This window comes from Pongo pygmaeus, chromosome X (genome assembly GCF_028885625.2).
Source record: "Pongo pygmaeus isolate AG05252 chromosome X, NHGRI_mPonPyg2-v2.0_pri, whole genome shotgun sequence".
Taxonomy (NCBI): domain Eukaryota; kingdom Metazoa; phylum Chordata; class Mammalia; order Primates; family Hominidae; genus Pongo; species Pongo pygmaeus.
The window spans coordinates 108,166,979-108,238,432 of record NC_072396.2 but is presented as its reverse complement, the minus strand read 5'-3'; the positions used below and the strand labels follow the sequence as shown (position 1 = coordinate 108,238,432).

General features: G+C 42.4%; 3 protein-coding genes across 11 annotated transcripts; 2 read left to right on the top strand and 1 right to left on the bottom strand.

Moving 5' to 3' along the window:
* Positions 1-11,725: 11,725 nt before the first annotated feature.
* Positions 11,726-15,146, bottom strand: ZCCHC18 (zinc finger CCHC-type containing 18). Of its 4 annotated transcripts, none has more exons than XM_054471589.2 (4): positions 14,764-15,028; positions 14,292-14,370; positions 13,992-14,131; positions 11,726-13,576 (listed from the first exon to the last, which is right to left on the bottom strand). In XM_054471589.2, the coding sequence occupies exon 4, from the start codon at positions 13,451-13,453 to the stop codon at positions 12,191-12,193; it is 1,263 nt and encodes a 420-aa protein (XP_054327564.1). In that variant the 5' UTR covers positions 13,454-13,576; positions 13,992-14,131; positions 14,292-14,370; positions 14,764-15,028; the 3' UTR covers positions 11,726-12,190. The 4 variants fall into 4 exon arrangements, with proteins under 4 accessions (XP_054327564.1, XP_063516636.1, XP_054327566.1 ...); XM_063660566.1 differs by having other exon boundaries at positions 14,319-14,370; XM_054471591.2 differs by lacking the exon at positions 13,992-14,131 and having other exon boundaries at positions 14,764-15,146.
* LOC129024490 (solute carrier family 25 member 53) lies at positions 15,040-28,261 on the top strand. 3 transcript variants are annotated; one of them, XR_010125488.1, is made up of 3 exons: positions 15,040-15,227; positions 22,246-24,732; positions 25,339-28,261. XR_010125488.1 is itself a non-coding variant. In XM_054471594.2 (2 exons), exon 2 carries the CDS (start codon positions 22,277-22,279, stop codon positions 23,198-23,200), a length of 924 nt encoding a protein of 307 aa, XP_054327569.1. In that variant the 5' UTR covers positions 15,040-15,227; positions 22,246-22,276; the 3' UTR covers positions 23,201-25,101. The 3 variants fall into 3 exon arrangements, 1 of the variants encoding a protein (XP_054327569.1); XR_008497091.2 differs by lacking the exon at positions 22,246-24,732; XM_054471594.2 differs by lacking the exon at positions 25,339-28,261 and having other exon boundaries at positions 22,246-25,101.
* A 21,927-nt stretch (positions 28,262-50,188) lies between these two features.
* On the top strand, positions 50,189-54,066 carry TMSB15C (thymosin beta 15C). Of its 4 annotated transcripts, none has more exons than XM_054471586.2 (4): positions 50,189-50,256; positions 52,220-52,337; positions 52,615-52,731; positions 53,636-54,066. In XM_054471586.2, the coding sequence occupies exons 3-4, from the start codon at positions 52,632-52,634 to the stop codon at positions 53,671-53,673; spliced, it is 138 nt and encodes a 45-aa protein (XP_054327561.1). In that variant the 5' UTR covers positions 50,189-50,256; positions 52,220-52,337; positions 52,615-52,631; the 3' UTR covers positions 53,674-54,066. The 4 variants fall into 4 exon arrangements, with proteins under 4 accessions (XP_054327561.1, XP_054327560.1, XP_054327562.1 ...); XM_054471587.2 differs by lacking the exon at positions 50,189-50,256 and adding an exon at positions 50,284-50,413; XM_054471585.2 differs by lacking the exon at positions 52,220-52,337 and having other exon boundaries at positions 50,195-50,256.
* Positions 54,067-71,454: the final 17,388 nt, after the last annotated feature.

The window sequence follows — 71,454 nt, the reverse complement described above, 5'->3', positions numbered from 1 at the left end:
TTCTATGTGGTCTTATCCCATGTACAGATTTGTTTAACAACCACCACAGTCATGATATAAAACTGTTCAATAGGACCTCCCTTGTGCTTTCCCTTCATAATCATACCCACCCTGCCCCATCCTTGCTCCCTGGCAATGATTAATCTGTTCTGTATCTCTAAAATTTTCTAATTTCGAGAATGTTACATAAATAGAGTCCTATACTATGTAGTCTTTTGCGATTGATGTTCTTCACCAAATGTAATCCTTTTGAGTCACATCTGGGTTGTTGTGTGTATCAGTAGTTTGTTCCGTGTATCAGTAGTTTGTTCCAGATGAGTAGTATTCCCTTGGATGGATAGACCAGAATTTCTTTATCCAATTACTAGTTGAAGGACATTTGGGTTGTTTCCTCGTTTTGCAATTACAGATAAAGCTGCTGTGAACATCAGCATGCAGGTTTTTGTGTGACTATAAGTTTTCATTTCTCTGGGATAAATGCCCAGGAGTGCACTTGCAGGATCATATGATAAGTACATGTTTAGTCTCATAGGAAATTGCCAGAATGATTTCCAGAGCCTTACCATTTTATATTCCTAACATCATTGTATGAGAGATCCATTTTTTCCACATCCTTGTGAACATTTGGTATTACTGTTTTTTATTTTAGCCATTCTTATAAGTGTACAATGATAGCTTAGCTTATTGTGGTTTTAATTTGCATTTCCTTAGTGACTGATGTTGAACATGTTTTTCATGTTCTTCGCCATCTGCGTATTCTTTTTGGTGAAATTCTGTTCATGTTCATGCTCATTTTCTAATGGAATCTATTTTTTACTTTTTTTTTGGAGACAGGGTCTCACTCTGTCACCCAGATTGGAGTGCAGTGGCACAATCATGTCTCATTGAAGCTTTGATGTGGACTCAAGTAATCCTCCTGCCTCAGCCTCCTGACTACCTAGGACCACAGATGTGCACCACCATATCTGACTAATGTTTTGATTTTTTTTAGAGATGGGGTCTCACTATGTTGCCCAGGCTTGTCTCAAACCCCTGGCCTCAAGTGATCCTCTCACCTTAGCCTCCCAAAGTGCTGGGAATACAGGTGTGAGCCACTGTGCCAAGCCTTCTAATGGAATCTTTATGTCTTTTTTACTGTTGAATTTTGAGAGTTTCTTTTCCTTTTCTGTCTCCTCCTAACAAGTGCTTTTGCCCAGACTGGAGTGCAGTGATGTGATCGTAGCTCACTGCAGCCTCGAACTCCTGGGCTAAAAGGATCCTCCCACCTCAGCCTCCAAAGTAGCTAAGACTGCAGGCATGTGCCACCACACCTGGCTAATTTTTAATTTTTTTTTTGTAGAGACTGGGTCTTGTAATGTTACCTAGGCTGGTCTCAAACTCCTGGCCTCAAGTGATCCTCTTGCCTCAACCTCCCAAAGTGCTGGGATTACAGGCAGGAGCCACCATGCTGGGCCAGCTTGTGTGTATCTATGAAAAATCCCTCTGGGATTTTGATAGTAATTATGTTAAATCTATAGATAACTTTGGGGAAAATTGACATCTTTATTATATTGAGTTTTGCAATCACTGAGCACTGCATGTATCTCCATGTTTTCGGATCTTTGCTAGCTTTCTTTCATCAAGTTTTACGGAAAGGGATGAATGTACTTACGAACTCTCAGTGGCTTCATCCTGGCAGAGAACAGGAATGCTGCTTGCTCTGTGAACTCTGCAGCCTCAGTGTCCTCATTTGTGGTGACAGTTCCCTCTTAAGGTCATTGTAAAGATTTAAGGAGATGCTGAATGCCCAAGTCCTGCCTCCAGCATATGTGCTTTTCTCCTTAACTTCCCACTCATTACCTTTTGGGCCTTGAGTTTTCATCTGTGAACCCACATAGGATAATAGTGGGACTGACTTCCAAGGGGTTGTTGTGAGGAATGGGTATGAGAATTCAAATAAAGCACCAAAGAGACTGCCAGACACAGTAGGGGGTACCATAAGCAGTAGCTGTTATTACGATATGATTGTAGTGAGGTGAAACTATAATTTCTTCCTTTCACTGAGAGAAAACTCTCAAGCAGCTGGTCCAAAGAGCATAAACAGCACAAAGCAAGTAGCAGGATGTTGCTGAATGTTTGGGACAGTGGAGAGGGTTTATTTTAGCACAGCAGACAATATGAAAGAGAGTATCAGAACCACGTACCTGCTATGACTCAACTTTTATAGAAAAAGAACAAGAATAGATATGTTTGTGTTTATGTAAAAGCAGAAGAACACACCCCAGACCAGACTGTGGGAAGCTGGGGAACTTTCACTTCTACTTATTCCCCTTTCTGTGTTTGAAAGTTGTTTTTTGGGCCAGGCGTGGTGGCTCACACCTGTAATCCCAGCACTTTGGGAGGCCGAGGCGGGCAGATCACTTGAGGTCAGGAGTTTGAGGCCAGCCTGGCCAACATGGCGAAACCCCATGTTTCTACTAAAAATACAAAAATTAGCTGGGCATGGTGGTGTGTGCCTGTAATCCCAGCTACTAGGGAGGCTGAGGCAAGAGAATCGCTTGAAACCAGGAGGTGGGGATTGCAGTGAGTCAAGATCACGCCATTGCACTCCAGTCTGGGTGACAGTGAGACTTTGTCCCAAAAAAAAAAAAAAAAAAAGAAAAAGAAAGAAAAAAGTTATTCCTTTTTAGTTGAGCATGTGCTACACTAAACAATGTTACAATACATTTTTAAATTGAATGTATTTTTTTTTTTGAGACAGGGTCTTGCTTTGTCGCCCAGGCTGGAGTGTAGTGGCATGATCATAGCTCACTGCAGCCTCAACTTCCTGGGCTCAAGTGATCCTCCTGCCTCAGCTCCCCGAGCAGCTAGGACTACAGGCATGTGCCACTACGCCTGGCTAATTTTTTCATTTTTATTTTTTGTAGAGATGGGGTCTTGCTGTGTTGCCCAGGTTGGTCTTGAACTCTTGGCCTCAAGCAATCCTCCTCCAGAGCCTCCCAAAGTGTTGGGATTACAGGCCCACTGTGCCTGGCCAGAAATTGTTTTGAAAGGCTAACTGGTAAAACACTAACCAATTTACAAGAGAAAAACAACCCCATCAAAAAGTGGGCAAAAGATATGAACAGACACTTCTCAAAAGAAGACATTTATGTGGCCAAAAAACATGAGAAAAAAAGCTCATCATCACTGGTCATTAGAGAAATGCAAATCAAAACCACAATGAGATACCATCTCATGCCAGTTAGAACGGCAATCATTAAAAAGTCAGGAAACAACATATGCTGGCGAGGCTGTGGAGAAATAGGAACGCTTTTACACTGTTGGTGGGAGTGTAAATTAGTGCAACCATTGTGGAAGACAGTGTGGCGATTCCTCAAGGATCTAGAATCAGAAATACCATTTGACCCAGCCATCCCATTACTGTGTATATACCCAAAGGATTATACATCATTCTGCTATAAAGACACATGCACATATATGTTTATTGCAGCACTATTCACAACAGCAAAGACTTAGAACCGACCCAAATGCTCATCAATGATAGACTGGATAAAGAAAATGTGGCACATATACACCATGGAATACTATAAAGATATAAAAAAAGATGAGTTCATGTCCTTTGCAGGGACATGGATGAAGCTGGAAACCATTGTTATCAGCAGACTTAACACAGGAACAGAAAACCAAACACCACATATTCTCACTTATAAGTGGGAGTTGAACAATGAGAATGCATGGACACAGGGAGGGGAACATCACACAACGGGGCCTGTTGGGGGGTAGGGGGCTAGAGGAGGGATAGCATTAGCAGAAATACCTAATGTAGATGACAGGTCGATGGATGCAGCAAACCACCATGGCATGTGTATACCTATGTAACCTGCACGTTCTGCACATGTATCCCAGAACTTAAAGTATAATTTAAAAAAAAGGAAAAAAAAAGTAAAAAAAAAATCAACAAATCAGCAAACTACACAGAAGAATATTAGAACAATTTCTCTCAAATTTCTCTTCCATTGAGCTTCCTGCCTGACCCTAGAGCTCCCTCACCTCTTTGGCTTACCAGCTCCCATCCTTCAAAGTTTCTGAGTTATTCTGTGGGGAATTTGAGCTACTCTCTTCCTTTAGGTCCAGGCCATCTCAGCTAGGTCCAGAGAGCCTCACTTACCTCCCCAACTAAGCAAGCATCCCTGGAGGTATGTTCTTCATGCAAGGGCAGTTCCTGAGAGAATTTATTTGGTTAGCTCATAAAGGGATTATATTCTTTTCCCCTGCACATGAGAGAGAGTAGCTGAAGTCTACTGACTTTAATGAAATTCTCTGTGAAGAGTCTGGGAGGGACGGTTTAGGTAATTCATCTACAAGGGTGCTCAGAGAGTTTGGAGAGAAGCGATTGGTGTTGTTATGATGGCATTCTATGGCACAGTACTTACAGTGCACTAGCCACTCTTTTAAAGACTTCTCAAGTGTTCATTCATTTAATTCTTACCACAACCCTGTGAGGGACTTCCTGTTATTGTCTGCATTTTACCGGTGAGGAAGCTGAAGCAGAGAAGTTAACTGCTTTGCCCAAGTTACTTTCCTCCTTTGAGGATAAGGAGCCAAAGATTCAGGAATGCCCAAATCACATCCCTCTTCTTGTCCAACCACCCAACCCCTCCACAAGCAACCTGATCAGCCACCTTTATACAAAGTACAGTATTCAGATTGGAATAAAAATATATCTCCTTGACTCCCTGCTCTGAGAGGTGTTTCCTCTCAGACTCCCAAAAGCTGGATTGAGGAACATGGCTTAGTTGGTAGAGTATAGCAAAATGTCCTGCTTGTTGAAACTGAATTTGTGATTATCTTCTTTTTCCTCAAGAAGTCATTGAGGGCTGTTATATCCCTATAAAAGGAGAATTTAGAGTAGCCAAATAAAAGGGGGGTGAAGTAGTCTCATTACAGAAAAAGAGAGTGAGCAGCCTTTTAGTAGTTGATTGCCTCAAGATGTGGTATTCAGCCAGGGTGAAGGGAAAGTAGTTGGGGCTGTGGATCTGGAGGTTTACAGAAGCCTTTACCCATCCTGAGACTCAGTTCTGCTGTTGGTCTTCAGAGAAGTGTCTGCACCTGCTGAGAAGAAATCACACCACTGCACTCCAGCCTGGGCAACAGATCGAGACTCTGTCTCAAAAAAAAAAAAAAAAAAGAGGAAATCAGCAGACATCTAAATTTGTACAAAAAACTAATAAACCTCTGGAAAAATGGACTCAGAATAAAGACATGTACAAATAAAAAATATTTGGAATGCGTACTAAATGCCACCGAATTGTACACTTTAAAATGGTCAAAATGGTGAATTTTTTGTAACTTTTACCCCAGTGAAAATTTTGGAACAAAAAAGGGAGATAGAACTATGGGTAGAATACAGAAGAACCAGGCCAGGGATGGTGGTTCACACATGTAATCCCAGCACTTTGGGAGACTAAGGCGGGAGGATCACTTGAGGCCAGGAATTTGAGACCAGCCTGGGCAACAGAGTGCGACTGCCATCTCTACCAAATATCTATATTCATATATATATATATATATATATATATATAAATCATACCATTTGATGTGATGTCTAGTAATTGCTTTAAAATACTTCATCAAAATGTGGGGGATGAGACAAATTATGCAACATATTGATAATTCTTGAAGCTGAGTGATGGGTACATGGGGATTCATCATTCATTTTCTATAATTTCATGTGGGTTTGGAAAGTTCCATTGAAAATGTTAAAAACAACCTGTTCCTCCTGCCAAATCATTTGAAAACTTAATTTGGGGAGTTTCTTAGAGCTGAATTGACCTTTAAATATTATTAAGTATTAAAGTCTCTAGTAGCTCAGAGTTAAAGGGTATTCCCAGCAAGTTTAAGAGATGAGGAAGGGCCCTGAATGTGAGCCAGAGCTACTAAAGTAGGATGTGCCACAGGCCACCTCTCTTTCTGCTCTGGTTCCTGTGAAACATAGTGCTTGTTCCAGTAACATCACCTGTAGGAATGTATCCTCAGGAAATAATTGTTCACATGTGCAAACCTGTATGTGAATAAGGATGCTGTTCTCAGTGGGTTTATAACAGTGAAACAAGGAAACAAGGTAATGAATGGCTCTAAAGAGGCTGGTTTAATAAATCATGGATACAAGTAAATAATTGGATTTAATGCAGTTATGAAAAATAATTTAAACACCTTGGACCTCAGTTGCCTGGTTTTTAAATGAAGAAAGCCAAAGAAGAATTGTATTCCTCAACTAGTTTTAGGAGGCCAGCAAATCTTTGATACCAAAATCTCACAAAGACATTATACAGAAAGGAAATTACAGGTGAATCTCTCTTACAGACATAGATCTAAAAATCCTAAACAAAATATTAGCAAATTGAATCCAGCAATATATAACAATTGTAATAAATCAGGACCAAATCTTGTTTATTTCAGGAATGCCTGGTTGGTTTATTATTAGAAACCCAAATAATGTAATTTAGCATTTTAACTAATAAATGAGAAAAAAGCATATATAATAGATACAGAAAAAGCATTTCATAAAATTCAGCATCCATTGATTATTTTAAAAACTTACAGTAAATTAGGAATGGAAGGAACCATTTTTAAACTGATAAGTGGTATTTACTAAAAACCTGCAGCAAGCATCCACTTAATGTTGAATTGTTCAAAGTGGTCCCCTTGAGTTGAGGAATAAGACAAGAATGTCTCTTCTCACTACTTGTACTCTAGGTCCCAGTAAGGTAAGAAAAAGAAATGTATATGAATTGGGAAAGAAGAAATAAAACTACCATCATTCACAGATGACATGCTTGTGTATGCAGAAAATTCTAAGGAAGCTACAGATTAAAATTATTAAGAGAGATTAGCAAAGTCAGTATACAATATCAACATCAAAAGACCAGTTATATTTCTATATACCATCAACAAGCACTTAGAAAATGAAATTTAAACCAATATTTAATTTATAGTATATAATTGTGTATAGTAGTATACACAATTACCTTGAACTAAATGTAATAATAGACGTACAAAACCTCAAGCAAAAGTTATGAAGCTTTGTTGACAATGTCAAGTGTTTGTGAGGATTTGGAGCAACAGGAACTCTCAAACACTGATGGTGGAAGTGGGAATTGGTACAACTTTGATATACAGTTTGGTGGTATCTAGTGAAGTTGAAAATATACACAATCTATGAGCCAGCAATTCCTCTCCTACATATATACCTTGTGTGTGCACATATGTACCAGGAGACATTAAAAACATGTTCTTAGCAACATTTTTCATAATTGTCCCAAACTGGAAACAGCCCAATGTCCACCGACAGTAAAAGAATAAATAATTTCTTGTAAAGTCATAGAATGGAAAGCTGTAACACAATACTGAGAATGATGAACCGATGCCGCATGCAACCAGGTTGAATCTCAGAAGCATAATTGTAAGGGCAATGAGCTGGATATAGAAGGATATATGCATTATAGTTCTATTTATATAAAGCTCAAGAAACAATAGTGTTTGGGCATCTATATTTGAGTGGTAAAGCTATAAAGGAAAGTAAGAAAGCAACAGCCAAAACTGTCATGAGAGTGGTTTGTTTTGTTTTGGAGAGAGGAAAGAGGTTGTGATTGGGCAAGGACTTACAGGAATTTCTGGAGTTCTGATGTGTTCTGTTTCTTGATCTTTATGGTGATTTGCTTAATAATAATTTGTTAAGCTGTAAATTTATATTTTATGCACTTTCCTCCACTCCCCCCTCCCTTAAAGAGTGTTTTAGAATGTGGAAATGTTAAGATAAGATGTATCTCAGGGCTTGTTGTAAGAATGAAATGAAGTATAAAGCCATGTAAAGCTTGTAGAATATGCCTGGAACTTTGTAAGACCTTAATGTTAACTATCTAAACACAATACAGATTTGCTGTTATTATTGCTTCTCTTATTTGTTGCCAACTCTGCCCCCTTTCCATGATATTTGTTGCCAATGTTTCTCAGCTTACTGTTGGTATTTTACTTCTGTTAATGCTGTCTTCTGAGTTATCGATCTTTTCCTTTATACTTTCTTTCATTACTCTTAACCATAGAAAGTTCTCTCCAACCCAGAAATTTAACATGTGTTATGTTGCAGCTTTAAAAGGGGTTGCTTTTGAACATTTGATTCTTTTTATTCATTTTATAACAACAAAATATACGATTAAGGAAGAATTAATACATAATTGCATAAAATCTACATTTACTGCTCAAATGTATCTGGGATTCATATTTAGTGTCATGGGAGAAAGGAAGCTGACCTTTTTTCCAATCAGGTAATGAAGTTCCCCCCAGCACCACGAATTGAACAGTTTATTTCTCCTCCACTCATTGTTGCAGCTGTCTCCTCTTGCATACATCAAATTCAAAACCATTTGCACCAAAAGCATAGACTGGAAACTTGATACCTGAACTGCATGTGATAATGCAACTCTGAAGGGGGAGGGGATGGTTGCCAGGCAGCAGGAAGGATAGCTGCAACAAAGAGGATGTGAAAGAAAGGTGGCCTGTGTCAAACAAGTATTCCTTAAAGGCTGCATCCTTGTGTATGGTGCACAAGCCACTTGCTGCTATGACATTTGGCTAATTATGTCTGTTGACCTTGCTTTCCTCACGTATCATCTCTATATAATAGTAACACCTACCTCATGGGGTGCTGTGCACAGGATGGCTAACTCAAGTAAGGAAGACAGACTTTGGGATCAGTCAGTCCAGTGTCTTATCCTTGACTGTACCACTAAATAATTACATGACCCTAAGTACGTTTCCTAACTTCCCAGCCTGTTTCATCGTCTGAAATATGTGTCAATTAATAGTAATTAAATTAATAGCAAGTTAGAAATAGAAAGTAATACTTACCTTAAGGGAGTTGCTATGAAAAGCTAATAATGCATTTTAAAGGCTTGGCACTGGGTGCCTGGCATGTAATAAGCTTGGAATAAATCGCACTTGCAGTGATTTTAATTTTTATTGCTATTGTGGAAGGATCAGGAAGGGAAAGAATATTCAGCAAAAGACACTGAGAAGTAGGCACCAAAAAGATCTGGGAGAGGGAAACCATGAGACGGATGTCATGGAAACAAGGGAAAATAGTATCAAGAAGGAGGGAGATAATGCAAAAGGAGGTCATTCAAAGGCTGGTTTCTCCTGACAAGACAAAAGAGCAATTTTCATCTCTTGGAGACTAATGAGAATGAAGGGAGAAAGGAAAGGAAAAAACAATAATTATAAATGAAGGGTATAGAACACAAAATTTTTTAAAAGCCTTCTTTCACTTAACTCTGTAATCACTCCAAGTCTTCTGTGTCTTCCAATTAGAGAAAATACATACTTCTTGAATAAAGGAAAGCCAATGTGACACAAAATGAAATAAAAAGTCTCACTTTTGCATCATTTTGGTGAAGTAAAAATTTAGACAGTTTCAGGTTTACACAACAGGACAGGATGAGGGGGGAAGGAAAGGGGATGAATTACACAGCAGGGTTTCAAAGTAATGATCTTGAACCTCCAAGCTAACTCCAGTGAAAAGGAGGGTGGGGGTAGGTGTAGCATTTATTTCTCTTTTCACTCTACCTGGTTTCAGAAAGAAATTATGACAGCATATCTAGGTAAATCATTCAATAGCATTTATAGAGTGAATTTGAGAAAAGGTGAGCAGCAAGTGGAACTATATTGTAATCTTGGAGAGATGAGTGGGCAAATCCCCTCCAAGGATAGACTTTGGGAGATGTAGGGAGGAATAGGGGGCTGTAAGAGCCAGGTAGTGTTGGGGGACCCTGTGGCTTTGGGGGCTTGATGAAGCTGCCTCCTGCCTGGGTGGTGGGGTCCTCTTTGCCTGTGGTGAGATGGAGGTGGCTGCCAGGGGCCAGAGGTGCCCCAGAGGGATGCAAAAAGTGGGTCTCTTGAACCTTTACTCCTGCTCAGTTCTCAGCTAAAAGGTCAGGCAGAGGGGCCTTCCCAGTCTACTGGCCATGAGCATTAAGGAGGCTGAGGCTTAAGGCCATCATGGAATGCGGAGGAGGGGGAGGTGGTGATGGGCAGAGCACATGAAGCTGAGTCTCCATCTCCCTCCGCCAAGAGGTGAGTGTGGCTCCAGGGAAGGGGAGTGGTAGTAAAGTGAGATTGTGAGAAAATGGATGGAGCAAGGGGGATAGGAATGAGATTGAGGGGATATGGATGGAGCATGGGGGATCTGAATGAGATTGTGGGGATATGGATGGAGCGGGGGGATATGAATGAGATTGTGGGGATATGGACGGGGCAGGGGGGATATGAATGAGATTGTGGGGATATGGATGGGGCAGGGGGGATATGAATGAGATTGTGGGGATATGGATGGGGCAGGGGGGATCTGAATGAGATTGTGGGGATATGGATGAAGGAGGGGGGATCTGAATGAGATTGTGGGGATATGGATGGAGCAGGGGGGATAGGAATGAGACTGAGGATACAGATGGAGCAGGAAGCATCTGAATGAGATTGTGGGGATATGCATGGAGCAGGGGGGAACTGAATGGGATTGTGGGGATATGGATGGAGCAGGGGGTATGAATGAGACTGTGAGGATATAGATTGAGCAGAGGGGATAGGAATGTAATTGTAGGTATATGGATGGAGCAGGGGTGACAGGAATGAGATTGTGGGGATATGGACGGAGCAGTGGGGATAGGAATGGGATTATGGGGATGTGGATGAAGCAAGGGAAAGGGGCCAGGGAAGAGCAGAGTTGGAGGTGATTCTGGAAGGAGAGCACTCCAAGGTGGATTCTGGGCCTGGCAGCCCCGGGAAGGCTGCATTGGGCTCCTTGCAGTGTGTGGCTTCTGCTTCTCCCTGGGGGCCTCAGCCTAGACCCTTTTGTCTTCCATCAGCCTTCTAGCCTAATTAGAGTCCCAACCTCCACTCCCCCTACAACATAGCCCAGGGTTCTGTGTGAAACCTGTGGGTCTGCAGTTTCTGCCAGGCCTCCTGTCCCTGTCACTGTAGATGGGAGCCCACCAGCCTGGCCATCATACCCCTCCCCCTCTCCCCTGTCCTCCTGTCCTCCACCTACATAGCTCTGTGCTCCTTTCCCTGAGGTGCCAGCTCTGGCTGCTGCATACCCTGTCTTATCAGCCTAGGGACCCCCTCTTTCCTCCGAGGCAAACTCCCTCAGGTCCTCAGGTCTGCATTCATTTCACTCCACTCCTTGCCTTAGATGAAATCATTCCCCCCTGCCCTTTGCCGATTTTGACCTCTTCGTGAAGATAGGGACTACTGTACCTACAAGCAACTTGGGAACCTCAGGGATAGAGGTCACATGTCATCTTTTATCACCCTCTAATCCGAGGTCAAGAGATGGGGCAGGAGTAGTTGTCCCTTCCCAATACAAACAGGAATGGAGCCTCTGGAATACCCATTTTCAATTTTTGTCCCCCCCGTTCCCCATCTGATGTCTCATGATATGTTCAAGAAGAAAACATTGGAACATTATTAACTCATGGGTGCAGGGGTTGGCTCTATGACCTAGGAGACAGGTCAGTTGTGTTAAGGGGTTGTATGGGAGATATTCAGTCAATTTCAGCTTCCTTTCTCCTTTCCTATAAATGAGGTTGATAAAAACCCCTCCTCGTGATATGACCCCCCCTTATAGCTTGTGTATGTAGTTTCATTTTTCTTTATCTTTCTAAAAGTAACATCACACAGAGACATGAAGTTAGATATTTATATATATTCATCGACATAGAAGTCCACGAGATATATTATTTGGTGAAAAATACACAGTATAGAACAGCACTTATATTTGATCACTCTTAACTATACATATATCTATCTGGGTACACAGGTACAGGGAGATACCTGGAAGGACATTCACCAAAGGGCTGACAATGGTTACAAAAGGGTGCTGAGTTTCAGGTAATTTGTACTTTAGTTTCTGTATCTTCCTTCATTTTTGAAGGTTTAATGAAAAGATGCTCCTTTCATAAAAAGTATAAAGTCATCAAAGAAACAGACACATGGAGAATAGACCCTTGAGCCAGCAGAGAAGAGAGCAGGGACAGAGGTCACACCATTCCCCATCCACTGTGCTGGTATGCAAGACCTCTTCTCCTTCCCAAAGGAAAACTGCTTTGTGGATTAATTCATGCAGTTAGAAACCCACCCCCCTCTCCTGTTATTCCCATTACCAGACTCTGAATACAGTTAAGGACTCATTTAGGGCTGGGCTAGATCCTTGCTGTGGCTCAGAAGCATCACTGTGTTCTCCAGGGACCTCTTTTGACCTCTCCTCTGTATGTGTCAGCTCCTGCAGGGTGATGATCAGATTCTCAAAAACCTGGGCCTTGTTGCTCTCATTGTCACAGGTTTCTTTTGAGTGGCCCTCCTCACCGCAATATGAACAGCGGGTTGTGTATTTTCGCTTCCTGGCTCTACGAATATTCCCAGGACCATCATTCTTATACCCAGAACCACCACTGGTAGAAAGAGACTGAGCCCCAGAATTGTTGGGGGAATCAATAACCAGCACTTGATCCAGAGGTCTGGCTCTTCCTCTGAAGGGAGGGGCACCTGTAGGTGTCAGTGAAGGGTCCAGAGACACCACCAGGATCACATCCTCATCGGAGTCATCAAGGGTATCATCTATTTCTATCACGTTGCAGTTACAGTCAGCACTGCTGATTGCTATTGGCTGGGCGCCCTGAAATGCCACAGGGCTGGCTGCCCTCTCCATTATTGGCTCAGACCTTTTCGGCCGCTTCCGTTTAATAAAAGTATCATCCCAATCCTCTTCCTCCCTTATCATCTTGATTAACTCCAGGAAATTGGGAAGCCGCTCCTGCTTATTTGCATACATCCTGACAAGATGCTTAAGCCTGAAGTGCAGGTCCCTATTCAGCTCAGCGCCTAAAAGAAGCTGTTGCAAGCGAGTCTGGTTTGCATCTTTCTCAGCTAGGATGCCTGCCTGAATAGCATTCTGGAGCTGCACCTCTAAACGGATCACATAAAGGGAGGCTTTCTCCCCTTGTGCCTGCAGGGTGTTAAAAAATTTACCATGGGCAGTCACACTGCTTTCAGACTCCCCAAACACCAATTTCATTGCCCGCAAGAAATCTGCTATGCTTAGGTTGGGGTTGGCCGCCTGAAGCAAGCGCATGACCTCCCGGGAAGGGCCCCTAAGTGTTTTCATCAAGCGCTTGAGTTTTTCCTCCTCAGACATACTCCAATCTGGCAGGACCCCATTGACTTGGATCAGCCAGTTTTCAAAGGTTTCTTTCCCCTGGGCTGGCACCACTCTTCCCGAGAACAACTTCATGTTTCTCTCTGCCATTTTGACCACTAAAGGACAGAGACTCCTCCCCAGAGACCTCAACATGGAATGGGCCCAAGGCAGCAAAGGTGCATTCTGCTGCCTGCTGTTACCCACACGCGCAATGATGCTAGCCATGACTGACGACGGTAGGGTATCTGAATACAACAAGATGCTCGCGCTTTTTGGAAAAGCCTTATCTGCAGGATTCTCCAAAGCAACGTTCCTGGGCTGTGCCTGCCTTGTATTTCAGTAGGGATTCTAAGGAAAATAAAAAAGGTTAATAAGATCGTGGGCTGTGGGGAAGCAGTCTGCAGTAGCATTCTCTATCTTCCTGAATAGCCTTGCAGTGCATTTTATATTTGCCCAGTGCCTTAACAATACCCTGCAGGAGACTGGCAATTACAACATTCCAGAGCTAGCAGGTGTCCCTGGACTAGTAGGTAGTTTTTCAGAGCCACATCCATCCCCTCCTGCCTGTACTCCAGGAGGGGCGACAACTGTTGCTTCTAATTCTAGATGACATAGTGTTGGGAGCTGATACTGGATCCTCAAAACGGAACTCAATGGTTGTGTGTCACAGATTTATGGTAATAAGAAACCATTAACCTCATGGCCTCAGGTCTCAATCACACCCCCTTGTCAACGTTTCCCCCGTTATTTCTCAGATTCTTACATGAGCTCGGAAACTAGCGTTCGCCTTTTATTTTACTCGCAGCCTCTGCAACAGGTGCTGCCGTGAGAAAATTAGCCTCTGGGGTACGGCCGACTTTTGTCCACTGGGGGTCGCAGATCCCAGTCCTCAGGGCCTGAAGACTGTGCCGCGAAGGAGGGAAAGGAAGGATTGGAAGCAGCTACATCTGAAAACCTGATACCTCCCCTCCACCGCCTCCACTGTCGCCAGGCGGAAAATTCCCTCTCCCATCTTCTGAACGCAAGCCAAAGTGCCTCCTGCCCTCCCCCTCATCCCCCTTACATTTCCTCCGGGAGACACTCGCCCTACCATCTCTGCAATCCGCCGCACAGAATTCAAGTTCGGATTCGGCTTTGATGACCTGCCAGGGAGAAAGAGACTAGAAGTTGGATAACCTCCCACCCTCATATTCCTTCCCAGGAAGAGATGAGGAGATGCAAAAGGGGTTCAAGACAGCTTGTGATCGTCTCCTCCTGCCCCTTGCCACCTCCCCGAACACACCCCCCCTCCGACACCCAACAACACCCCCGACCTCCGACAACACCCCCACCCACCTTAATCCAGGCAAATCCTAAATCCTATCCAGTCGGCAGCATCCAGATGAACCACAACTCCTTCCTCAGCGCAACCAGGCCAAGGGAGTGCTCCATCCCCTGCCTCGCAGTTACTGATTCTCCAAGCCGGGCGCCGCCCAGTCCTGGCGGCGCTTCCCCCACCCCTCTCCGCGCCGGGCAATCGCGCGCTCTTTCTGTACCTGTGCTCCACTGGTGGGCAGCATGTGCTCCAGCTCTGTTTCGCCTTCCGGTCCCCGTAGCTCTGCAGGGGAACGGGAGCTCTGGCGCCTCCTCGGCCGCTAAGCGACCCGGGGCTGCCCGACCTAGCGAGTGCGCACGACCGCCCAGCGAGGAGTAGCCGAGTCGAGGCAGCACGGTTCCCAAGGCAGCCAAGGCTGCGCCCACCCTCCAGTTCGGCCCTCCGGGCAGCCGCGGTTGCTTTCAGTCTCTGGCGACTGAGACAAAAGAGCGTGACGAGCCGGGCGACGCGGCCAATCAGCGGGGCGAGGGGGCGGCCTCGCCGCACAGCCTCCGGCCCCGAAGCTACTGCTAGCAAGAAGGGGGAGCGGGCCGGAGGGCCGGCGCGCCGGCGGGCAGGCGCGGGAGGCGGCACGGCGTCAAGTGCAGCTCGGACGCACGGATTGGGCCCATTTCCCTTTCATCCGTGAGTTTGCTGCTACCCCATCTCTTCCCTTCTCCCTACCCCCTTACACCTCGGCTCTCCTCCGGGCTTTTAGACCGGATACCTTAAACACGAGGTGGGACAGAAACCAAGTGAACAATGAGAGTTCCTCACCTTTGTATAGGGGGAAGGGGGGAAACAGCGTTTACTGAGTGCTTTCTGTGTGCAGAGGCGCCTGCATGGACGTCTCCTTTCCTCTTCTCAGCAGCCGTGTGAAGGAGGTAGTAGTGCCCATTTAACAGGAAAGGACTGAAGCACCCAGGCAGTACAGTTAGGAAGTGCAGAGTTAAGAGCTCACACCCAAGTCAACATGTCTGACTTCAAAGGCTGTCCCTTGCCAGCACTCCTCTATTCTGTCAGATTAAGGGATAGTGGAGAAAAACCAAAGCCAGATGGGAGGACCAACTTGGGATTGCATAGAATTAGTGAGCAAGAACTGTTATCTCCATTTCACAGATGAAGAAACTGAGCCAGAGAGAGACAGGTTACTCGTTTTGGCCTGTATCCTGCAGCAAATAAGTTACAGCATCCAACCTAGCACCGTCTGTTGCTCTCTACATGCTAATTCTTTGCCCTGCAGCGCTGCCTGGAGAGTATTTGTGCACAGGTAGTCTCAAACCATATCAACAGCAGTCTCAATGTGATAATACTGCTGAGGGAGGGAGTGAGGAGGCAGTGGGGAGAGGGCTGAGGGAAGATGAAGGCAACCTTTATGGTGCCCATTGTACAGAAGAGGAAACTCTTCTTGGCACTTTTCTTTGGTTTTTTTTTATTAATCTTTTTTTCTTTTCTTCTTCTTCTTCTTTTTTTTTTTTTTTTCTTTTTACACAACAAGCTGCCTGTTTTATAAAAGCAACATTATTTCTACAGCCCTTTGTGACCCTAAAGAGGCCAGGCTCAGAGAGGTAAAATGATTTGTCTGAAAATACAAGGTGAAGCCAAAATTTGAACTGAGTCTCTGAATCCAGAACTCATGCTATTAACCAAAGTGTGAGTACAAGGTGGGCTGCCTCAGAATCATTTTGGAGAGCTTGTTATAAATGTAGATTATTGGGCCTTACTCCTGGGGGATTTTGATATAGTAGGACTAGGGGTGAAGAGTGTGATTTGTAGTTTTAACCAGCCCTGTAGTTGATTCTGAGGTGTAGAGAGATTCGTGAACCACTGTTCTAAACACCACCACATGATGCTGAAGGTTATAAGTAAATGGGCCTGTCATCAGTGTATCTGTCCATGGCACATCTGTCATGAAATGTAACTCCAGAGCACAGGTTCCTACCCGAGGTCCTTCCTGGAATTGTATGCAAAGAATCTGGACTCCGTACATTCTTCTGAGCCCACAGCTTTGCAGATTTTCAAATGGGTCTGTCATAACGTCTTCCTTCTTCAAGCCATGTTTGATGAAGAAGTGTGAGAAATAAAACCCCATTTAACCTAACCCCCAAACCACAGCTCTCTGTTGCTGATATGGCTCTTTCATTTCCTGGCTCAAGGACAGGTTGCTAGGTTGCCCTTCTGTGAGCTCTTCAGGGGACTTCTCCTTTGCTGGATTTGGCATCACTGGCCCCAGAGAAGGAGCAACTCCATGGAAACGGCATGCAGGGCTGTCCAAAGTGAATGGCCATGAAGGCAGGGGCTAGAAAACCTGCTCCATTTTTCCCTGACTTAGAGAGCAGGTATTACTTCCTTTATGTATAGTGTGGCTAGGAGACTCCTGTGGGGCTTGTTCTTGACTCCTGATGTTTAGAAGCAAGTAAACAGTCTGATGCCCTTCCGCTGCTGTTGGCTTCATCTTCAGTCTGCCAAGGTACTTCACTTGCTCCTTTCTGCCCTCTTATTTACAACCCCAAGATCTAGAGTTCCTTGGAGTAAACAAAAATTTGGAGATAAGCACCTTCCATTTCAGGATCATGGTCTGTGGATGGAACAGTGGGGTAGTGGTGGTGGAGGGTGGAAAGTGTGGATGTATGGAGAAAGCAAGTTGCTCACCTCACACACTTAGGGGTGATGCTGGCAGCTGCTCTTAGGTTTCCTTCAGACTTTTGCTTCTGCTCCCCCATCCCGTGACATCTGACCCTTGCCTCCCAGAAGAGTCTTGTTCAGTGTTTAAATTGGCTTCATCACCAAATTAGGTATTTGCAGCTGGACTTGATAGGGATGGAATCACATAGGACCAAGAATAGATCTCAGTGCTCTGACAAAAATAATGACAGGAAATTGATTGTGTAAAGGTGCCAGGGTTGGGCTACTAGAACAAAGCGAGGGACTCTTCATGCAGGGATGGGGGGAGTATTTGCAACCTGGCTCCAATTGGATACAGGACATCCTATCTCTGGCCTCATGTGTATGAGTGTGTTCCAACTGATGGCTCTAATAAGACCACATTTTCTAATTTCAACAAATAAACCTTAAAAGCTTGAAGGTTTGGAGATAAAGCTTTCAGTTGAAACAATAATAGCTGCCTTTGGCTGCCTTCCTCCTTTGTGCCAGGAACTTTCTGTCTGTTGTCTCTTTTAAGCTTCTTAGCAACCCTGTTGAGACAGCCATTGTATCCCATTTTGCAGAGAGGGAAACTGAATTTCAGGGACATTAAGTAACTTGTGTTAGGCTTCACAACTTGTAAGTGGAGGCACTGAGACTGCAGGCCAGGCATGTCGAACTCCAAAGCCCATGAAAACTCTTCTTTGCTGCCTTCCAAACAAGCAGTCCAAAATGCATTCTGCAGATGACCCAGTTCATTAGACCAATTGCAGCCTTTAGAACAATTTAATTGTTATCTTGCCTTTATTCCTATTATCTCATTTTTAAAAAATGAAACTACTAATATAACTTATGAAGCAACTTATATACCAGGTGCTGTCCTAAGCACTTTCCGTACTTTGTCTCATGCATCGTTCATGACAATGATTTTACATATAAGGATACTGAGGATCAGCGAGATGACGAAACTTGGCCAAGGTTATAAAGCTAGGAAGTGACAGAGTGAAATTCAAACCCAGGGCTGGCTGTATCCAAAGCCCATCTCTGTGCCCTACAACACAATGCAGTGGAGAAGACAAATGTGGTCCTCATCTTAAATGGGCTTCTCTCTGTCAACCACAGCTCTATTTCCTTCTCACCACATGGGGTAGGCCATCCCCATGCACAACTCACACTCTTAAAGCCTATGTGCCTTAGGCCACTTCCTCAGCCTAGAATGCTTGCCCTCACTCCCCTACCTAACAACAGCCTATTCTACTCTACTCAATTAAGGATTGAGTCATATGCCCCTTCTCAGGTGGAATAAATTGCTCTTGTCTTTTTGCTTCCACCTTCATTACTGTACCCTTTATTTTGTCTTTCTGTAGAGTTTAGCACACTGTTGACCTGTCTCCCAAGCTAGTTGACTAGATTTCTAAGCACTTGAGGGCAGGCACCAAGTTCTATTCACTCTAGCTCCATGGTGGTTTACCCACAATGATTTCGTGGATGATCAATACATGTTTGTGAGCAGACCAAAGGACTGGCTGAGAGATGCTCTGAATGAACAGACAAATGCATTCATTTGTGGCTGGATCCTGGGGCAGTCACACAGGCTACCCATGTGGACTAGACTGGCTGGGAGAGTCTGGAATCCTCTGGGCTCATTTTACTAGGCTCTAAACATAGGAGGCAGGTCATAGGGTACAGGTGATATCTTCTTAAGGCCAACTCTAGGTCCATTCTGTGGTCTATACTTTGAATTCATGTGAAGGGGCCAGGCTCTCCTAGATTGCTTATGTTGCACCTTCCTATTCGTGGAAGTAAGGGCTTCCCTGCCTCCCTTGGGAACAGAAGATTTGTTCCCAAATGCCCCTGTATCTGGTTATGGCTGTCCCGAGAGCGTCCAGAAGGAGCATGCGTTCTGTGGAGACAGATAGTGAAGTCCAGAAGCATCTTTTTTTGATTCTTCTTATCAAGGCCACCATGTTATGGATTCTCAACCACTTTATCTCATTTTATGTTATTAATCTCTGCCACAACGTTTTGAGGTGGATCTTAATACCCCTGTTTTGTAGCTGAAGAACCTGAGACTGAATGAAATGTCTTGTCCAAGGTCACACAACTAAGTGGCAGAGGCAGAATTCAGTCTCGGGTCTGTCTGCCCTTTCGAAAGCCTGGCATCTTAACAGAAAATACATGGGAGAAACACGAACTCCCCTCCCATAAAATGGAAAGGATTGGATTGATAAAATGGATTACATATTAAGGTTAGATGTTTCTCAATTATTGTTCACCTTTAATCCCTCAAAATGATTTACAAAAATGGCAGAAGGAGTTGGGGATTGAAAAGTACAATTCCTCTATCAACTATTGACCTGAATGCCCCAATATCACCCCCCTCTGAAAGATACAGTATGGAGATGACTAAAAATTATTTTGCCCTTTCTGCTCCATTTACAGCTCAGGTGAGTAAGGCTCCAAGATGTCACTGAATTTCTAAAGGTCACACATCAAGTTGATAATAAAACTCACTTAGAATGTTGGTATCTCATACTACCCCACCTGCTTCTTGGCCTTTCTGGGGTAGGTGCGATAGTTGGGAGTCCTTGCACTGCCAAATCCTAGCCCAGTTTTCTTTCTGCTAAATCATCCTGCCTCATGGTGTCAGTGAACACGTTTATAAATGGTAGGGAGGAAATGGAACATTATTGCACTCTGAGGTAGAAGAAAGGACAAATATTTACTTCACCACCTGTCCTTATTTAGGTGAAGGTAAGACTTTGGAAAGAAGATCTTTGGTAGGAGAGCTGAGGACTGTTGGGGGCTCCTGTAGATTTAGCAGCCTGGGTATCTGGGAGGAGTCCCCTTTGGCTCTGGAGAAATGGAAGTGGGGCTTCCAGGGGCCAGAGGTGGCCCAAAGGGATGCAAAGAGTGGGCCTCTTGAGCTTTTTACTCCTCAGTTCTCAGCTAAAGGGTCAGAGGCAGAGGGGCCCTCCCAGTGTACTGGCTATGAGGGTAAAGGAGGCTGAGGCTTAAGGCCATCGTGGAATGTGGGGGTAGGGGGAGGTGGTGATGGGCAGAGTACAGGAGGCTGAGCCTCCATCTCCCTCCACCAAGAGGTGAGTGGGGCCAGGGGAGGGGGGTGGTGGTAAAGTGAGATTGTGAGAAAATGGATGGAGTAAAGGGGATAGAAATGAGAATGTGGGGATATGGATGGAACAGGGTGGGGTTATGAATGAGATTGTGGGGATGTGGATGGAGCAGGGTGGGGTTATGAATGAGATTGTGGGGATATGGATGGAGCAGAGTGGTATGAATGAGATTGTGGGGATGTGGATGGAGCTGGGTGGTATGAATGAGACTGTGGGATATGGATGGAGCAGGGGGGATAGAATGAGATCGTGGGAATATGGATGGGGCAGGGGGTATAGAATGAGATTGTGGGGATATGGATGGAGCAGTGGGGATAGGAATGGGATTGTGGGGAGATGGATGGAGCAGTGGGGATAGGCATGGGATTGTGGGGAGATGGATGGAGCAGGGAGAAGGGGCTAGGGAAGAGCAGAGCTAATGAGAGTGATTCTGGAAGGAGTAGTACGCCAAGGCCGATTCTTGGCCTGGCAGCCTCGGGAAGGCTGCATTGGGCTTCTTGCAGTGTGTGGCTTCTACTCCTCCCTGGGGACCTCATCCTGGACTCTCTGGTCCCCCATTGGCCTGCCAGCTTAATTAGAGTCCCAACCTTCATGCCCCCCATCACATAGCCCAGGGTTCTGTGTGAAACTTGTGGTTCTGCAGTTCCTGCCAAGCTTCTTGTCCCTGTCACTGTAGATGGAAGCCCTCCGTCCTGGCCATCATGCCCCTCCACCTCTCCCCTGTCCTCCTGCCCCACACCCACACATCTCTGTTCCTTTCCCTGAGGTGGCAGCTCTGGCTTCTGCACACCCTGTCTCATCAGCCCAGGGACCCCCTCTTTCCTCTCTGGCAAACTCCCTCAGATCTGCACTGAGCATTCATTTTTTTTCTTTAGATCCCAAAGTTCCTTCATATGTCCTGGCTTCCAAGTTGCTTCTCATACTAGCCATCTGCTTCCTGGCCTTTCTGGGGTAAGGAGCAATAGTTTGGGGTCCTTGCACTGCCTATTCTATCTAGTACAGTGGTTCTAAGCCGGGAGCAGTTTTGCCTCCCAGGGGACATTTGGCAAGGTCTCAAGATATTTTTGGTCATCACACTGTGTAAGTCACTACTGGTGCTACCGGCACGCAGTGAGCCGAAGCCAGGGAGCCTCTGAACATTCTCGAGTGCAGAGGACAGGCGCCAAGAATAAAAAATTATCCTGCCCAAAATGTCAATAGCACTGAGGTTAAGAAACCCTGCTCTATTATATAGCTACAGGTCTTCAAGGTTAGGCTTAGAAGTTGCCAGGTGCTGAGCCTTTAGGCACTGAACTTCCAGAAGCAGCTGCTCTTTCCTTTCCTCACTTGCTGGAGGGGGGCTGGGCGTTGCCATGAAACAGCTACAACTTGGGCAGGAATCTATGGAGAGAAAGGCGAGGGGAGATTCCCCCTCCCCAAATTTAATACCAACTTTTAGAGAAAGCATTGCACTTCAACTGTTAAATGCCTTTCTGCCTCTACAAGATAGTGCCAGATTTTTTTAAACAGAATAGCAATGTATTATTCAAGTAGTTTATAAAATGCACAGTTTCATGTCGTGAAAGTTGATGCATTAAGTTTTGGAGTCTTCCCCTCCTCTATTTCATGTTTTTCAGTCGTAATCCTTTGAATATTGGAATATTTGCTGTGTCAGCAAAATACTGTAGTGGTGGCTCTGTCCAGAAAAACTGATTGCCTTTCTTTTAATTTAAAGTTAATTAATTCTTAATTTCTTAAGGATGTGCTTATATATCAGAAACTGGCTCAAAGAGTTGCTTGTTTCCGTCGACCTGAGTTTCTTAGGGTTCATTTCTAATTAAGCAATGAAAATGCTTGCCAACAGAATTAATTGGTCAGTCTAATCTCTTTTTTTCCACCCTTGCCAGTTTCTTCCATCTGCACCCAGTTGTCTTCAGCATGGGGGAGCAGAACCACTCTCCCGGGAAGGAGCTTCAGCACAGGACGCGAGCAGAGGCTCCAGGAAAGGAAAGCTGGCATTCCCAGGCCTATGCCCTTGGGGCTGTTTCCAACTTTATGTCTACTTTTCTGACCTTTCCTATCTATAAGGTTGTGTTTCGGCAACAGATCCATGCCATGGCAGTGTCAGAGGCTGTGAGACAGCTTTGGCATGAAGGTCCTCAATACTTCTACCGGGGAATCTACCCTCCTCTTCTGTCCAAGACGTTGCAAGGGACTCTTCTGTTTGGGACTTATGATAGCCTGCTGTGCTTTCTCTCTCCTGTTGGGCCACACACCCTGGGACACCGCTGGGCTGCAGGGCTCATGTCTGGCGTGGTGGAGGCTGTGGCACTCAGCCCCTTTGAAAGGGTGCAAAATGTGCTCCAGGATGGTCGCAAGCAAGCTCGCTTCCCCAGCACCTTCAGTATTCTCAAGGAATTCAACTCTTATGGGCTTTGGGGGCGGCTGTCACTGGGCTACTATCGTGGTTTCTGGCCTGTCCTGGCCAGGAACAGCCTGGGGAGTGCTCTATATTTTTCTTTCAAGGACCCCATCCAGGATGGCCTGGCAGAGCAAGGCCTGCCCCACTGGGTTCCTGCCTTGGTGTCTGGTAGTGTCAATGGAACAATCACCTGCCTAGTTCTGTATCCTCTGATTGTGCTGGTTGCTAATATGCAGTCCCATATTGGATGGCAGAACATGCCAAGCCTGTGGGCCTCTGCCCAGGATGTGTGGAACACTCGGGGCCAAAAGCTGCTCCTGATCTACCGTGGAGGCTCCCTGGTCATCCTAAGGTCCAGTGTGACATGGGGCCTCACTACGGCAATCCATGACTTCCTGCAGAGGAAGTCACACTCCAGGAAAGAGCTGAAGACTGACTAGCTGCAGAAAGTGTGGCATGGCAGCTTTGTTATTCTAAATCTTCCCTGGTTGGTTCTATATAGCTTACTTCTTTGGCTAGGTTGCCTAATACAGCCATCCTTTAGCATCTGTAAACTCATCGCGTGGGAGAAGTTCCCAACTACCAACCTGTTGAGCAAGGACAAAGCCCAACAGGATTCCTTAGTCAAAAAGAAACGTTCGCCCCAGTCTCTCCACAGCTTCAGTAGCCTCAGAGCCAGGAAGCCTTTAAATAACGTGTAATCCAGATTAAGTGTCATTCCTTTAAGGAATTCCTTGGCAATAAGTGGAAACTTAAAAAGATGACCTTACTTAGGCACTTTGAGCTCTGAGACCCCTCTAGGTGTCCTCCAGTCCAAACTGAGTGGAACTCCAGTTTCAAAGAACAATGCTTGACTCTTAGGATGGGAATTCCATAAAACTTCTCAGATGGCTACATTTTCATGATATTGTTCACTGCCTCTACCAGCACCTCTCACTTCTCAAGGCTTTGGGTCCTACTTTCAGGGCAGCAGCTGTGGCTGGAAATCCTAAATTAGGCTTGCGTGAACTCGTCAGGTGCCACAAGAACTAGTGGGGCTGGAGATGGGAGTGAGAAGAGGCATGGCCCATGGATGGAAAGAATAAAAACTTTGAAAGAAAAGATTTAATTACATGCAAAATAGAAACATTTGCTATAGTCTGCTTGGTGTTATCTGCTAGGACATTTCTGAGAGCAAGGTGATAACATTGCCTAGAAACCATTTGAGTTTCCCTAAGAGACCTGGAAGTGAAGTGACCATATCTCTTCACAGATAATTGCATATTTTGTTGATGTGGTTAATGTAGTTACTATGACTTAAAGATCAGAAATCTTAGCCTGTCATTCAGAGCCATTCAAAATATGGTTGTCATTATAACTTTCAACATATTGTCACTCCACTTACATAAACCCCAAACACTAGCCATAATCAACTATTGTTCTCTCCCCAGACATTCCATGAACTTTCCCATGGCCATACTTTGGCCCACACTATTCTTTCCACCTGCAGTGCTCCTTCTTCACATGCCAGTCTACCAAAATCCTTCCAGTTCCTCGAAGCCCAGCTCAGAGGTCACCTTCTCTATGGAGCTCTTGATTTTCCCCAACTGAATGTGACATTAGTCTCTGTGATGCCCCTTTCTTTCTTTTCTTTCTTTCTTTTTTTTTTTTGAGACAGAGTTTCGCTCTTGTTGCCCAGGCTGGAGTGCCAATGGCGTGATCTCGGCTCACTGCAACCTCCACCTCCCGAATTCAAGTGATTCTCCTGCCTCAGCCTCCCGAGTAGCTGGAATTACAGGCGCCCACCACCATGCCCGGCTAATTTTGTATTTTTAGTAGAGATGGGGCCTCTCCATGTTGGTCAGGCTGGTCTCAAACTCCCAACCTCATCAGGTGATCCACCCACCTCGGCCTCCCAAAGTACTGGGATTATACGCATGAGCCACCATGCCCAGCCTCTGTGATGCCCCTTTCTAACAGCACTTCATACAGGGTACTGATTCCATTATGTCACTAATCTCATGTGACCCTTTGTTCTTGTATTCTTCAATACCTCCTACTAGACTGTAAAACTCATTGAAAGCAGGGATTCTTGTATGCATTTTAAAATCTTCCATTGTGCCTAGGTGCTCAATAACGTTGGTCAAATTATTGAATTGATTATCAAGCTGTGATATGGTATATCCTCAGGGTGCTGTCCCTTGTACATGAAGATAAAGTTATTGACTCACTGTCAGCAAGACACATGCCTTTGGGCTGTGTTTTTGTTTTCTTTTAATAATGGATTTAGTTTTGTGCTAATGATAATGATGCTGCTGCTGATAATAATAATAACAATAATAAAAATTACTTTCAACTGGCACATTTGATGAGTTTATATTACTGATGGCATGTTTGCTATTAGCACCAGTTTAGGAACTGAAATTTCACAAACAGAATCACACTGTATAACTGTACCATTTGTTTCAACTCTGGGATTTTGAGGTTTTCCAAGATGACATGTGTTATAGTTTCTCCCTACGGATATCTTAGTAATGCCCTCCTCTTGCATCTCCTTACTGAACCAAATTTGTCCTGTATTTGTCTTACTTGGTTGTAGATTTAGCAGTGAGAACTTCTCACTGAATGCCACAGAAATTAAGGATACGGTTGTTGGAGGTATGATGTCAGAGAGCATTTGCCACCAAGGTTGGCAGAAAATGGCTGGTCCAGGAGAGCTGAAGATGAGCTTCTACATCTGCAGATCGGGATATGTTGGGACAGTACTCAACTTGTGGATTCAAGAAAGTATGAACACAGAGTCTGCATAAGGAAAGGAAAAAGATGCATTTATCTTCCAAGTACACTGGTGATTTCCACTTATGTCATTCTGTCCATCCATGTCCCTTTCTTCATTTTAACTTCTTATTTAAAAATAATTTCAAACGTTTAAAAATGTTGCAAGCATAAAGAAAGCTTAAAGAACACCCATGTCCCCTTTACCCTAACTCCCCTATTATTAATGTTTCTCCCCATTTGCTTTATTATTTAAGTGTGCACTCTGTCTATACACACACAGGATATTTTTTCCCTGAACTATCCGAGAGTTGCATACATCAATTTTCAATATTCCTAGATTCAATGTTTGTAGATCCAAATTATTTTTTAAAAGACTGTGTTTTATCTCTGACAATGGCACAGTTATTACAGAATATAATAAAATGAAAACTCACACGATATATGTGATATTGTGAAATATATGCTTGGTCTTTGATCCTGTTTCTTGGCATACAACTCCTAAAATCCTTAGAATTTCCAAAGTGATATCTTTTTGTATGCTAATAATTGACTGATGGCTGGCAGCCCCTGGTTGCTTCAGGATGGGAACTGGTCACCAGGAAGACCAAGGCACCATTAGAGGGTTGGGACTTAACAGCCTCATTCCCGACCTCCAGGGAGGGGAGAAGGGTGGAAGGTTAAGTTGATCGCCAGTGGCGAATGATTTAATCAATCATGCCTACGCAATGAAGCTTCCATAAAAACCCCAAAGCACTGGGTTTGGAGAGCTTCCAGATAGCTGAACATGTGGAGGTTCCCGGAGGGTGGTGCCCCAGGGAGGGCACGGAAGCTCTGAGCCCCTTCCGCAGTACCTTACCCTATGCATCTCTTCATCTGTATACTTTGATATATCCTTTATAATAAAGTGGTCAACGTTAAGTATTTCCCCAAGTTCTGTGACCCTTTCTGGCAAATTAAACCCAAAGAAGGGGTCATGTGAACTCAAACTTGAAGCCCATCTGTCAGAAGTTCTGGAGGCTTGGATTTGCAACTGGTGTCTGAAGGGCCTGGGAAGAGTCTTGTGAAACCTAGCCCTCCTCTTGTGGGATATGACGCTATCTCCAGGTAGATTGTGTCAGAATGGAATTGGAGTACACCCATCTGGTGTTCGCTGCAGAACTGATTGCTCACTTAGTGTGTGGGAAAACTCCACACATCTGGACATGGAAATATTCTGTGTTGATTGCCGTGGTGTAAGAGCAAAGGAAAAAGTTTGGGTATTTTCCCCTCAGAGTATATTTTAAAGCTAAATTGCTAATAATTGCTTAAATTTACTATATTTGCCTTTATAAAAACTTTACATTATGTATGTTGAAGCTTGAAGCTATGCAATTATAATATAAACATGGACTTACAACTGAAGCATGTTATAATTTAAATAATTGAGTTTTTCAAATCAGTTCATATGAAATCCTAGGCAATACTGTAAAATTATACAGACCTGTCAACTTTTTCCACTTAAAAGTTGTGAGCAAAATTTAAGGGCATAGTCATTTTCAAGTAATTTTAAATGTCAATGTTAATATTTAGTTTAGTGATGTTAATGGAGCTATGTTTTCTGATATTAAAAATGACTTTTAGGAGTTGAGACCAATAAAATAAGGAGGTAATAAATATCTATATCTGTTTAAACACATAAAATATACAATTTAACACTAAAATTACTTGGTATAAAAAGTCAAAAAGAATAAAAAGCCATCATACAACACAATATATGCATGATATATATTTTTATCTAAATATAAACTACATCAGCTTTTATAAAGCTCAAGTTGAAATAATAACGTTTTATGACAAATCATTATATGGTATATTTTGACTTAATTTTGCTTTTACAATTTATTTTTAAACACTAAATAGCATTATAATTTTACTGGAATAACTACATATAGTGTAGTATATTAAAGTTAATAAAATAACGTTGCATATGAGAGAAAAAGCATAATCAGAAACAATATAAAAAGCTTTCAGAAAAGATAAAAATACTGTATTTCTCTAGTCTGTTCACTCTCCAGTGTCTCTGGTTATTTCATATCATCTTCCTTTCCTCAAATCTTTTAATACTCCCTCCCTTATCATTTCCAACTAGTGACCCTACTTTCTATTTCATTAAGAAAACAGATACATTCAGAAGAGAACTGCCAGTTTAAAGAATATTTACAAAGCCATCACCCATGTAATAACCAGCCAGAGCAAGAAATAGAGCCCTTTAATAACCTACTCTTCTCCCCCCACCACTGATGACATCCCTCCCTCCATCTTAGGTGTAGCCCCCATGCTGACTTTTGTAATAATAATTTATTTGCTTTTGTTTATAAGTTTTCTTCCTTATAAGCATCCCTAAACAACAGTTTTGTTTTACAGATGTTCAAACATTAAATGCTTTTTAAACTTGGAATTGTGACTATCTTGTTTCACTCCACATTGCTTGTGAGACTCATTGATATTGCAGATAGCTGTAGTTGATCCATTTTTATTGTTGTACAGTTTACCATTGTATAAATATACCATGATTTATTCATGTTAACTTTGAGAAACATTCTGGTTGTTTGCAGGTTTTATTTTTACAGTTCATTAGTTTTATTGATGTATAATAATTGTATATGTTTATGGGGTATATGTGATATTTTGATACATGTGTACAATGTGTAATGATCAAATCAAGGTAATTGGGATATCCATCAGCTCAAACATTTATCATTTCTTTGCATTGGGAACATTCCAAATCTTCTCTTCTAGCTATTTTGAAATACACAATAAATTGAATACTGTGGTCACTCTGTTGTGCTATTGAACACTAGATCTTATTCCTTCTCTCTAACTGTATTTTTGTACCCATTAACCAATCTCTCTTCATTCGTCCCTCGGCAGTACCCTTCCCAGCCTCTGGTAACCACAGTTCTACTCTCCACCTCCTTAAGATCAACTTTTTTAGCTCCCACATATGAGTGAGGACGTGTGATATTTGTCTTTCTGTGCCTGGCTTATTTCACTTCACATTTCACTTCACAAAAAATCCTCCAAGCTCATCTATGTTGCCACAAATGACAGGATTGCATTCCTTTTTTTATAGCTGAATACTATTAAATCGTGTACATATATCACATTTTCTTTATCCATTTATTTATTGATGGACACAGGTTGATTCCATAACTTGGATCTTGTAAATAGTGCCGCAATAAACATAGGAGTGCAGATATCTTTTCAATATACTGTTAAAAAATTTTTTTTGGATATATACCCAGCAGCAAGATTGCTGAATCATAATGGTAGTGCTATTTTTAGTTTTTTGAGGGACACCCATACCGTTTTCCATAATGGCTGTACCATCTTACATTCCCAATAACAGTGTATGAGAGTTCCCCTTTCTCCACATCCTTGCCAGATTCTGTTTTGTTTTGTCTTTCTGATAATGGCCATTTTAACTGGGGTGAGATGAAACCTAATTTTTGACTGTTACAAAACGGTGCTACTATCAATGTTCTTGGTAGTGTGTATAAACACAGGTATCTCTAGGGCACTTATGTAAGAATGGAATTACTGGTTTATGGAATACGAGCACCTTCAATTTAATTGGATGATGCCTAACTTCTTCATGGCATGCACCAATTCACACTCTTACTAGCCAGGTTTAACAATTCCCATTGCTCCTCCTGCTGGCCAACACTTGGTATTATCAGACTTCTTAATTTTTGCCTATCTAGTTGGTGTAAATGGCATCTCTTAATTTGATTTTCCTGATGACTAATAATGTTGAGCATCTTTTCACATGCCTATTGAACATTAGGATTTCCTCTTTTGTGAAGCATTTATTCTAGACATTTGTCATTTTTTCCTGTTGAGTTGTATGACTTTTTCAAATTAATTTGTAGAAGTTATTTGTTTTAATTTTAGTTCTTCCTCCTTTATATGTGTTCCATACATCTCTCCCCACCTTGTCACTTATTTTTCCATTTTAGTGATTTCGTTTGATAAACATAAGTTCTAATTATAAGATAGATACCGAAGTTATCAATCCTTTTTTACGGTAAGTGCTTTTGTGTCTTTTCAAAGGAATCTTTCTATATTCCAATATCATGAAGATATTCCTTTATACTATAATAACATTTACAATTTTTATGCTTTTGACTTTCATATTTGGGTTTTTAATATACTTGGAATTAATTTTCGTGTAGCGTATGAGAATAGGGGTCTAATTTTTTTCCTTATGAATATCCAATGCCCTAATATCATTTGTTGAAAAGTCTTTCCTTCTCCCATTCAGTTACAATGCCAACTCTGTCAAATATCAAGTTTTCATATATTATTGGGACTATTTCTGACCTGTCTGTTCTATCCCATCAGTTTATTTATCTAACCTTGTGCCAGTACAGCATTGCCTTATTACCTGTAACAGTAATAATAATAAATGTCTTGATATCTGATAGGGAAAGTCTTCCCACTTCATTCTTATTCCTCAAGAGTTTCTTAACTATTCTTATTAATATGTACAGAAATAGATGCTGAGATTTTCTTTTCACAAAATTACTGTTGAGATTTTAATTTCAGCAAAACTTAACTGTTGAGGGTTTTTTGTTTGTTTGTTTGTTTTTGAGACGAAGTCTCACTCTGTTGCCCAAGCTGGAGTGCGGTGGCGCGATCTCGGTTCACTGCAACCTCCACCTCCTAGGTTCAAGCGATTTTCCTGCATCAGCCTCCCGAGTAGCTGGGACTACAGGCAGGCACCACCATACCCACCTAATTTTTGTATTTTTAGTAGAGATGGGGTTTCACTGTGTTGGCCAGGCTGGTCTTGAACTCCTGACCTCATGATCCGCCAGCCTCAGCCTCCCAAAGTGCTGAGATTGCAGGCGTGGGCCACCGCGCCCAGCCAACTGTTGAGTTTTAATGTAAACAAAAATAATGGTTGAAATTCTAATTTTAATGTTTCTCCAAGTTTCATAATATCCTTCATAGTGTTCAATATATCCTTTTTGGGATTTTTATTTGTTGCTTACTTTGTTAAGCAATTATTAACAGTAAAGCGGATTATCATAAATGGGATTATTATGAGTTTCTTACATATAATGTCCTTCTATTTTAAGAGAAAAAATCTATATCTGTTAAGAAATCAATTTATATGTGTTGATGCCTCATGTTGACATATTCAGTATAACATATTAACATAATGTACTATGTTATTATCTATAAAGATGCCACTAATTCCTTAGGTTTTCAAAAAGTAAACAGCAAACCTTAAAAAATTTATTATGATAATGGAGATGGAGTACAAAAAAGGTCAACTCTGAGATAGAGTACATAAAAGCTCAAGATATCTGTATCTAACTGCCTACTCGATATTTTCACTGACATATAGGCATTCCAAAACTTAATATGTCAAGATTAAACTCTTTATTCTCCCTACCAATGTGTCCCTAGCCTTCCCACTTCCAATGGTATCATCATTTTCTGGTACTTTCAGCACAAAGGGTACTAACATACAGGGAACTTGACTCTCTCACTCATCACTCTATTTCCAGTGCCCAGACTGTCATGCACATAGTAAGTGCTCAATAGATATTTGTAGAATGAATGAATGAATGGGTCCTGCCCTCCAAACATGTTTGATTAAAAATCATTCAACAATATATACAGAGTAGTATATGAAAAACCGCCAAAAGACTTCTGTCCTTAATTTTCAATTATTAGACCCACAGCCTTAATTCAGTCTCTTCTTATTTTATACCTGAACAACTGCCACAACTCTTTTCAGTGGATTTTCTTGTCACCGTCCAATGTGAATAACTTACAAGATGAAATCCAAACCACTCAGCGTGACATTCAAGGTCCTCCATAATCTGACACCAGCCTACTTTTTTCACCTGATTTTCCTCTGCTTAAATATTATGAATCTCGATGTCCCAACCACATAAGACTACTGGATGTTTCCCAAGTATGCCCTACATTTCTCTTTGTTCTTTTCCCCTCTTCCTGTAATTCCATTGCACCCATTTCTTCCTTCAACAAATGCTATCCATTTTTAAAGGTCCAATTCAAATGTCATTTCCTCTATGCAGGCTTCTTGGACTCCCTCAGGTGGAATTAGATTTCTTTCTTTTCCACTTTCCCCTGGTACTTATTAACCTTGATGTAACATTTAAAATCACAGATGTCATAGAATTATTAGACTTAGAAGTGGTCTTGATGATCATGTGGTCTGACTTTTTCATGCTATCAAGGGCCAGAGCTAGAAGAATCCAGTTCTTTTGATTTGCCTTGCCTCATGACTATTTGTGTACATATATATATATATATATATATATTTTTTTTTTTTTTTGAGACAGAGTCTCACTCTGTTGCCAAGGCTGGAGTGCAGTGGCACGATCTCGGTTCACTGCAACCTCCACTTCCTGGGTTAAAGTGATTTTCCTGCCTCAGCCCCCCGAGTATCTAGGAATACAGGTGCGTGCCACCACGCCTAGCAAATTTTGTATTTTTAGTAGAGACGGGGTTTTTCCATGTTGGCCAGGCTTGTCTCCAACTGCTGACCTCAAGTGATCCTCCTGCCTCAGCCTCACAAAGTGCTGGGATTACAGGCGTGAGCCACTGCACCCAGCCTATTTGTGTATATACTTTTTATTCTCTACCTGACATGTCGCTGGGCAGAAATAGGGTCTCATTCATCTTTGTGTTCTTCATGATACTTAATACAATCTATTGCACATAGTGGATATACAGTAAGTATGTTTTAATTGACTTGAGATCACAGGGATGGATAAAGTAGAGGTAGCATTCATAGTATTATACTCTGTACCAGGTACCATGCCAAAGTTTTACAAGAATTACTTGATTGATCACACAGTCCTATAAGATAAGCAGCATTTCTAGCTTTACTTGCCCAATACTTCATAGCCAGTAAGTTGTAGAATCTGGACCAGAATCCAAATTCCTTTGGCTCTAGATACTTTGCTCTTAGTCATTGTCCTATAGTGCAAAACAACAAGGTGGGAACTCAAAGATTTTGAGTTTAGAATGTGATTGATGGATGAATTTGGCATGAAAGACTAACTTTTATTTCCTGGAGTACATAGCAGCTAGGTTTGGGAAGACAGTTTGGGACTATATTGTGGAAGACTCTGAATGCCAGGCATGGTATCAGAAGTTACCTCCCTTCCCTAGCTCTCTGTCTGCACTAGTCTAGATCACTGTCTGAGGCCCAACTCAAACACTACTTATTGTTTGAAGACTTCCAGAATCTTCCAAGTCACGATGAATTGCCCCTACTCCCACAGCACTTTGTTCATACCTTTGTTATGATACATAATATCACTTTCTTTTTTCTTTTTTACTTTTTTTTTTTTTGGATGGAGCCTCGCTCTGTTACCCAGGCTGGAGTGCAGTGGCGTGATCTCGCCTCCCCTGGGTTCATGTGATTCTCCCACCTCAGCCTCCGAGTAGCTGGGACTACAGGTGTGCACCACCATGCCCAGCTAGTTTTTGTATTTTTAGTAAAGACGAGGTTTTACTATGTTGGCCAAGCTGTTCTTGAACTCCTGACCTCAGGTTATCCATCAGCCTCGGCCTCCCAAAGTGCTGGGATTACAGGCGTGAGCCACCGTGCCTGGCCAATATGACTTTCTTAACAGAAATATTTTGCGGCTCCGTTTGTCTTCTTCACATTTTATAAATTCCTTGAGAGCAGACACTTTATTTATGATTATATACCTCTTTTTATTTAGCAACTGATACATAGTAGATGCTTGTCTTAGTCCATTTTGTGTTGCTATAAGTGAATACCTGAAACTGGGTAATTTACAAAGAAAAGAGGTTTATTTAGCTTATGGTTCTGCAGGCTGGGAAGTTTAAGATTGGGCAGCTGCATCTGGTAGCTTCTGATGAGGGCCTTGTACTGTGGCAAAACATGGCAGAGAAATGGAAGGGAAACCAGGTCCCTGCAAAGAGAGTAAAATACAAAACACAAGAGGCAACCTCGCTTTACAATAACTTGTACTTGCATAACCAATCCAGTCCCACAAGGAGTAAGAACTGACTCACTCCCACCAGACTGCTTTAATCCCTTCATGAGAGTGAATCCCTAATGACCCAGAAACCTGTTAAAGGTTCCACCCCCTCTCAACACTGTTACATTGGGGACCAAGTCTCAATATGAGTTTTGGTGGGCACAAACCATATTTAAATCATAACAATGCTCAATAAATATTAGTTGAATTAAATGTTTCATTAGGAGAATATAGACATGAATAAGGCATGTTTTCTGCTCTCAAGAGAAGCCAACATTCTATCAAGGGAAACAGTACATTATTCCATGTGAGAAGCTATACCAATGACATGTATAGGTGTGTGGAATTCAGCAATCAACTCGAAAATGCAATAGGAAAAATAACCCATTCATGATATTCCCAAAATCTATAAGGCAGCTAGGAAGATAGCTAACAAAGATGTATAAACCATTATGTAGAAAAGTATGAGACTGTACTAAAGGAAATTTAATAAAAATCGGAAAGTGGAGGAATATACTTGTCAGGAACTACAAAAAGTCTAGAATTTGACCCTATTTACAAACTTACAAATTAGCCTGACACACACAGTTTCATATATTCTGTCAGAAGACATGAGAATCTTGGGTGAGATGCAAAGGACTTTATTACTCAGAAAAAGCAGTAGCTAGAACTTCCTGTTGGCTTGTGTTTGTACCCAGTGCCCCCCAAATCCCACAAGGGCAATGCAAAGGACCAATGATGGATAGCTGCACAGTGGATTGCATTACAGGAAAGAAACAATACATTTGGAGGATCCACTGCTTTTATAGAAAATGGAAATAAGCTGGCTCTTTGTGATGTTTCCTCATCCTTCAGGGTTTCTCACTGCAAACATGGCCCTGAGAATGGCCAAGGTGAAGAGTCTTCAGTGCCTTACATTTTTGGCATACTCAGAAAGAACATGCGTGAATGCTTAGGGACCATGATGGGTTGTCTTTCCCAACAATATTCCATTTGTATGTGGGGAGACTTTAAGTGATCAAATTGGTAATTCTTCTCAAATTAATCCATAAATCCAATATTATTCCAATCAAAATATTAACAGGCCAATTTTTTGTGGAATTTGAAACACTGATTACAAAACTGGAAAAGGCACATATAGTAAATTGTTATATGAAAGAAGTGACATTGCAAAGGAGTGAAAAACGGATGAATAATTTAATAAATGTGATTGGGACAGTTGTTTCCCTTCTCGGAGAAAAATCTAGATCCATGTCTTATACAAAATAAAATCCAGATATATAAAAGACCAAAGTACACAACCAAAACCTTAAAGCTAATAAAAAATCATGTCCTCAGAGTAGATAATTTCCTAAACAAAATCCAAAAACACAAGTTTTAAAGGAAAAGATTGATATATTTGATTCGACAAACATTGTATAATTAAAGACGTGAGAAATAACGTTAGTGTTAAAAGATGGGCAATGATTGGTATAGGCTTTTTGGAAAACTAGTTGGCTCTATCTACTGAAGCTGAACCTATGCATTCCCTATGACCAGAAACTCCATTTCTTGGTATACACCCAAGAAAAAAGCATATGTATATTCACTAAAGACATTATGAATATGCTCATAACCACATTATTTGTAATAGCCCCAAACTGAAAAAAACAAGTGTCCACCAACAGTAGAATGAATAAATAAATTGTGGTATACATTAAAACATAGCAATAAAGGAGAATAAACTAACTACAACTACAAATTCATGACAACATGGGTGAATCTCACAAACCTAATGTTGAGCAAAAGAAGCCAGACACAGAGGAGTATATACTGAAAGATCCCATTTATTTAAAGCAGAAAAGAGGCAAAACTAATCATCAGGAGAGTGGTTATCATCCTTGGGCACAGTGACTGGAAAGGGGCACAAAAGAAACTTGTGGTGGGGCGGGGCAGGTTGGTAATGTACTGTGTCTTGATCTGAGAACTGGTCATATGGGTGTCTTTACTTTGTGAACATTTATCAAGATATACACCTAAGATATGTATGTATGTATATTGTACTTAAATAAAACATTTTGAAAATCTGCCTAACAGGATACTTTCTTATATATGGCTCTCACCAGTAGAGTTGCATGCATACCAAAAGTCATGTTTTTTCCTCAAACAGGTTTATTCCAGTTACATTTGTTGTAAATGAACATAACATGGATTCGAAAAAGAAAACCAGCAACAGATTTAGAGAAACTTTTTGCAAAATATATTGCTGACCAATAATTAGATACAGAATATGTGAAGAACCCCTAAGAAGCAATACTTAAAAAACAAACAACTTATAGGAAAAATAGGTAAATGATCTGAAAATGTACTTCACAGAAGAGGAAAGGTATATAACCAGGAAACCTATAAAAAGATGCTTATCCTCATTCATGTCCTTTTCAGGGACATGGATGAAGCTGGAAACCATCATTCTCAGCAAACTAACACAGGAACAGAAACCAAACACTGCATGTTCTCACTCATAAGTGGGAGTTGAACAATGAGAGCACATTGACACAGGGAGGGGAACATTATACACCGGGTCCTGTCAGTGGGTGGGGGGCTAGGGGAGGGATAGCATTAGGAGAAATAGCTAATGTAGATGACGGGTTGATGGGTGCAGCAAACCACCATGGCACGTGTATACCTGTGTAACAAATCTGCACATTCTGCACATGTATCCCAGAACTTAAAGTATAATTAAAAAAAGATGCTGATCTTCATGAAATAATCTGGGACATACAGGTTCAAACACTAGGGAGATACTCACTTTCACCCATTTGATGGGCTAACGAAGTCTGAAAATACTAAATATTGGCAAGAATATGGGGAAAATGGGACTCATATACTGCTGGTATGAATGTAAATTGATGCAATTACTGTGGAAACTTATTTGGCAGTGTGCAGTCAGGTTGAAGATGCATGTACTATGTTATCTAGCAATTTCAATTCTAGGAGACATGTTTATAGACTAAGAGGAGGCTATTGCAAGAACATGAACTGCCGCATTGCTTGTAATAGAAAAAATGGAAGCAACTTAAATGTCTATGAGGATGGAAATGCATTAGTGAGCTATGGAATATTCATATAATGGAATATTATATATCATTTAAATGCACCTCTATCGGTTACGGTATAAACATAGGTAACATGTTTAGAAATGCATAATATTAGGTGAAAATTCATAATGTTGGGTGAAAAAAACAAGTTGTAGAAGATTACACACAGATATGATCTAACTTGTCATAATGCAAAAATCACCAGAAAATGATTCATTTAACAAATATTTATTGTAGGCACAATTCTAGGTACTTGGGATCAGTGAAGAAAGCAGAGATTTCTTCCCTTGTAGACCTTACATTTCAATGGGTGAAGACTGAAATAAGATAATTAGCATAATAAGTAAATAATTTATACAGTGTGTTAGATGGTGATGAAGCAAAAACAGAGGATGGTAAGGGGGATAGAGAAAACAGGGTGGGCAGTTTGCAGCATTAAGTAGGATGGTTCAGGTAGGTCTCATTGATATAGTGAGATTTGAGCCTTGAAATACGTGAGAGAATTTAAACAAGTGGCTCCATTGGAAAACAGCACTCCTTCCTGGAGGAACAGACATTGCCATGGTCCTATGGCAAGAGTGAGCCCGGGCTGTTTGAAGGATAGCAAGAAGGCCACAGCTGTGGCAGAATGAGGAGAGCAGATGAGAGGTCAGAGATATAATGGAGAACCAGAAAATGTCAGACTTCTGCAGGGACTTTGACTCTGACTGCAAGTGGAATACGGTGTCTTTGCAGGATTTTGAGCAGAGAAATGCCATGATTTGATTTATATTTTAAAATGATCTCTTTAATTTTTGTGTTGAGAATGTACCACCATAGGGGAATGAGAGTGGAAGCAGAGAGGCATGTTAGAAAGCTGTTGCAGTTATCCAGAAGAGATATGATGGTGGATTCAACCTTACGTGTACCAATGGAGATAGTGAGAAGTGGTTGGATTTTGGATGCATTTTGAAGTAGAGTGAAAATGATTTCCTGATGGATTGGATGTGTAGTGGGAGAGAAAGAAAGAAATTGAAGGTGATGTCAAGGTTTTTGGCTCAAGCAGATGGACAGATGGAGTTGCCATCAATTGAAGTGAGGAAGGCAGTAGGAACAATAGGTTTTATAGAACAGATTAGTGCTGCCTATGATATTTTGAGTTTGAAATGTCCATTAGACGTTGAGTGGAGGTGCTGAGTAGGCAGTTGTATGTATCAGACAGGAGTTTAAGATGAAGATCTGGCCTGCAAACATGAATTTGGAAGTTAACCTAGAAATATTTTGTATTAGCTATTGGTCTGGAAGAGATCACCAAGGGAGTGCACATAGAAATGCAAAGAACAGGGAAGGAGCCCTGGGGCATTCTCATTTTAAGAGGTTTGGAAGAAGAGGAGGAGCCAGTAAATGAAACTGAGAAGGAGCACCCAGTGAGATCAGAGAGTGTGTTGACCTGGGAGCCACAGGAAGAAAGTGAACCAAAGAGGAGTGACTCGTTAGCAGTGCCCAATGCTGCTGATAGGTTAAGTAAAGTGAGGACTAAGAATTGATCACTGGATTGAACAACGTGAAGTCATTCATGGCCATGACCATGACCATGACAGGAGCAATTTCAACAGATTTGTGGAGATGGATCCCTGATCAGAATGTGTCCAAGAGAGAATGGGAGGAGAAAAATTTGGAACATTAAATAGAGACCACTATTACAAGGGGATGAGAGAGTAGTCAAACTAGTTATTTGGGGAAGAACTTTCCTGATAGATGAAACAGACATTGCAAATGCTCTAAGACAATAGTGAGTATGGCTTGTTTGAGGAACAGCAGGGAGGCCACAGCTGGGGCAGAGTGAGTGAGGAACAGAACAGGCAGAGCTAGTGGGAGATAGAAAAGTACAGTCATCTGGGGCTCCCTCTCAGCCCCAAACTGATGTAGGTAGAAGGCCTAGGGGAGTATAGTCTTAGACAGGAACACTGGTTCAAATGATGTCTTATATTGTGTATAGAAACATATTTCATATGTATCTGTAAAAGAGATTTGCATCAAAGGGGAGCAAGGGAATTGTGTAATGGCAGGTGGCAAAGTGGAGCCAAGAGAATATAAATATAAATATATATATATACAATGATAAATATTTGAGTGTGATATATAATAAATATGAGAAATAACAGTATAAATGAATCCTGATTGACTGATCAAAATGACCCAATAGACAGCACAACATTGATAATGCTGGAGATAAGGGAGAGAAAGAAGGTAAAGAAGGTAGTGATATCATTTAGTCGATGTGAAAAGAAGATATCTAGTGGGAAAAGAGAGGGGCTGGCTTTAGAGGGCAGTCTGGAAATATTATATTAATTTGCTAAGATTGCTATAACAAAATACCACACATTGGATGGCTTAAACAACAGACATTTATTGTCTCATAGGGTTGGTTTCTTCTGAGGCTTCTCTGCTTTACTTGCAGATGGCCATCTTCTCCCTATGTCTTCGCATGGTCAGCCCTCAGTCTGTGTTATCTGTGTCCTTATCTCTTCTTATAAAGGCACCAGTAGTATTGGGGTTAGGACCCACCTTAATGACCTCGCTTTGACTTAAGAGGTAATTATGTCACATTATGAGGTACTGGGGGTTAGGACTCCAAGATATGAATTTTCAGGGACACAATTCAGCCCATAATAATCATATACGATATCAACAGGAAGACCATGTATACGGATGTGGGTGCAGGTAGGTGAAGTGATGTGGTGGTAGGAGTCTCTAGAAGTTCTCTTCTGATGGCTTGAATTTTCCAGTGAAATAGGAAGCGGTGGAAGAGTTAGTTAGGATATGGAGATAGTGTTGGGAATTTGAGGAGAAAGAAGTTGCAAAATAATAACTTGGAAAAGTCAGAAAGTTAAGGGACAGGAGACCTGTAGCATGATTGCCTAGCAGCATTAAAGTCTGGTTGGAGTTCATGGTCATGAAGTTAAACTGACAGTTGTCATGTGGTTGTGAATTTTCCCCTAGCCAGCTTTAGCTGTGTGGGTTTGGGCTCGTGGGGACATAGCTGGATTTAGCCAGGGGTTGTGATTTTGCCAAGCAACACAATGTGAGAGAGGGGCAGGATACTGGAGGGTATTATGTAGAGGAGTGGTTTTAAATTGAGCCTGGTATCTGAGCTAGGAAAGGAGAAGAGAGAAGACAATAAAGGGAAGAAGAGATAATAAAAATCTGATAAGGTCAACGGATTGAAGATTCTGGTGAGGTTGAAAGAATATAGGGTCCAAAGTGAGTGGGCTAAAAAGGGAGGAGTGTATGGTCAGAAAGAGGGATGTCTGAAATTGAGATTACAGAGGGGTTCCCAAAATTATAGTGACAAGGGCTAGGGTATGGCTACATGAGTGAGTACATGAGTGAGTAACTGAGGTGGAGTTGAGGACAATGTCATGGAGGAGAAATGTTCAAGGAACAGAAGGGGCTAGTTTGTCAGATTATCAGAATGATTTTGTTTTGAGATGGGGGTTTTGCTAGGTTGCTCAGGCTGGCTCAAACTCCTGGGCAAACTTCCCAACTTAGTCTTCTGTGTAGGTAGGACTACAGTGAGCACCACCATGTCTAGCTTTAGAATGATCGATATTGAACTCACTAAGAATTAAGACAGGACAACTGCCATTGAGAATGACCATGTTCTTAGAGACAAAATGTCTGAGAAATGAAGGGAGACTATTTCTGACAACAGCAATAAGAGCTAGTTGGTGACACTAGCTGTCAAAAGCTGGAAGTTTTTAGGGAGGTGGGAGAGGGATTGCTATCTAAAGGCAGCAATGAGAAGCAGTAAAGTCCTTACACAACTTTTAGGATCTGTGTACAGTGGTGGTAGGAGAGAAAAATCATCTGCTCCTTGTGAATGGGCTTCAGGGGATCCAGAGTCCTCAGGGAAGGGGGCATTCAGAGAAGAGGCTTAGACTATTGAGGAATTATTGAGGGTGCATTGTGTTTTATTAGCAGGGGAGCAGTGAGAGAGTGACCTAAAGAGGGGATGTGGACACAACCTTATGAAGGTTAGAATGTAGCAGTTGAGAGGTGTCTTGGAATACCTGTGGTGACTGGCACAAATGGAGATAAATGTTATCATTAGTTGAGTTCTAATAGATTCAAAGGAGATCAGGGTGGGAGGATTTTGAGGTTTGGGCTATGGAGAGGTGGGTATCTGGAGCTTCCTGTCAACCCCAAGGGATGTGGGGGGTGTGGTCTTAGACTTGGATCACTGGTTCAAACATTTTGCTCCTTCATTGTGCTCAGAAATCAAATTAATCTGTAATGACAGAAAAACAGGCCAGAGGGCCAAGATGGCTGACTGGAAGCAGCTAGTGTGTGCGGCTCTCACGGAGTGGAATGGAAGGGGAGAGTAAATATAGTACCTTCAACTGAAACATCCAGGTTCTCTCATTGGGATTAATCGAGGAAATAACTTGACCCACGGAGAACGGAGAAAAGCAAGACAGGACGACGGCACACCCAGGAGCAACACAAAGCCAAGGGAAGCTCCCCGGCTAGAGAAGTGGTAAGTGAATGTGTGGTCCTGGGAACCCATGCTTCTCCCATGGATTTTTGCAACCCACAGGTCAGGAGATCCCTTCATGAGCCCACTCCATCAGGGCCTTCAGTCTCACACACAGAGCTATATGGAGTCCCGGCAGTACAGCCGGCATATGTGGAGAACCAGGAACTTTAGATACTCTGGCTATCTGGGCATCCCAGCAAAAGTAGCTGCAACTCCAGCAAAGCAGGAGGTTAGACCCCTGTACATACCCCTAGGAAAGAGGCCAAATCCAGGGGGCCAAGCAGCCATGGACTGTGGGCCCCACTTCCACAACACCTCACAGGATAAGACCTACTGGCCTGGAATTCCAGCTAGCCACCAGTAGCAGTGCTGCACCTACCTGGGACAGAGCTCCAAGGGGGAGGGGCAGGCCGCCATGTTTGCTATTTGGGTGGCTTAGCCCGTCCTCCTCACTGGGAGGGACCTCCCAACTGGAGACTCCAGCCACCCCTGTTGGTGTTCTATGGGTGACAGAGATTTGAAAACTCCCTGCGACAGATCTCCTAGAGAAAGGGCAGGCCACCATCTTTGTTGTTCGGATGACTTAGCCATTCTGGCCTTCAGGCTTTGGAGAGCCCAAACTGACCAGGGCCAGAAGCGGTACCCCAGCACAGTACAGCTGCCTTATGAAAACGTGGCCAGACTGCTTTTTTAAGTGGGCGCCCGATTCCCTTCCTCATCACTGGGTGGGGCCTCCCAACCAGGGTCTCTGGCTATACCCATTGGTGTGTCTCTGAAGTTTCAGGCCTCCATGGGACGGAGCTCCCAGGGAGAGGGGCGGGCTACTATCTTTGCTGTTTGGGTGACTTAGCAGTTCCAGCCTTAAGGCTTTGGAATGTCCAAGGTGACCAGGGGCTGAAGCAGATCCCCAGCACAGCACAGCTGCTCTATGAGAACGTGGCCAGACTACTTTTTAAAGCAGGTCCCCGATCACATTCCCCCTGACTGGGTGAGACCTCCCTACGGAGGTCTTCAGCCACCTCCAACAGTTGTATTCGGGTTGGCAACAGGCCCATACCTCCTTGGGATGGAGCTCCCAGAGGGAGGGGCAGCCTGCGATCTTTTCTGTTTCACAGCCTTCACTGGTGATACCTCCAGGTACTAGACTATCTGAGGCAACTAGGGACTGGAGTGGACCCACAGCATACCACAGCATCCCTGTAGAAAAGTGGCTAGACTGTTACATGGGTGCCCATTCCCATACCCTCCTTACTAGGCAGGTCTTCCAGGCCTGGGACTCCAACTACCCCCTGCCAGAGCTATTGCGCCAGTAGCAACTCAGCAACTTCCTGGACAGAGTCCCCAGGGGCAAGTGAAAGCCTCTCTGCCTCTGCTTCGGCAGTGGAACCGTCCTTGCTAACTTCGGACTAACAAAGAAGCAGAGACCCTAAGTACCTTATCCACACCTCCAACAAGCTACACTCAACCCAAGGAGAGGAGGCCAGTTTGTCTCTCATGGGTCCCACACACCGTCCACTGCTTGTCACCAGACAGGGAACCCCTGGCTTGGGCTTACAGCACAGAAACTCTATCCTGGGCTAACTGCACTGAGCTACTGCTGACTCACATTTCTCTGGGGTGGAGCCCCCAGGAGACAAGCAAAGTGGTGAAGCAGCAAGCCAGCTGATGTGGAGCCCAGGGGTTTTGGCACAGGAACATCTGTAGCAGAGCATGGCCAAGCACGGCCACCCCTTCGAGCTCAACATGCTCCCATAAGAGACTTCAGCACTATGAGAACTGTCTGACCTGATCTGTGCTGGGCAGTCTTGCACATCAGACAGGGCTGGTCAGACCTGAGCACTCCTTGGTCTGCTGTCCTCTCCCAGGGCCCCAGCCTGGCCAAACCTACTTACAGGGCAGTCTTGCGTGCCCTGGGGGCCTACACCATGGCTTCTGTGCTGGTGGATCATGCCTGACTGGCAGAGAGCTCCAGTGTGGCAGCTCCTATGGCCTTGCACCAGCCTGCATGTTAACTCCCCATTGTGCAGCTACCTCCAAGCCCACAGCAACTCCCTACACCACTCTGCGGGCACCTGTCTGCACAGGTGGGTTTTGCTTTACTTGCCCTGCCAGCAAGTGGGAGTGCAGTAGGCCCCCAAACCCTGCCGACTACCGTTGGAGATGGAGCCTTGGTGGGCACAGAGCCAGCAAGTCTTGCCTCACCAGCGAACAGCGAACAGGGGATCTACCCATACCCTGAGCAATCACTCCTGCTTGTGGGGCACAGAAAAGGCACCCAGACCTGAGCCAGCCAGCGCTCTGCCCCAAGCCAACACTACCTCTATTGTAACAGCCCATATAGTCTCCAGCAGTGGCCCCCTGCTCCCCGCTCCCCATAGCTGCTTTGCCTCTGCTGCTGTGGTGAATGCCCAGAGGGAGGCAGGCACTTCTGCATCCACTAGCACTTGGCTGCAGCTGCTGCACCTTGATCCCCCCAGTACAGTAGACTCCAAACGTCAAGGAGCCAGAGAACAAAGCTGGGGCCCAATACACGCCCCCAGAGATAGAGCATGCAGTCCAGGGGTTGGGAGCTGAACACTGGCCCCCTAAAATCTTCCAGAAACGGAGCCAGATGGCTGAATCCACCTTATACCACAATCAAATCCTCAAGGTCATCAATCAGGATAAAAGAAAAAAAAAACCATCCAAAGGTCAGCAACCTCAAAGGCTGAAGGTAGATAAGCCCACAAAGATGAGAAAGAATCAGTGCAAGAATGCTGAAAACTCAAAAAGCCAGAGTACCTTCTTTCCTCCAAATGACTTCATCACCTCTCCAGCAAGGGTTTGGAACCAGGCTGAGGCTAAGATGGCTGAAATGACAGAAGTATAGGAGAGAAGTTCACTGAGCTACAGGAGTACATTGTAACCCAATGCAAGGAAGTTAGAAATCGTGATAAAACATGGTAGGAGCTGACAGAAAAAAAAGCCAGTACAGAGAATGTAACTGACCTAACAGAGCTGCAAAACACACTACAAGAATTTCATAATGCGATCACAAGTATTAACTGCAGAATAGACCAAGAGGAGGAAAGAATCTCAGAACCTGAGGGCTGACTTTCTGAAGTAAGACAAGCAGATAAGAGTATATAAAAAAGAATGAAAATGAATGAAAAAACCATGAAGAAATATGCGATTATGTAAAGAGACTGAATCTATGACTGCTTGTTGTACCTGAAAGAGATGGGAAGAATGGAATCAACTTGGAAAACATATTTCAGGATGTCCTCCATGAGAACTTCCCTAACCTAACTAAAGGGGCCAACATTCAAATTCAGGAAATACAGACAACCCCAGTAAGATGCTCCATGAGAAGATCATCCCTAACACATATAATCATCAGCTTCTCCAAGGTCGAAATGGAAGAAAAAAATGTTAAAGGCAGCTGGAGAGAAAGGCCAGGTCACCTACAAAGGGAAGCCCATCAGACTAACAGCAGACCTCTCTGCAGAAACCCTACAAGCCAGAAGAGATTAGGGGCCAATATTCAACATTTTTAAAGAAAAGAAATTCCGACACAGAATTTCACATCCAGCAAAACTAAGCTTCATAAGCAAAGGAGAAATAAGATCCCTTTCAGACAAGGAAATGCTGAGGGAATTTGTTACCACCAGACCTGCCTTACAAGAGCTCCTGAAGGAAGCCCTAAATATGGAAAGGAAAGACTGTTACTGGCGACTACAACAGCACACCGAAGTACACAGACCAGTGATACTATAAAGCAATCACATAACCAAGTCTGCAGCTAACATCATGATGAAAGGATCAAATCCATATAGATAAGTACTAACCTTAACTGTAAATGGGCCAAATGGCCCAATTAAAAGACACAGAGTGGCAACCTGGATAAAGAACTAGGACCCATTGGTATGCTATCTTCAAGACACCCATCTCACATGCAATGACAGACATAGACTCAACATAAAGGGATGGAGAAAAATCTACCAAGCAAATGGAAAACAGAAAAAAGCAGGGGTTGCCATCCTAGTTTCTGACAAAACAGACTTTAAACCAACAGAGATAATAAAAGAAAAAGAAGGGCATTAAATAATGGTAAAGGGTTCAGTTCAACAAAAAGATCTAACTATCCTAAACATATATGCACCCAACACAGAAGCACCCAAAGCAAGCTCTTAGAGACCTTCAAAGATACTTAGACTCCCACGCAATAATAGTGGGAGACTCAATGACAATATTAGACAGATCATCGAAGCAGATAATTAACAAAGACATTCGGGACCTGAATTCTGCACTGGATCAAATGGACCTGATATATATCTACAGAACTCTCCACTCCAAAACAACAGAATGTACATTCTTCTCATTGCCACATGGCATGTACTCTAAAATTGATCACACAATTGGAAGTAAAACACTCCTCAGCAAATGCAAAACAACTGAAATCATAACAAACAATCTCCTGGACCACAGCTCAATCAACTTAGAAATCAAGACTAAGAAATTCACTCAAAACTGTACAATTACATGGAAATGGTAATTGTATTACAATTCCATGATAGACTTCTCCTAGAAGATTTTAGGGTAAATAATGAAACTAAGGCAGAAATCAAGAAGTTCTTTGAAAGTATTCAAAACAAAGTTATAACATACCAGAATCTCTGGGACACAGCTAAGGTAGTGTTAAAAGGGAAATTTATAGCACTAAATGCCCACATCAAAAAGACAGAAAGATCTTGAGTTAGCAATCTAACATCACAACCAAAAGAACTAGAGAATCAAGAGCAAACAAATTCCAAAGCTAGAAGAAGACAAGAAATAACCAAAATCAGAGCTGAACTGAAGGAGACAGAGACCAGAAAGCCATTCATAAGATCAATGAATCCAGGAGCTGGTTTTTTGAAAAAAATTAATAAAATCAGTAGGCCACTAGCTAGAGTAATGAAGAAGAAAAGAGAGAAGATTCAAATAAACACAATCAGAAACGGCAAGGGAGATATTACCACTGAGCCCCACAGAAATACAAACAACTATCAGAGAATACAATGAACAACTGTATGCACATAAACTAGAAACTCTAGAAGAAATGGATAAATTCCTGACACATACACACTCCCAAGACTGAACCAGGAAGAAATTGAATTCCTGAACAGACCAATAGTGAACTCTGAAATGCAGTCAGTAATAAATAACCTAGCAACCGAAAAAAAGCCCAGGACCGGGGGATTCACAGCTGAATTCTACCAGATGTACAAAGAAGAGCTGGTACCATGCTTACTGAAACTATTCCAAAAAATTGAGGAGGAGGGACTCTGCCCTAACTCATTCTATGAGGCCAGCATCATCCTGATATCAAAACCTGGGAGAGATACAACAACAACAAAAACTTCAGGCCAATATCCTTCATAAACATCAATGCAAAAATCTTCAACAAAATACTGGCAAACCGAATCCAACAGCATATCAAAAGGCTTACCCACCACAATAAAGTAGGCTTTATCCCTGGGAGGCAAGGTTGGTTCAACATATGCAGATCAATAAGTGTGATTAATAACAGAAACAGAACTAAAGACAAAAACCACATGATTATCCCAATAGATGCAGAAAAGGCTTTCAATAAAATTCAACATCCATTTGTGTTAAAAACTCTCAATAAACTAGGTATTGAAGGAACATACCTCAAAATAATAAGACCCATATTTGACAAACCCACAGCCAGCATCATACTGAATGGGTAAAAGCTGGAAGCATTCCCCTTGAAAACTGGCAACAAGACAAGGATGCCGTCTCTCACTACTCCTATCCAATATAGTATTGGAAATTCTGGCCAGGGCAATCAGGCAAGAGAAAGAAATAAAGGGCATCCAAATAGCAAGAGAGGAAGTCAAGCCATCCCTATTTGCAGATGACATGCTCCTATATCTAGAAAATGCCATCGTCTCAGCCCAAAAGCTTCTTAAGCTGATAGGCAACTTTTGTAAAGTCTTGGGATACAAAATCAATGTGCAAAAATCACTAGCATTCCTATACACCAACAACAGTCAAACCAAGAGCCAAATCAGAAATGAACTCCCATTCACAATTGCCACACAAAGAATAAAACACCTAGGAATATAGCTAACTAGGGAAGTGAAAAATTTCTTTAAAAATACAATAGAACAATGGTTTCCAGCTAGAACTTAAAGTATAATAATAAAAAAAATTAAAAAATACAATAGAACTACAAATAAAAAAGGAGAACTGCTCAAACAAATCAGAGAACACAAACAAATGGAAAGACATTCCAAGTTCATGGATAGGAAACATCAATATTAAAATGGGCATACTGCCCAAAGCAATTGATATTAATAGATTCCGTGCTATGCCTATTAAACTATTATTGACATATTTTACAGAACTAGAAAAAATATTTTAGAATTCACATGGAACCAAAAAATAGCCAAGGCAATCCTAAGCAAAATGAACAAAGTTGGAGGCAAACCATACTACAGGGCTACAGTAGCTAAAACCGCATGGTACTGGTACAAAAACAGGCACATAGAACAATGGAACAGATCAGAGAAGCCAGAAATAAGACCACATACCTCCAATTATATGATCTTTGACAAACCTGACAAAAACAAAAACAAGCAATGGGGAAAGGTTCCCTATTCAACAAATTGTGCTCGCATAAGTGGTTAGCCATATGCAGAAGATTAAAACTGGACTCTTTCCTTGCATCATATAGAAAAATTAACTCAAGATGGATTAAAGATTTAAATGTAAAACCCAAAACTATAAAAACCCTGGAGGTTTTTATAGTTTTTATAAAAACCCCAGGCATGCGCAAATATTTCATGACAAAGATGCCAAAAGCAATTGCAACAAAAGCTTCTGCACAAGAAAAGAAACTATCAATAGACAGAAAACCTACAAAATGGGAAATACATTTTTGCAAACTATGCATCTGATAAAAGTCTAATATCCAGCATCTATAGGGAACTTAAATAAGTATACAAGAGAAAAACAAACCCCATTAAAAAGTGGGCAAAGGATGTTAACAGATACTTTTCAATAGAAGACATACATGTGGCCAAAAATCATATATAAAAAAAGCTCAACGTCACTGATCATTAGAGAACTGGAAATCAAAACCACAAGGAGATACCATCTCACACCAGTCAGAATGGCTATAATTAAAAAGTGAAAAAATAACAGATGCTGTCAAGGTTGTGGAGAAAAAGATATGCTTGTACACTGTTGCTGGGAGTATAAATTAGTTCAGTCCTTGTGGAAGACAGTGTGGTGATTCCTCAAAGACTTAAAGACAGAAATACCATTTGACCCGCCAATCTCATTACTGGGTATATGCCTGATGGAATAGAAATTGTTCTATTATAAAGACACATGCACGGGTATGTTCATTGCAATACTATTCACAGTAGTAAAGGCATGGAATCAACCTAAATGCCCATCAATCATAGACTGGATAAATAAAATGTGGTATATATACAGCATGGGATACTATGCAGTCATAGAAAAGAAAGAGATCGTGTCTTTTGCAGGAACATGGATGGAGCTGGAGACCATTACCCTTAGCAAACTCTAACGCAGGAACAGAAAACCAGATACCGCAGGAACAGAAAACCAGATACCGCATGTTCTCATTTGTAAGTGGGAGTTAAATGATGAGAACACATGGATACAGAGGGGAACAACACACATTGGGACCTCTCAGGGGGTGGAGGGTGGGAGGATGGAGAGGATCAGGAAAAACATCTAATGGGTGTTAGGCTCAATATCTGGGTGATGAAATAATCTGTAGAAAATACCCGTGACACAGTTTACCTATGCAACAAACCTGCACATGTACCCCTGAACTTAAAAGTTAAAAAAAATACGCTGGAAGCTACACATCACATTCAGGATAGGACTACCCCTGGGGAAGAGGGAAGGTGACTGGAAATGGAGCGAAGGTGAAGGAAACCTCAATCTTTTTCTGTAAAGTTTTCATTCCTTAAAAGAAAGACAAAGTAAATATACCTAAATGTTGACAACATTGAAATCTGAGTAGTGAAAACACTGGTGTTTATTATATTTAATGCCAAGGACATTGTAGGTACTCAATATTATTTGTTGAATGAGTATGCTTTTCTGTTTTAAAAGTTTCTCCAACAAACATACACAATTCTCAAATTAACAGAAAGTGCTACAAGAGCAAAGAAAAGGAATGAAGTGAGGTGGGGAAGGCTTGAGAAATCCTTGTGGAAAGAGTGATTTCTGATCTATACAGACCTATACCACCATACATAGGGTGCAAGCTAAAGACATAGTTCTACCTCCATCTTACCTTAATGCTCTAAGGTTCTGGATAAGCATCCAGAAAATGATCTTGAACATTTAGTCCTTTCAAGTAAATACCGGATCCTCAATTTTCTCTTCCAGCAGACACTGGGTGGTGCTATTGTCCAAAAATTCCTCCCTGTCACAGATTTATTACTTCAATCTATAGACATCTCCATAACCAATGCGTCTTGTGGGTCAAAGTGCTGGGGATTAGGGATACAAAGGTGAATAGCCTTAGTTGTTCTGTGATTATTATAAACTGATTGCTATCGTGTTCAGTGGCCGAGAAAGTTGCAAATGTGAGTTTTACATTTCATAGGAGAGCACCACTGTCATAGAAATGTCCAGTTGTAGGGGTGAATGGCCCTGAACCACCCACCCTTACCATGAGCACCCCTACTCCACGACCTGGCCAAGGATTAGAGCAGACAACACCGAGGCCCACTTCCAACCTACTGTTAGGTTGTCATAGCGTCCTTAGGCCCCAATGGCTATAAAAAGCTGAGAGAGCCTAAATACCGGTCATTCGGCTTGGACTTCAGTGTTCCAAATATTCTAAGCTCCCTGGGCAAGATATGTCTGCTTATTGCAGAGGCCTCTGTTATTGTGAAAGAGTGAGGGTACTTAGGATGAAGGGAATGTGGACCCTCAGGACTAAAGCAGTGGGAGAGGCCCGGGAGGTGGGGCCTGGGGAGGCGGGGTCTGCTCTGACGTCACCAAGCCCCTGATCGTAGAGGAGATGGTGGGCGCAGGCTCTGGAGGCTCAAGCGGAAGAGGGGAAAGAGGTGAGTCCGGCAACCCTCGGCCAATCAGACGGCTGGGGCAGAGCCTGCTGTGGGGAGCTTCGCGCTGCAGGGCTCTGCGCGGGAACGCTAACCTGGTCCGGAGTGAGCCTGGGTCTAAGCCCCGCGGACAGTTTTTCACGAGTCTTATAGCCTTCGGGTGAGCACCTGCGGCCTCGCAGGAGCCAGAGGACCATGGGGACGGGGAGGCGTCCGGGTCGTGAGGCGGAGGATGCTGCGCCTTCGGGAGCCAGAGGGGCCGGGGTTGGGACTGGCGCTTCGCGTCTGCGCCGCCGCCCGGCGCGGCGAGTCCGCGCCTTTGTCTTCCCCGGGCGCCGCCTTCGGCGTGCGATGTCGAGCCCTGCCGGGGGCCGGTCCTGGGAACAAGACCCGGGGGTGGGGGGTAGGGGCGGACCCTTAAAGTGGCCCGTCCGCGGTAGCTGCAGGTCAGAGGCTTCGAGGATGAGGAGTTTGGGGCCCCCCGGAATGGGCCCTCTGGGGCTGGGCCCTCATTCCCTTCCCTCCCGTGGCCGTTAGGCTGGGCGCCAGACAACGCTAATAGTTATATGAAAAAGTATGCACTGCTATCCCTCCCCCCTCCCCTCACCCCACAACAGTCCCCGAAGTGTGATGTTCCCCTTCCTGTGTCCATGTGTTCTCATTGTTCAATTCCCACCTATGAGTGAGAATATGCGGTGTTTGGTTTTTTGTTCTTGCGATAGTTTACTGAGAATGATGATTTCCAGTTTCATCCATGTCCCTACAAAGGACATGAACTCATCATTTTTTATGGCTGCATAGTATTCCAGGGTGTATATGTGCCACATTTTCTTAATCCAGTCTATCATTGTTGGGCATTTGGGTTGGTTCCAAGTCTTTGCTATTGTGAATAATGCTGCAATAAACATACACGCACCAGCATGGCACATGTATACATACGTAACTTACCTGCACGTTGTGCACATGTACCATAGAGCCTAAAGTATAATAATAATAATAATAAAGAAAAAAAAGAAAAAAAAAGAAAAAGTATGCAAACTGCTTCTGACAGACTGGCCTATGCGCCCGGCCCTGCTATTATTTATTTGTTAGTTCCAGTTTCCCAGCTCGGAGCTTGGCGTCTGATCGCTTGGCAGAGGAGGGTCTTAGGGCAACCTCGACGGGATGGAGGCATGTTCGACACTTCTGGCTGCTTGGAGGCCTCTCCATTCTACCCCAGGGACTAGACGAAGTGTGTTATTCCACCAGGGTGGGGCCGGGCTCGCTCATGAGAGCTCTGCCTTCCGATTTCTGGGATATCCTATTGTCTTTTTTGGACAAACTCAGGACGCTCACAGGGCACCAGGCATTTCATCAAGTCCATAGCCACGGACCTCTGAGTCTCATCTCCTTGCCTGTCTCTTTGCAGAGAAAACATGGTGAAAGAAGACTCACTTCTATTTGGTTTATCCCATTCTGCTGAAGTCGTGGGTCTGATCCTAGTTAGCTGTCTCTTCTTACAACGTTTACAAACCAGTGCCACAAGGAGCTATTATGAGGCGTGTATTGTAGTGCCTTAATGTACTGTCGTCTTTGGGGATTTAAAATAGAAAGAAATTAGTACAACTTATGCCACTCTGTTTTGTGTGCTGCTCCCCATTTCTCAAGAAAAACGCCAAAAACCAAAAGTAATTTAATAGAAAGTGAAGATGCTCAAATAGTGCTATCTCCTGTTACAAAATCATTACCTGTTTAAAGCCAGTCTTTATTTTTTCTTCTATCCCTATCTGCTCTTGTGCTTCTATCACCTCAGTTTTACTCTTGCTGTGATTTTAAGAGTCGGACATATTGGCTCCGGGTTTCTAGGGCATCTTGGTTTCTAGTGCGTTCTGATGTAGTGGCATTTACTGCCTATCAGAAACGGGCTAATGATGTGGAGTTGAAATTATTCTAACAAAAATATAACTTTTTTTTTTTTTTTTGATAGAGGCTTGCTCTGTTGCGCAGGCTGGAGTGCGGTGGTGTGATCTTGGCTCACTACAAGCTCCCTCTCCCGGGTTCAAGCAATTCTCCTGCCTCAGCCTCCCGAGTAACTGGGATTACAGGTGCGTGCCACCATGCCCGGCTAATTTTTGTATTTTTAGTAGAGACGGGGTTTCACCATGTTGGCCAGGCTGGTCTCGAATTCCTGACCTCCAGTGATCCACCCACCTCGGCCTCCCAAAGTGCTGGGATTATCTAAGATCTGTTGCTGTTTTTCTGTTAAAAATAAGCAGGTAGAATATACATTGATAGGAACTGTGAAATTTTTTGCTTGTGACCCATTAGTCCGAAGATAGTTCTGCCATGTACGTTTTCTTAAACATGTTTTTTTCTTTTCAGGCTTTCTTCTAATCAAGATGAGTGATAAACCAGACTTGTCAGAAGTGGAGAAGTTTGACAGGTCAAAACTGAAGAAAACTAATACTGAAGAAAAAAATACTCTTCCTTCAAAGGAAAGTAAGTCATGGGGGATTCTAATGGAAACAAACAATAGAGAAAGTTAATACGTTCACTAAATAAACCTATCTTCTAGTAAATTTTTGATGCAAAGTAAGCAGTAATTAGAGTACCATGGTATTTAATGCAGCAGTTAAAACTATCAAGTAGTTTTCTTCTGGTTCTCACATGATGGGCCCAATAGTGATGGGGGAATAAAAAACTAGTTTCTTTTTGGAAAATTATTAAAAACCACGTTAAAACCAATCTTGGGATATTGGATGTAGCACTAAAAAACACTAGTTTTTGTCTACTTTTGGGTATTTGGCATTTTTCTGCATTTAGAAATTTGAGTCCATACTATTATCCCTGAAGAACCCTGTAGACTCAGCAGTTTTGGCCTTCTATATGTGATGACAAGATAAGGTGAGACAACAAATTTAGATCTTGGTATACTCAAAGCTCTCAGATTCAAGGGATCGGTTTTGCCCTCTGGAGTTAGAGCCTGCTGGAGAAACTCTAAGCATATTCACAAAAGCCGAGGGGCACTTTTTGTTATGTCACTTTTATTTGAGAGTGGCAACATTAGTTAAAATTATCTGAAAGTGTATAATTTCCTAACTGTATAGTGATAGATAAATCTGAAGAAAGTGCTTCACTTACTCCTCTGTCTTGAATAGTCTGAAAAAATGACAACAGCATTTGGAAAAACAAACCCTACAGTTGATGTAGTTTCTAATGAATGTTCAGGTGGTTAAGTGCACATGCATGCATGCACACACCCCACTGTGAGTTTTTTGGTTAATGCCTTGGCATTCTAAATTTAAAGCAGCCTTCAATGACTTACAAAGAGCTCTTTTGGAAGAAGCTGAACTTAGTCTTAGGAAAATTCTTTTGTAATTTTTTGTTTCTTTTTTCCCCCCAGCTATCCAGCAGGAGAAAGAGTGTGTTCAAACATCGTAAAATGGGGATCTCCTCCAAAGAGCATATTTCAACATTGCCTGACAGTCTTGGTTTTAGGCTTGTTTTTTTGTAAACCTATGTGTTTGTAAAGATTTCAGGCATCTTCTGATTTCTTCTTAACTGTTTTCCCTGGCTAAGGTAGTGTTTCCTTAAGTTCCATTTCAAATTTCCCATTGGTATGTAAATTCCAAATGGCAGATGCTGTCAATAATCTTGCCATGGATGACCTTTGTATGTTTAGTCCTTGCATCTCATACAGGATAAGCCAATTTTAACCTTCTACAATGGATGCCTCAATTGTTTCATAATCTTCATGAAGATGCATCCTTTGGCAGCTTCTTATAGTTTATTTTCACTTCCAATGTAGCAATAAAATAATAAATATAATAGTTATCATGTGACTCTTGTGGTTCATTCTGATAGGTAGTCTAAGGAATGAAAAGTACACAAAGCTACACTTTCAGCCAAACAAAATGATTGAAGGAAAACTTTTAGCAGATTATTCCTGGGGGGAAATACTCAATTCTGTCCAGGTCCAGTGGGTCCTGACTTGGGGGTGGTAGGTGCTTTTTCTTTAGAGTTGGAATCACAGAGTTAAGAGAACCTTGGGAGAGAAGGTCATGTGGACTAATCTCCTTATTGCAGAATGGAGAAATGAAAACAGGGTCTGATGTGATCTGCTCAAGGTGAATAAGGGCTGGAGTTCAAGCTGGGCTCTCTTGCCTTCTGGAAAGTATTTTTCAGCTTAATGGGAGTTAACATCCAAGACTGAAGTTGGATGGAGAAAGGGGCAGGAGGCACTTGCTAACAAACCCCATATTAAGCACATTACATCTTCTAATGACCTGTAGCACTGAAGTTCTGGTATGATTTTTTCTACTGAACAGAATTTGCTGTTTTATGAACTAAACATTTCTGGTGTTCATGGTGAGCATAAATGCTATGGATGAATTTTGTCACCTGTGACCCCCCGATTAATATGTTGAAGCCCTAATCCTTAGTGTGATTGTACCTTCAGATAGGTTGTTTCAGAGGTAATTTAGGTTATGAAGTGATAACGGTCAGGGCCTCATCCAATAGGACCGTGGCCTTATAAGGAGAGAGAGAGAGAACAGTCTGAAACATGTGAGGACACAGCAAGAAGGTGGCTGTCTACAAGCCAGGAAGAGAACCCTCACCAGAATGTGACTGTGCTGGACGTTGACTTGAGATTTCTAGAATCTAGAACTGTGAGCAACTAAATTTTTGTTGTTTAAGTCACCTAGTCTATAGTATTTTGTTATGGTAGCCCGAGCTAATACAATAAGGAATATGTATAAATGCATGCAATTTAATTCCTGCCTTTAAATAATACTTTTATCCCTTTTAAAAAATTATTTTATTTCATTTTTATGAGACAGGGTCTTGCTCTGTCACCTAGGCTAGAGTGCAGTGGTACAATCATAGCTCCTGGGTTCAAGCAATTCTCCTGCCTCAGCCTCCCGAGTAACTGGGATTACAGGTGCGTGCCACCATGCCCGGCTAATTTTTGTATTTTTGACCTCCTGGGCTCAAGCAATCCTCCCACCCCAGCCTCCCTAGTACCTGGGACTACAGGCACATGCCACCACACCCAGCTAATCTTTCTGATTATTAGTAGAGATGAGATCTTGCTATGTTGCTCAGGCTGGTCTTGAACTCCTGGGCTCAAGCAATCTGCCTGCCTCAGCCTCCCAAAGTGCTGGGATTATAGGCATGAGCTACCATGCCCAGCCTACTTTAATCACGTGTATAAAAACAAATCACTTATAATCCCACCAATTAGAAGTATTAACCATCCAGACTTGTGATCTGTTAATGTACATATCTTCCTACAAAGACGGATTATACCATTCATACCTATTTTCAACCTCAAATATTATCTTACCTCCCCATTTCTAAGGGCTCACATTCTTAAATAATCAGTGGGATTACATGAAGTGGAAGCTGTTTTCTCTGCTATAGCTTAAAGTTTCGAAATCAAAATGGTAGGTAGGTCAACTTTGATCAAGTGCCAATGAGGTGACACAGTCCCAGGGCTTAGTGTAGCCAGAGGATTTGAGCCTTGGAAGTAACCATGTTAGTCTCCAGTACCTTATCTCCTGCCTGAGGCAATTGTCCAGTAGAGTCGCTCAGCCCCTTGCAGTGATATGCTGCTTACATTGTGTCCAAACGTGCCTCCCTGTAGCTTCTATCCAATAGTCCTGGGATTGTGTGCTGGAGACCTAGAGAGGGTAGTTAATCCATCCTTCAGAATTTGAAGTCAGCTGTTGTGTGCCTGTCCCTATGTCTCCAAGTCTTCTGCAGCTGACTATTCTCAGATCCTTCAGACCCAAATTACATACACGGGAAACCATCCTGGTTGCAGATCTGCTCAGATTTGCTAATTATCAGGTCTCTGAATCCTGATAATGATCCTATCATCCAACACATTTGCTCCCCTTTCTGTGTTGTCATTTGCAAATGTGATAAAGATGCTATTTATCTATGACAGGTTCAGCAACCTCTTCATTTGCACACTAATGAAGCTCAAAGGAAAGCATGAACATTGTCAGGTGACCTGAGGTTGAACAATAACTCCTAGTTAGTTGCATCTGGTAGCCATCCTTTTCATTGAAGTCTTGATTTGTACCCTGGATAGTGTAAGTGTTAAACTGAGTGGGAGCAGATGAGAAGTGTGTGGCGGGAGGTGAAAGACATGTAATTACTAAGTGAATACTCATACAGAAATGAGATGGGAAAAACTGCAGTTGCTCATCTGCAGTAGTTTTGCCCCACGTTTCTCAAATATTTAATGTTGGGCTACCCTTTTAGTCACTAGGTTTACTTCTCTTTTCAATCAGGGGGAGATTTTTTTCCAAATAAGCAAAGACTGAGATTTAGGTCCCTGAATCCATCTATTATCTGCAAAACTGGCAGTTCCAGGGCTTTGTTGTAGCAGTTGCATTTATATGGAAAGGAAAAGGCTGAAGTTAAATGATTGTCTTCTTTTATGCATCTACATCCTTTGGTAATCACTGGTCAGTGGCTTTACGCCTTTATTCTGTCAGTGTACATAGGCAGATATGACTTTAATTACTAAGAACAGAAAAGGATGAAATGTCAGAAAGAAAAAATATACTGAAAATTAAAAGAGAAAAATCTGCCAAATAAAACTTCATGCCTAATTCATCTTTGCAAAGGGTAAAAAAGTTTCATTTAGTATCATGGCTTAAAATTCCCATGAAACTGTGCAGGCCAGTGAGTTTTATAAACACTCTTAGAATTTAACCAATGCATATTCATACCTAAAAAGAATATCTTGCCTTTGGAGTCTTAAATGTGTAGAAATATGTTTCATTCTTGCCTTAGTAATATTCCCCTGTTTGAACTTGGGCAAGTGACAATCTTTTGTGGTTCAGATTCTTCCTCCATAAAAATGGAGATAATAACATTACTTCACAGAGATCTTGTGAAAGGTAATTGAAGTGTTCTCTGTAAATCACTTAGAACAATGCCTGGCACAGTCGCCAGTCAGTGGTGACTCTTTTTATTACTATAGCAATGCCTGGTTTAATTGACACCAACCAGTATGAGTGTCGGCTATATGGGTGGTAATGAAAGAGAGTGCAATAAACTGGCAAGATCAGAAGTAGGGTAAGTTCATTCAATCTTCTGGTTAATACGTGCCACGTGGACTCTACCAATGTTCAAGGGATTGCTATTTTCAGTAATAATAATTGTAATTAGTCTTCAGCTTTACCATTGAACTGAATATGTTGTTGTCCCCAGTCATATCAAATGGTGACGAAACATCTCTAAAGAGCCAGGAAAACTACTGACATAACTGTGTCGTCACTAACTAAATGCAAAGGTATTGATTAATGGAATCGTGAAAATGTCTAATATATAACTGGATGTTTTACGTGTGGAAACGGCACTCAGATGGGAACTTTCCCTCTAAAAGCCATATCCTCTTTTAGTTCTCTGGAACTGCACCTTTGTTTTACACTGAAGTCTGCACCTCCATGGTATGCAAACTGTTCACAGGAATAGTCTTTCCTCCAAATTCCGTTTCAGAGAACTTTTCTTCACAATATGATGCAAGAGGTAGGAGACATGCTTACTTACAGCTTTGGATTCATATTCTGAAATCACCACAATGACAATAAAATGAAAAATCAAACAAATAAATGAAAAGTAGACAAAAACTTAAAACTAATTTTCTCCTCAATTTACAAGGCTGAACAGCTAGAAGGGCATTTATTGGTTCAGGACTGGTCACCTGCTCACATTCTGAGCCAATGGCTGAGGCCCAGGGCTGAAGATACTTCATTAGTTGAGCCAGTGGAGAGTGGGGTTTGGGTGCTCTCATTGGATACTTCCATCCTAAGTGATGCATACTCAGAAGACATTAAGCTTTGCATTAAAAATGATTGTAGACTGGGAAATAATAGAATTAGAAAAATGTGAATGAGTTAGAGTCCTTAAGTTTCTCGGAAGCTTGAAAAGGGTGCTGTTCACTTAATTTTTGATTTAGCTATTTCTGCACTGTGGGTTTTTGTTATGTATTTAAATGAATTCTGTAATAGAGGTAATGTTGAAAAAAGATTGTATAAGGTCTGCTTGTTCCATTAGTAATGTTTGTCTCAGTTTGATGCTTGTGAATTGTTATTTAGAGCAGTAAACTATTTCTCTTATTTTTTGTGTGTAATGCGATTTAATTAATAACATTTCAGGTACAAATTTGTAATCACATTTATAAATGAGCTGCTCAGATTTTTTTTTTTAGTATGCATCCTTCAATGGGTATCAACATCATGTTATATTTTCTTGAAATAAGTTTTGTTGGCTGCGCACAGTAGCTCATGCCTGTAATCCCAGCACCTTGGGAGGTCAAGGCAGGAGGAGAGTTTGAGTCCAGGAATTCGAGACCAGCCTGGGGAAACATGATGAAACCTGGTCTTTACAAAAAAAATACAAAAATTAGCCGGGCGTGATGGTGTGCGCCTCTAGTCCCAGCTACTCGGAGGCTGAGGTGGGAGAATAATTTGAACCCAAGAGGCAGAGGTTGCAGTGAGATGAGTTCGCGCTACTGCACTCCAGCCTGAGTGACAGAGCAAGACTCTGTCTTAAAAAAAAAAAAATTCTCTTTAAACCGAGATCCATCTTATTAGCAATAAATCACCGGATCTTAAAAGTCTGACAGGAAACAAGATTGGAATTTGGGATGGTACCTTCTTGGTGACCTCCATTTCTTCAATTCTTCTTAATCATTAAATCCTTGTTTGGTTCAATTTCTGGTATTTATGTTTTACATTTATGTATTTGAGAAATGTTTCTGAATGTATTATCATAGATTCTTGAAGGGTATTTTTTTAACTCCAAAATATTTCCAATTTCATAGATTCAATTTTTCTCCATAAGGAGGTTTCTTAGTGAATTGGGGTAATGTTTTCTTCACCCAACACCACTTATTCACCAACACTAACATTCAGAGTATTTTGGGGATCAAAATACTGTTAAGAAAACAATTTTAAATTTCGTACGTGTTTAAGGATTTGTAATATTTTTACAAGCATCTCAATTTCTGTTTGTGTTGTCTGCTTGGAGCCTGTGGTTTGGCCATTGTTCCTTATGCACATTCACTGAAGGTGTTGATCAGCACTGAAGATAGGAGCCAGACGGCCAGGTCCTTTGATGCCCAGGAGCCCTCGGCCACCATGTCAGGGAGTTCCTGCTCAATCCAGGGTGGCTTAGCCCAGAATAACAGTACATTCTGAGATGGGTGAGAAATGGTCCACAAGTGGCCACCGTCATTCCTCCGAAATAACGGACTTGGGCTCAGGAAGTCAAGCCCTCTTCAAGGAGCGTGAGCTGAAATTGCTAAACTTTGGGAGTTTTCAGTGACACCCTTCAAAGTGCTCACGGTGTGGCATGGATCAGCTGGGGAGAGCTGATACGGTTTTGCCCTGTTGGGTATCTATCTGTGTCCCCTTGTCTGAGGTAGGCAACCGGGGCACTTAGGCCCGCAGATGCCCACTGTGATTGGTTGACATGATGCCAAGCAACAGGATCATCCAATCACCTTCAACGCAGGGAGGATTGCTGACGGTCTCCCTGGGTGACACTTCATCCAATCAGATGTCGAGTTGGCCTGTGACGTAGAGCCATGCAGCCATACCAAAGTGCCCCCCATTCCTAAATGGCCATTTTGATTAGTTATCTTTCTAGGTTATCATTATGGTGATATTATCAATGTCCTGATGTTTACCTTTTTCACTTTCATTCTGCTGCGAGTGGATAGAGGGATTTTCCAGAACTTCATTATGTGTGATACGGCAACAGAGAAAATGAATACGCTGATATAAGAAGCAAGGTAACCCTCCTAAACGAATTCAATATGTCTCCCATCACGAATTCATGTAAACAAGCAAATGAGGCCCAGTTACAGTGTACATACAGCTAAATAAAATTTTCAAGAATCCATTTATTTTCCAGCTTCCTCAACTCTGAGATCATTATTGCAATTCATTCTTTTTTCGCCCTGACGATGATCTTTTTATTTCCTTTTGAACAGAAAAACCTTCCTTACTTCGAGGAATGTGTCAGTAGGAGTAGGGAGTGTCCACGGAAACAGCTCATGCCCTAGTGTACAGTGGTGCAGCCAATGAGTGACCTGCAGTCTATGAGCAACAGTCATTGTCCCAATTTGGAGGGAGTGACCCAGGCTGAATCCACAAGAGCCTTTCTGTGATATTCAGCATGGCGATTCAAGGGGTGGCGGTGTGATTCTTTACCTGATATTTTAGTTTTCAGTGTTTGTAATCATGGTCATTTAAGGATATGAATTCAAAGCTAGGAGTAGTATATATTCCTTGCCCCTAGCATCAAGCTATTCAGAGCATTGTCAGCCATTAGGAGAAGTAAGATAATGCTTATTTCCTCAAGAGATTTGCATATTAATATTCATGTTAATGTTAATATGGCTACCTTTCATTGTGCTTTCTTCTGGGTCCCAAGTCTATGTATTTTTAGCATTTTTTTTCTATAAGTGTATTGCTGAATTTCAGAGCAGCTGGTGACTTTCCCATTGCTTTTCTTTTCAATGGATTTCCAGCTGCTCGAGTATGCGGACAAGAGAACATACTCTGGGACTGCAACCCATAGGAATTTATTATGTTGTTCCTTGAAGCTCAATATGTGGCCATTTTTGTCAAGTGTTTCCTGTGAATTTTCAAGCATCTTATAACCAACCCTTCTCCTTCATATTTAGAAACCAGTAAAGGATGGCATTCTCAGTCAAACCATGAAAAAAAAGCTGGACAAACGACAAATTCAAAGTTTTCCCGAGCCCATCAGAAGTGGGAAAGAACCACCCCAAAGGGCCCAACCCATAGCCACATAGATTATTCCACCTTTGACAGAGGACCGCTTGGTCAAGAGGGAAATGGGGGCAGGACAGGATAGTAGCCAGAGCTTCCCTGAGTAGTGTCGATTGGAAGTGGGGGAAGGTCACCTCCAGAGCTATACTTGGGATCCAAAGAGATAGGATATAGTATCAAGAATTCCCCTCAACGAGATTTGTTACTTTCTGATTTTCCAGAATATTAGAAAAATGTTATGAAAATAGTTGAAGAGAAATACTCACTGCACAAGGAGACCAAGAAAACCCCGCACGAAATCAGCCGCAACTAAATCCCTCTGGACGATGCCACCAAGTGGTCCTACATGTCCGGAACAACACTTTGAAAACCAAAGACGCTTTGCAGAACCCTCTTCCTTTCCAGAGACAAAGCTGTGTACCTGGTCCAAAATACCACATCTCACTCAGTGATATTTCTAATTATACTGATTGTTTTGCTGTAAAGTGCCAATGTTTCTGTGAATTAAGACACATGAATAAATTTCTAAAGTTATCCTTGCATATCTGTGTAATTAGACAAGTCTTTTTGAGAAACCAAATCCATCGGGATATTTTATGCTGGAGTGTGTGTTTTCCATTTGTAAATTCAGAAATGAAAGAGGAGCATTAGTAAAACAGGCTTAACCGTGAACTCTTATTGGGCTGTGGGGAGTGAAGAGTGAGGGGGTAAGGGGACTGACGCCAGTGAATTATAGGAAGAAAGACCAAAGGGGTGGTTTGATGTGAAGATCGGAGGAGGAAGCTCACACATTTGATATGGCATTTCATCGGGTGACTGAGAAAAAGGGGAACCTAGTGAGTAATCATGATGTAATGCTTTGGTTTAGAGGAAACACAAACGAAGGGAAACAGCTTTGCTGCCTAAACAACAAATAAGAAGTATCAATGTAGGGAAAATAGTATGAATGGGACAAACATAGTCCAGTCAAACATTTTGTCAGAATTTCCTGTAACATGAAGTTCATTTGAAAACATAAGTGAAGACCCAAACACAGTACAGAGAAAACCACATTAAAAAGTTTAAGGAACAATACCTATTCTAGTTTCTTTGTAATGGAATCTCACTTATTTAGATTTATCTAATTCTGCTCTTCTTCAGGCTAGAATCTTTTCTTTTTGAAAATCTTCATGACCTGCCTCTACGTATCATAGGGATGATGGAATGTTGTCTGATGGAGCAGCACAAGCTCCATTCGGATCCTTGTCAGCCATTGAGGCACCTGCAGCTAAGGAGCCACAGCCCAATGTGTGATCAGGTGTCCCGGTCTTAACTAGTAAGAGTTAGTTGTCCAGGGATGTTCATTCGGAGTTGAAGGGGAAACCTGTGATTAGATAGGTGTGGTTCTTTGGATCTTCAATTGGTTGTATGCTTTTAATGCTGTTGATGCAGGTGTATTCTATTAGCTTTCTGGGGCCGCTGCAAAAATATTCCAGAGACTGGCTGACTTAAACACTATTTATTTCTTATCTCACAATTCTGGTTGCGAATTGTCGCCTTTTTATAAGGAGAACAATCCTGCTGGGTAGGGCCTACCATCATAACTTAACTTTAACCAGATGACCTGTGTAGAGACGCTCTCCAAATAAGGTCACATTCTAAAACACTGGGGGCCAGGACTTCTACCTGTGAATTTTAGGGAGACACAACTCCATCCATACTCGTACATCTTCTGCATCCACTCCCCTGCCCAAATTAATGTCCTCACATAGAAAATACATTCATTTTGTCACAACATTTTCAAAGCCTTAACCCACTCCAAAATCAGCTCTCCAACATCTCATCTGAATGTCTTCTATATCTGGAATGAGTGAGTCTCCAGGTATGACTCATGCTGAGGCAGGAATTCTCTCCACCACTGCACCTGTGAAGCTAGACAAGTTATTTGCTTCTGAAAGACAGTTGTGGGACTGGTACCAGATAGGGCTTATCATACCAAAAGCAGGAAATCAGAAAAACTACTGGAGTTTGTGGGCCCAAAGCACATTTGAAACCTAGTGGGGCAAATTCCGTTAGATTCTAAGGACAGAAAAGATTCTACTTGGGTCAATGCTCTGTCCTTCAGGCCCAATGGGGTAACAGTTTTACACCCTAAGCCCTGGGCAGTGGGGTGGGGGCTCTCCCCCCAGCCTGAGCTGCTGCAGCCCATCCATCTGAAACCGAGGAGGTGGGACAAATGCCTGGAACTGAGGAGGTGACCTGTGATTCTGGGACCAAGAGAGAGATGGCCCAGTCCCCTAGTGCCATGCCCCTGGTTCTTGGGGGCTGTGATGGCCGTGCGGACTTTTGACCCAAATTTGGAGTCCTTCTTCCTTTCCTTACAAATGGAGTAATGTTCACAGCTGGGTACCTCAGTCAGTCCCTCTCTTGTCTGTACAATTCAGGAACTCTAACCGTCTCCTTTCATTTTGTCCCTTCTTTGTGCCATTCAGTCTAGTCTGGCAACATTTTTTCTATAAAATTCTCAAAACTTGTTGGCTTCCCATGGAATTCACACGGGCTCAGGCCATCAGACAAGAAGTTGTCTACAGATCTTTCTTGAATGCCCGTATCTCCCATATCTTAATTCCTAACTTCTGCAGAGATGGTTGATTGGATCCATGAGCCACATGCCTTACCTCTTTAAATAATGGTTTTCCAGGTGCACCCTTGCACCTGTTTCCAGAGTGGTATATCTGTACAGGTTGAGTACCTTCTGAATCATCAAATGCTGGCTTTTTTTTTCCTCGGTGCTTCCTTGGCTTGTCTTTTTTCTCTCCAGTTTACTACAAGGATCCACGAAAAACCAGATTAAATCCTAAATACTTTTCTGAATTTGTCAGTGTGGTGGCCAAGGGTCCCCCTGGCCTTCTTAATTTCATTGAAAAATCAGTTCGCAAAAGGCATATCATTAGGATACAAGGCATACCAACTTATTTAACATGCATCCCAGGGAGCCTTTAGTGTTAATAGCCAAAGACACATGGGAAATTGTCTATTTTTATGCCTAGGCTCAAAAGAGTATGGACAGCTATGTATAAATATGATGGGACAAAAAGGCTATGATCTAATGCTAGTAGACTGGGGCAATCCCGGCAAGGCCTGTCTGTCTAGACTCTACTTGGTCTCACTGAGCACAGTCCTTCCTCCTGGGTATGGGGCAGGACCCTCTCTGGAATGGGGGTCTCATGACAGACAGTCAAATGAGCTAGGTCAGATAATTTCTTTACCATCAGGGTTTTACATAGAAAGACTTGGGAGGTGGGGAATCAGATTAATGTTTTCAGGTTTTATGAACTGGCTGTGTGGGAAAGGGGCTCTGGTTTCAAAGACTTGCCTTGGGGACAAGGGATTCTGCTTTCTATGGCCAGCTTCAGGGGAGAATGGGACTGAGAGAAAGGAGAGCAGGAGAAGGTCAGAGAGAAACTTGTGCTTCTGAGGTTACTTCTGAAGCCTTCATTTTGGGCTATCATTTTCTGAGCTGCAACCAAATTTCTCAGTATGAATCTTCCCCGAGGAGTAGTTTCACAGTGCAGAAACGGTTGTTGGATTGTCTTATACAAGGCTTGAACCAGTCTCCCAGGACTGAGAATAGGCCGGTCCGGTCAGACAGTTAACTGTTGTTTCTCATTTTAAGCAGTAAATTTTTAGAGGGGCTTCTACCAGAGTTAGTCCTATGTATGATTCATGCAATCAGATATTTAGTAGGAGGCATTTCTGTGGGAATAACGGCAAACACAAGTTAATGATTAGAACAGAGTGAAAACTCAGCTTTCGAGTTTAGAGGGCAGTCCGTTGAGATTTTTAGATGCTCTGCTTGAAGCGTCTTTGGCTAAAGTGAGAGCAGATAGTGACAATTGGACAGATTGTTCTTGGTGTGGAGTTTGCATCAGGTGTTCCAGTGAACTTTTTCACTAGTCTGTACGTCAACAAGCCTGAAGGCTTTTCATATCCAACCTTCTATAGTCATTTCTCTCAAAGTGTATATCAAGTTTCCTAGTTTCAGCTTGCAGGTTAGCACTTTTAGTTTTAGGGATATTTAACTCAGTAAAAATGGGGGAAAAGTTTGAATCATTAGTTTGGAGACTTGTAGCCAGAAAGGAATTCAGGATTCATTTCAAATGGTAGGGACATAATCTTAACTTAAAAACAGTGAAGATAACCAGAATCTAGTAATAGGTATTTTATAGGTTTTTTTTTTGAAAAATAAATTTCTTCTCTCCAGTTTCCCATTTTTATTAAAGATGAATCACAGTAGGACCAAATTATTTGCAAAATAAGTTTCACTTTTATTATACTTTGCCTGATTATTTGCATAAACTGTAGCAAGAATAGTGATTGGGGTTTCTTCTTATTCGATTTTAACCAGGGCAAACAGCTGATATTTCTGGCTTTTGACCTTTTGTTGTTTGCTCTGTTATCTGTAAAGTAAAGATACCTTTTCAGTTAAGTTTATCCAAGATTATGATTTGACCAAGGATGCACGAGGTGTCTCCAAAGCGGGGGAAAGTAGTTTTCACAAGATCTAGAACTGCCACAAAACCCAGAGACAGGTCAAAGAGAAAAGAAAGTTTTGCTAGCTATTAACAGGACACAAACCACATGTTTTTAGGGTCTTAGATTCTCAACAAATTTTCTAGGGTCTTAAATTCTCCGCTATCTAAACACAATGACCAAAGAGCCTCATGTGCCCCCACCACGAATGGAAGAAGACAGGAAATCAAAACCTATCCAAGGAAGGGAAAAGGGTCAATAAGAAATAGGTACTTCCCCAAAGTCACACAAATATTAAACCAAGAGGTGCTGGTTTCCTGACCAGGAATGCAACCCATGGCGTTGAGGTGAAAGCAAAGAATTTGAACTCAAAGGCCACAAGGTGGAGTGGCCTTTGTTGTTATTCTCACAGGGGCAGTTTGAGCAGACACAGGAGTTTAACATTGTTTAGGTCAGACTTTTTGCTCTTTACTTTTGTCAAGCAAAGTTTTAAGGCTAGCTGTCATACCTTTAAGTGTCTTTTTATACATTTAACCTTTCTATCAATCGGTTATAATAAGAAATCTCTAAAATCCCTTTAATAAAATGGAAGAGGCTAATTTAAAGGATTGATCTTTTGGCCATTGACAATTAGGATTCTCAATAGCGTACTGAATTTCAATAGTGACTGGATGCAATAGTCTCTTCAGAGAAGAAGTAATCCCAAAGAGTCCCCATTTTCAGAGATAGCCTGTGATAGCAAATGACTCCTGAGATGGCAGTTTGTCAGTACTTGCTAGCTATACCAGCGGTCTCCAAATTTTCTGGCACCAGGGACCAGTTTCAAGGAAGACAATTTTTCCACGGACACTGGGGCATTGGGGGGGGATGGTTTTGGGATGATTCAAGGGCATTACATTTATTGTGCACTTTATTTCTATTATTATTACATTGTAATATATAATGAAATGATTATACAACTCACCATAATGTAGAATCAGTGGGAGGCCTGAGCTTGTTTTACCGAAACTAGATGGTCTCATCTGGGGGTGATAAGAGAGGGTGACATATCATCAGGCATTAGATTCCCATGAGTGTGCAACCCAACCTAAGATCCCTCACATGTGCAGTTCACCATAGGCTTCACGCTCCTATGAGACTCTAATGCTGCTGATCTGACAGGAGGCAGAGAACAGGCGGTAACGCCAGCAATGGGGAGTGGCTATAAATACAGATGAAGCTTCCCTCACTTGCTGGTGCTCACCTCCTGCTGCATGGTCCGGTTCCTAACAGGCCCCGGCCCTGTACCGTTCCCTGGGTTATGGGTTGGTGATCCCTGCCCTAGGCAATAAAGTTTGAGATGACAAAGCCCCTTCTGGATGGGACTTCTTGTGACAAACCCTGTGGAGAGCTTGGTACATTTGGAACAAAATAAAATCTCTCCGCTTCCCAGCAAAGAGATTTCCTAGACCAGACTCCTGCTGTACTTTAAAATTACTCCCGCTGCATGGTTTAGAGCAAGAGAGCGTGTTTCCTCTTGCTCACAAATCAAGCTCTCAAGAACACAGATCAAGATGAGAGGGAACTTTCTCCCTGTAACCCTCTCTATGAACAACACAGAAAGACAAAGACAAAGGAATGCACCATTTCTGGCAGGAAAAAGATCAAACAATATGAATATTCCTACCACAAAGTAGTGTAAAGTGTACCAGAGTCGGGACATGCAGACTTGTCACACACAGATACTTTTTCTCCCAGGCATGAAACCCTGTAGAGAATACAAACAGAGAGATTTGTTTTCTACCATCTGCCCGACTGGGCTGCACCAAGAGAGAACCTGGGAGCCTGACTGGTGGAAATTCTCACCCTTTTGCCAGCTTGTCAGGTTCCTGCATTCCCTTAACTGCAGGTTCCAGAAGAGCAGACTGGATTTGGTGACCCTGCTCTCAACGCCAAACTGTCTAAAGGTTTGCTGAGAAATCCACTGGCAAAAGGCAGATTCACAGGAGAAAAAGCACACAAATTTAACGTATATACACGGCAGCTTTTGGAATAAGGGCAGAAAGATACAGAGGAAATTGCCTATTTGTATGCTCAGGTTCAACAAATTATGCGCAGCCCTGTAGAAATATGATGGGACAAAAAGGCTATGATCTAATGCCAATAGGCTGAGTGAGGAAACCTGGCAGGGCCTGTCTGTCTAGACTCTGCTTGGCCTCTCTGAGCACACGTTTCTTCACCTGGGCATGGGGCAGGACCCTCTCTGTAATGGCCGTCTTGTAACCTGCAGTCAAACTAGGTAGGTCAGATTATCTCCATATGGCCAGTTTTACACACAAAAAAAGTGGAAGAAAAATTAGAATACGATTTTTAGGTTTTGTGACTATCCTTAGAAAAAAGGGCTCTGGTTTCTAGGACCCACCTTTGGGAAGAGGGATTCTGGTCTGCACAGTAAGCTCCGGGGGCAGAATGGGACTGAGAGACAGGAGGATCAAGATGGTCACAGAAAATCTGTTACATCTGGGACTACTTCTGAGGCCTTCATTTTGGGGTATTGTGCTCTGATCTCCAACGCTAGAAATTGGCTGTATGTGCAAGTTCATCACTTACAGTTTCTACTTTCCCCAGAAACACTAAGAACACAATACAGCCCAATTCTTGGCCACTGTAAATCCAGGATCACCTTTCCTCAAGCTTCCAATAACATCTGAGTTTCTGTCTGGTAACTCACCACAAGCACCTTTAACACTCATAGTTCTAGCAACATATCAGTGATCATCATATATGTATTCTCTAAGTCAGAGATCCTTTCTCTACAGCAAATAATTCTTTCTAAACCCTCATTTGAATTGCGTTTGGCCTCCATATTTTCCCCAGATGTCTCCTTAAGGCACTCTAGGCTCACTGTGTCATGCACGTCAAAATGCTTCCAGACTCAATCCTTAACCTAGTTCCAAAGCCGCTTCCATTCTTTCAGGCATTGGTTATCAAATCACCCCACTGCATGGCAATGGAATCCCTATTAGTTTCGTCTGTTTTTGTGACAATGTGCTGCACACCTGGTGGCTAAAACAGCAGAAATTTATTGTTCACGGTTCTGGAGGATGGAAGCCCAAATGAAAGCATCAGCTGGGTTGGCTCCCTTTGAGTAGAAAGAAGGAAAGCTCTCTCCAAGGAATCTCTCCTTAGCTTGCAGATGGCCCACTTCTCCCTATGGCACTTCACATTTTCTTCCCTGTATGCATGTCTCCGTGTCTGAATTTCCCCTTTTGATAGGCACAACGCACGATAGCTATTTTGGGTTAGAGCCCACCCTAATGAATGTAATGTAACTTGAGTACCCCAGTAAAGAAACCATCTTTAAGTAGAGTAGAGATGAGCAGATAGGAGTCCAATTCAAGTATTTGGTGTGGCAGGGGCAGTGGAGGACAAAACTGAACCCATAGGACATAGGAATCCTGAGTTGTAGGTGTGAATATCTCCTGCCTCTTCCAGTATGTTAAGAGAACACTGGTGACTGATGAAGGGAAATGTGGTGACCTCTACCCATCTTTTTTCAAGTCTACTTGAATGTTGAGTAATTATAATATATATTATATATTATATGACACATAATATATGTTATATATATAATATTTGTCCCTTTCCAGCTCAAAGGGGAGAGAAGATACTCTGTGATTTCAATCCTCAGAAATGTATGACTATTTGCTTTAAAGTCCTAGATTTGGCCAATTTTGTTAAGTGTTTCATTTGCACTTTTATAATAACTTGTAAACTCCACCATTCAGTAGCATGTACAAACCTTTAAGGGACCTCACTGTCAGTGAAACCATGTGACTAACGTTGGATAGTCTCCAAAAATAAATGCTTTTCTCTAGCCTGTCAGAAGGAGCTTAGGACCCTCCAGGAGAGACAAAACACAAAGCTTCTTTAACTTTGGTAAACCCCTGTGATCTCAAGTAAATGAATGGGGGTAAGGGAGGATACTAGGGGAAGCATCCCTGAGTAGCCCAGGCATGAAGGGCACAATGCTTGATCGAGGAGTGGGAATAAATATCTGTATTTTTAAGGCCTAAATCACAAGAATTCTGGTGGGACAGGATACCTTCAGGACTCTCCTTGGGATCGTGAGGGTGAAGATTTAGGATAAAGAGCCACCTCAGAAGAATCATTGCTTATTTTTATTCTGAGGAATTAAACAAATATCATGGAAAGACTTGGAAAAACATTTTTTTTTTTCCTAAGCAGACCAGGAGAAACTACCACAATTCAACTGCAAGTCAATCCCTCTGGGTGGTGCCTTGAGTTTGTCTTAAACTTTTGGAAGCCAAAGGATCTCTGCGGACATATGCACACTTTCCAGAACAGAACTCTGCACATCAGAGGAAAAAAAAACACAAAAACATTATTTCTCAACAAATCACTTAATTTCTATCATGCTCATTGCTGTTGCTTCAAAATGCCAGTGTTTGTCCACAGAACATTCAAAAATGCAGCAGAAGTGGGCTGTAGACTTCCAGTCTGGAAGCTCAAAGCTGACTGACACTAATGAAATTTAGGAAGGAGATGGGGGAAAAGGGGTTTCATGCTGAAGATCCAAGGGGAGGTGAGGACATCTGATTGTTCACTTCAGTGGGTGCAGGAGGAAAAAGGATACCTAGGGAACATTAATGATCTGATGGTGAGGTTTACAGAAAAGACAACTTAAAAGGAAATGGTTTTACTGCTTCTGTAACAAAGTATAACCATCAACCTAGAAAACAGATGTATTAATATGACAAACATAACCCACCAGGTTGTTTTTTACAATAGGATCCATATTATGGAAGTCACTTAAATATCTAGGGCCTGGTGCAATGGCTGTAATCCTACCACTTTAGGAGTCCGAGGCGGGTGGATCACTTGAGTTCAGGAGTCCGAGATCAGCTTGGGCAACATGGAAAACCCGTCTCTACCAAAAATACAAAAATACACACACACACACACAGACGCACGCACACACACACAATTAGCCAGGCGTAGTGACACATGCCTGCAGTCCCAGCTTCTTGTGGGTGTGAGGTAGGAGAATCGCTTGAACCCAGGATGTCCAGGCTGCAGTGAGCCAAGATGGCGCCACTGAACTCCAGCTAGGGTGTCAAAGTGAGACCATATCATAATATATATATATATATATATAAAGAGTCAATAAATATCTTAGCAGTCACCAATCCACAAAATGTATTTGTTTTTGATGACATAAGTACATCACAAATTTCAAGAACCAATACCTCTCGAAGATCCCTAGAAACTGAAGTTATTACTCTAACTAGTTCTAATGTATCTGATTCTGTCTGTTATTTTCCAGGTTGTAGTCTTTTCTTTCTGGAAATGCCCGCATTCATGACTTAAAACTACCACGTCGTTGGGATGATGGAAAAGTCCAATCAGAGGAGCCCAAGCCCCACTCTCCACTGGCTCAGTTCATGAAGCCCCTGTGGCTCCTGGGCCATGGCTATTGGCCCACAGTGCTTGTTCAAACAGCGACGGATAAGGTCGCTCCTGCAGTTCTCACTCCCTAAATTCCTCTGATGTCCTGAAACCTGTCCTCTCTAGAACGCTGAGGTGTGTGCTGTCGTAGGCGGCATAGAGAGGGATGGATTGTCATTAGAGTGTCAGATTTTAGGGGAGCCCTGAAAAAGGAGGTTGATGAGGGAATTTGGAACACCCAAGGGCCTCAAATGTGGGGGATCAGATATTGAGACCAGGTTCTAGTCAAACTCCTATTAACAAGTACTGATTCCCCATATTCTCCTTACTGTCTTTCTGTGTGTCTATTTATGATTGGCCAGGGCCCCAGAAGGGAGAAAGTGCGTCTACAATGGTTAGAAACCTCATGCCACTTAAGGGCAATCACTGCGGCATAAAG

What these genes read in the sequence shown, in the direction of transcription:
- ZCCHC18 (XM_054471591.2), bottom strand. Translation starts at nt 13,453, where the DNA reads ATGGCTAGCATCATTGCGCGTGTGGGTAACAGCAGGCAGCAGAATGCA.
- LOC129024490 (XM_054471594.2), top strand. Translation starts at nt 22,277, where the DNA reads ATGGGGGAGCAGAACCACTCTCCCGGGAAGGAGCTTCAGCACAGGACG.
- TMSB15C (XM_054471585.2), top strand. Translation starts at nt 50,211, where the DNA reads ATGGTGGGCGCAGGCTCTGGAGGCTCAAGCGGAAGAGGGGAAAGAG. An exon ending in AAGCGGAAGAGGGGAAAGAG is followed by an intron (nt 50,257 to 52,614) that starts GTGAGTCCGGCA and finishes TTTTCTTTTCAG; the next exon opens with GCTTTCTTCTAATCAAGATG. An exon ending in TACTCTTCCTTCAAAGGAAA is followed by an intron (nt 52,732 to 53,635) that starts GTAAGTCATGGG and finishes TTTTCCCCCCAG; the next exon opens with CTATCCAGCAGGAGAAAGAG.